Genomic DNA, 70,434 nt, shown 5'->3' on the forward strand with positions numbered 1-70,434 from the left:
CTAAGGAGACACTATTTTATTTAATTTTATATATTAATTAATTGTAAATTGATTAATAGCATAACAAAACCTAGCAACTTGTCCTAATATCCTTTGTAATCTTTGTTGGGATGCAAGCAGTACTATAGGCCCTATGCTGGTCTTGTTGAACTGTCCCTAGAACACAACAAGCTGGTTCGCCATATTCTTGATTTTAGGTTAATTTTTTCATGTACGATCCGATATTTTTTTAGATGTTATCGAAAAGATGTTTGTAAACCAAATTTCAGGTTTGTTTCTTCTGGTCATATAAAAGAAAGTTTTATGTTTATGTTGATTTATCATTAGTGTTTGGCCTAACACTAATGTACTAAATATTTGACAATACTAAAGTTTGATCCTAAGAAAAATAAAGCTAAGTGAACTAAAAGTATTTTGGGCCTATCAAATAATGTTACAAGTCCTAATCACATACTCATATTAGTTGGGCTTAATCTGTACTAAGGAATTGAAGTTAAAATAAGTAAGAAAGTTTAGTATGAATTTGAAGGATTTACATGTTGGGCTTGAACAAATGAATTTAGAGAGAAAAGAGAGATTGAAGAATTTAGAGAATGTGCCGTAAGGAGAAAAAAGGAAACTCCCAAATTATTTGTTAAAGTTTATTAATTAATGGCCTCACAAATTAATTAATAACGGGACTAATCTTTTTCTTGGAATAATTAATTTAAAGAAGTTAGTTCTGAGATAAAAGGATTTAATTAGGAGGCATGCATTTTAATTTGGTTAAATGATTTCTTGAGTTTGATCAGTATTATTTGTTATTGTTTGATCAGTACTAGTATTTGTTATTGTTTTCTAAATTTTGTTAAATTTTAACACGCATTTTCGTCTATAAATATACTTCCATATTTTTTTTCATAAATTGTCACCTGGTTTTTACTAACATGTTCCTTGTAAGTTTTGTTATTCGAAATTACATATAGCTAACGAAATGTAAATCATAGATATCATGATTTATTAAATCACGTCACGCTTGATGCACGCGAATACTAATTGAGCTATCTAGGACTTTAATGATGATATTCATGGCACTATTTAAACATTAAGACTCTTTCCGCCTATAAGTATAATTCTCACCTGATATTTACTCACATTTACCAGACGTAGATAACAATTTCTTGTGTTCATTCTCTTTTATATTTGTGATTGCCTGTGTTTATTTCCCAACAACGTCTAAGGTTCTTCCCTTCTATAATTCTCTATGTTTACGTCACGTCGTTGCAAGGATTGTACCGGCCTCGTTATGAGGTGTATTTGCATATTTTTATTGTTCTTGCTTGTCATATTAACTCCAATCATTTTCGGGCTAAACGAACCTGAATTCTACATACACCAACTACATGTTCGAGAAGATTCAATTAACTCCTCAAACCCTAATAGTAATAACTCCATTGCCATGGACCTCGAATTCAAAAGACTTATACCCATGACTCACCTCCGTTACAACGATGTCACCATTAATTTCTCTTATGCCTACACTTATGTATCTTACAGAGGCCACCACCAAAGACTCTACGTATTTGTAGGCTACGGTGTCGTCCCTGAATTCGACATGGGTAAGAAGAAGACCATCCATCGGGAGGCGGTGGTGGTGGCTCGTGGGCCGCTGTGGGACGATGCGCTGCAGAAGATTGCCGACGGGTCAACGGTGTATGTAAAAGTGGAGTTGACCCTCAAGAATAAGCAGACGGTAGCTGCGGCGGTAGCCGCCTTGCGTAGTGATCGCTCCGGCAAGTGTTGTGATGTGGTTACTTTGTAGTCAACATCGGAGATATCAAGAAATTAATCAATAAAATATACTTTAATCTTTATATCTCCAATTCTTCCTCTGTCTTGATACAAATCGTATGATGTTTCTACAATTATACGGTTCCGCAAATCATGACATTATGTTAAAAAATCAATTTCTCGTACAATATTCATTACATCTCACTATAGTTGAATTGTGCTATTTCTTTTATAAATAAAAATCAGAAAGAAATACTAACAATATAATAATATCAAGAAAAAATTTCGGAAAAAACACTAATAATGAAATTATTTAGTTTAATTTAATAAAAATGAATGGAGTATTATTTATTAAGAATACAATAAAAATGGATTGATATATCAACTTTGGGAAATTGGGGAGTAACTCAATTGCCTTTCTAGACTAGATTAGGTTTAATATGTTATCTTTTCCTAATAAGATTAGGACTTGTTGCGCCTATAAATACTCATTAGTTACTCTTCCTAACTTGTAACTATAATTTTACTTTGGTTCGTATTTTTTGTATTTTTACATTCCTTTCATCGCCTAAATATTTGAGAGTTTGAATCTTGCTTTCGTATCATGGATGACATTGAGAGTAAGAAAATGATCATGGGGATATTTGGTCTCGTCATACTTGTTCTAGGAACCATCCCACTATTCTACGTGATGCTATTGCAGCCTCGAATCCACATACAACAATTGCACATTCGAGAAGATTTCAGTAACGCCTCAAACCCTAATACTTCCATTGTCATGGACCTCTAATTTAAGAACCCGATATGAGTCCGTTTCGACGATGTCAAAATTACTTTGTATTACGCCAACAACCAAAGCTTCTCCGTCGTTGGCTATGGCATCGTCCCTGGATTCAAGCAGGCCTGGAAAATTACGGCCCATCGGGAAGCAGTAGTGGAGGCTCGTGGGGCGGCATGGGACGATGCGCTAAGGAGGATTTCGCAAGGATCAACAGTGGAGTTGAGAGCGGAGTTGATCACCGGATATAGGAAAATTACTGAAAGTAGCTTGTGCATTTGTTGTACGACGGTGGTGGCGGGGGCGGCGGAGTTGCAGCTTGATAGCTCCGGTGAGGTTTCTAAGAAGCCGATAAGATTCCATTGAAGATTCGCTTTGCAACTTTTTAAATTTTTTGTTAGTTTCGTTTGATTCCTTTTTATATGTTTCCATTCATGTTATTTGCGTTGGTGTTGTTTAACTTAATTGGTTTTGGTTGATTTCGGATGGGAGAACGGTTGGACTTTCACTCTACGACTATATAATAAATCGGTTTGAAAATTGAATATATAATACACATTTAGTTCCAAATAATATTTTGTGCCACATAACAATTTATTTTTTAACTTTAGTGTAATACTTGCCGAAAGCATGCAATTCGATAATATCCTACGTGGATGTGTATGATATTACTATTAGTTTAGTATACTTTCCAAGAATTAGGCAATTCTTGATCCAATTGGAGGAATTATGATTGTTCTCCTTCCACTAATTAATCGGAGAAAGCTTTAGAATTGGGCAGAGGCCCGCCCTATACAAAGAAATGGGCAAGAATTGAAATCTTGTATAATACGTTAGAGTTCAATTCTTGTCTATTCAAAGTGTAAATGTTGCATGCATGGTAGAGTTCCCAAGAGATGCATCTAATTACAAGACATGGCAGAAATGCTTTTTTTATTCTGAAACACCAAGCGTCCAAATACAAAAATGTAAAAGTAAAATTGTTTGAAAGTATTTTTAAATATTTTCTGTGTGTGATCAAATACTAATTAATTTACAAAAATATCTAAATTTATTTTCTAGTGATAACAGACAAAAGACAAAATTTTCACATTTATATAATTAATTTTAAAGTAAAATCATTTATAGAATAAAAACATAAAGGCCAAGTGCATGTACTTAATTAGTTGCTAACGATATATGAGCTCTAATAGAACCCAATCTCATCAAGAACAAGTACCCTTCCTACTTCAAACATAATCTAAACAACAGCTCTTCATTTAGAGATTGGATCATTCCTAAAATAGCAAAAAAAAATTTAAAAAAAAAAACAATCCTCACAATCTGTACACAATTTACGCAGGTGAAAGAAACGCTTGCTATATGTATGAATATATACGTATGTATAGATCCCTACGGTACGGGGCTAGCCGGCACTTCTAGTCGAGACGTACGACGACGGATGCGTCTCATGAGGCCGAACTCTACCAGCTCTCGTCTTCTCGTACCTCAAACGTCGAGCAGCTTCTTGGATCCGGCGATCGTGCTCTTTGAGTACCTGCTCTATGTTGTTTGACGGGGTGAGGAGAGGACCCGAGAAATGGATCTTTCTCTCCTTCTGGCCGTGCCCGTCCTGGCCAAGGGCGAAACGAACAAAACAAGAAACGAAAACAGACGAGGATCGGGTTAGATGATCGCCAATGGCTCGTAATATAAAACACAAATTCCAATGACACAAGACAGACAAAGTCTAGTGTTTTTCATACCAAGACGGTTTCTTTCGGGTTGATTCTTCCGTAGTCAGCTTGGTGAGTGCCCGGAGGTATCTGCGAGGGTCGTCTCTTGTCGTGCCTTCTCACGGCTTCCCAAAACGACTGCGAGAACCTGCCTGCTTGATTTGTAGCCTCGACATGCTGAGAAGCTAAATTGTCTCGGCACTCTGCTGGTGGAACACCGTTTCTGGTGGAAACAAGAGGTCCGGAATTAGAAATCACTCTCTCCCGGGGATTTTGCTGACGATCTTTGCTCCTTTCGGATAGAACTTGTGCTCGCCCTGATTGATCCATTGCAAAACCGGAAACGACCTCTTCCTTTTGAACGTTCAAAAATCCGCTACGGCTATTTGAGTTCACGTGGCCGTGCCTCACCTAAGCCACGTTTTACAAAATGAGTAATCAATATAGAATGTGAGCATCATAAATTTACCAGGCCGAAAAGCGAAACTTTATCTGAGCTACACAGTAAAAAAAGCGGATTAGAGTTCGATCTATAGTGTATAATTAAACCTATTATGTTTACGCAGCTAAGTTTACGAGGTGCAGTTCCTAGAGAACTAACAATCGACCAAGACGTTATATCAGTACACAAACATAAAATGAACGAACATCAGGATCGAGGTTTAACTGATGTAATTATCCTACATCCGTAGTATGACCATGTAGTTTTGCCTTGTCAAATGTAAGAGAACTAAAATAAAATCGTAAGGAATCTGGAGCGTACCGGCATCAACCTAGCTAACTCAGCTTTGGGATCATGTCCTGCCACAGTTCTGAACTCTCTAGATCTTTTACAATCGCTGTCCCCCTTCTGTCCCTTAGCTCCGGCAGCTCCTTTCCTGTTGAAAGACGGCCCAAACAACATGATCAATCGAAGACTAGAGACGATGCATATGTGTGTAAGTTAAGCAAAAACCATAAACAGTATGAACGAATAAGACTACAGACCTTCTTGCTTCTTCTTCTCTTAGCTTTGCATCTATCTCTTTGCTGGGAGGATACTTGGGCAAACTCGATGGATCACACGGAACGGGAGTTGTTTTGAAGAACTGTACGAAAACATAAAATCAGTGCGACACACTAAACTTTGGCTCGGAAATCTAAAGAACGCTTCATAACAAGGTACAAGTTGTCCAAAGAGAAAGACAGAGTGAGGGCACCTCGCTCTCGAGAGCACTAGCTGCAGTCCCTCGATCTGAAGGATCAACTGAGAGTAGGATCTCCATCAGCCTTACAGCAGCCTCATGACGATCCTTAAAGGTATCAGCAATCCGCCGTTTGTAGGGCAGAATAGGCTTAAAGACCTGCGAATGAGGTAACTTCGATTTTCTCCAATAATCCTCGGAAGGCGAACCACAAAGCTTGAATATCTTATGCAGCTGCTCAACCTGCAATCGTGAAAGTTAATTTATTCTTCAGTCGTTAAGTTCATATACAAACGAATTTCAAAGGCAAGAGTTGTGAAAATACCTCTGTTCTACCCGGCATGATGGGCATGCCAGCGTACAATTCCCCGAGAATGCAGCCAGCGCTCCATAAGTCGACAGCAGCCCCATACTGAGTTGCTCCTAGCAAAAGTTCAGGTGGCCGATACCACAATGTCACAACACGGCTTGTGAGAGGGATTTTGTTGTGATGATCAAAATAACTCGCCAGCCCGAAATCAGCTATTTTCAAGATGCCATGATTGTTAATCAAGAGATTCGAACCCTTGATATCACGATGCAGGACACCGTTACTGTGACAATAATCTAGTCCACTCAATAGCTGCTTCATGTAACACTTCACCTGCGGCTCTGTGAGCTTGACACCGGGTAGTGATGCAATTCCGGTGAGATCATGTTCCATATACTCAAATACGAGATATAAACTCGAAGATGTTTTTGATGCTATTATCCCTTCCAGCTTGATGATATTCGGGTGATCAAGCCTTCTCAAAATGAGGATCTCCCTCGCCATAAACTTCACGCTTTCTGGATCCATATTATCAAAACGCACTTTCTTCAGAGCCACGTACTTGTTAGTCAGGAGATCCCGACCCTTGTACACGCTACTGTAAGTCCCTTGACCAATCTGCAACAACGAAACGCTATCACACAAGAACCACAACCATTCATATCCTCAAAGAAAACACACCTCCAATCACAACCTCAAAGATGATCAAAGAAAAACATAATTTCTGCATCTATTGCTACGATAGTTCGAAAAAATAGTGAAATCGTCTATTTTAATATCGAATGAACGAGCAAGATCACTCAATAAACAGATTTAACATAATAATCTTCTCTTCTCACTCTGATCATGCCATCAAATCTTGCTGCTAATATCCACAAATTGAACAACAGATGCACATATACAGAATCAAAACTATCATAAGTCCCAAAACATCAAAAGCAACTAAAATTCCTCATTAATAGCAACAATAATACAAAACTCTGATCAAGCTACCAAATCTTAATTATCAATACCTTATCAAGTTTCTCAAAGGTATCGGCTTTCCGCGGAACCCAGCCTCGGATGGCCTCCCCAGCGACCGCGACCAGCCAAGAAGGCCATCCAGCAGCGACCTGCTCGCCTTCCACCGCCCTCGGAAGGCTCCCGAAGTCGGGGAAATTGCCACCAAGATCATCACAGCTCCCTCCCCTCTTCTCATAATAATCATCCCTCACCTTCCTAGACCCACAAACCTTTTTCTCAATCAATCCAACTTTAACATCACCCTTCTCCAAATTTTCCTTCAATGAGAAGCTCTCACTCCTTCTCGAAGAAACCCCTCTAGCCAAACGCAGCTCTGAGGCCTTCCTATTCAACTCCCTCTGTTTAGGACTAAACTCACTATCTTCAACTGCAGAAGATGGCTTCCCACAAACACACCCCATAATTCCCCAATTCAAGAATCAGCAGAGATTAAAAAGATCGAATTTTTGGTACCCCAATAGCATAAAACTCATTACCAATATGAATTAGACCCAATCATCAAACCTAAAGATTGAAGAACTGAGGTTTGCACAGTCCAAAGCAATAAATAACTGAAACACCTGAAATTCCTAATCCAATTCCTACTTGTGGGCCAGAATTTGGAGGAGATATAAGTTGATTGGAGAATCTCTACATATTTTTTAGAAATTTGTTGGCAGTCAAAACGAGGACTAGGTGTGGAAAAGTTAAAATAATCTGCGTAATTATTGACTGTTCAACACGCTCTTACCGCACAAAGTAATCGATATTCCTTTCATATTCCCAGGTAAAGTTAAAGCTCAAAATTCACAAATTGGATTACAGTAAGTTACATTTCTGTTCATTAATTCACAAATTATACAAAGAAATTACCGTAATTAAGATTCATTTTGACTTAAAATTGAGCTAAAGACCATCAATGGGCCAAAATTCGATATTCTTGCTTACATATAGAGAGAAAAAGAATATAACAAGGAAAAATAAATAGAAAAACAGAAGCGGGCGGTGCAGGGGAAGGCCGGCGATCCTTCTCTCTCACACACACAATAGCTTAATATTTTTATATATATAATTATTTTTGTATTGATAGAAATAATAATCTTGATAGTATTATATTCCTTTGTTAAAGGTTATTAATAATTTCAAACCTGCCTAATACTTTGATTCAACCGTTTTAGAGGATAAACAAGACAAATTTTTAGTAACTAAATTCCAAATATTTCCTTAAGTATCTACTGCGTTTAATTATTGAGACTGAGATTTCAAACTTTGCTTCACTAGTTCTTTTATGTATAGTTGCTATAAAATAAATAGATTTGGTGAAACAACATGATTGCACAATGTCTCAACAAAAATTAAATAAAATACTTAACTTAATTTATTCACTAGTTGAGTGGGGTAGCCTATGATAGAATATCACAAGTCCAAAGTCTTATTATTATCTTGTAAATTTTCTTCCCCTGGTCTTTTAAGTTCATTAAATCAACATTGGAAACATGGCTTTGTTTTTCCATCTTGGTTTTTTTTTTAGTTTATTAGTATAAATCAACATTGGAAACATGGCTTCGTTTTTCCATCAAGGAATCAAACTTCAACTTATGTTTTGCCGTACAAATTTGACATTTTAAGTATCAATATTTGAAATTTTCAAATCTATAAATATAACACTATCATGGAGTATAAAATAACGGTATACTATAGGTTGATTCAAATAATAGTTCTATTGATCTTAGACGACACACAAAGTTGCGTGGTTCGCTCCCTTGCGAGGTCTAAATCCACGGAAAAATAGGAGATTTTTATTCAACGAAAAACCAAGAATCCAAGTACAACACAGAATCAATTTCTCTAGCTAATCACTCAATCGAACCCTACATTGCTAATATATGCACCAATGACTAAAAACGAACCCTGCATTGCTATAAAAAAACTCTCTTTTTTTTGGTAACTAACGCAGGCAAAGCCTGAAAACAAAACAAAACTACCGAATATAAGAAACGTCTATTCTATCATGCAATCCTCTATGAAACCTATAAACATAATGTGACATAAAGTCAGCAGCAAAATTCTCTTCTCTGTGTACATGTTGTACCACCCCTGAATCAAAATCCTTTAATAAATTCTAATAATTGTCGGTAGATTTTTTGTTGGCAGTTAATTTTATTAAATGTAGGTTGTAGCTTTAGTCAACCGTATCCTTTACTCCCGCATGGTTGATTGATTTAGATTGATTTCACAATTTTATTTCCTTAAAGGATAATTATTTTAAGATATTTTCCCAACATTTGAAAATAAAGTTCTAAAATTCTCTTAATATGTTTATTGATTCTATCACACTATTTTTAAATTTGTCATGATTTTATCAACGTATTTCAGAGAGTTGTTTCTAGAACATTAAAACAAAAATATTCTTTATCATATGGAGTTGGAGGTGGGCAGTGGGCTTGGATCAGAATTATCAAAATAATCAAGATGTCGAGAATAATTGATGGTGTTTAGTTTAGGGTATTTATGAGAGCTATTAGTTTAGGGTATTTATGAGGGCCATTTTAATTAAGTTGATGAATTATTAGAAGTAGCTGTGGGTTGATGTGTGAAGCTTCACATTATTGACTTTGTTTTCCGCAATTTCAGCATTTCATTACAATTATCATCTAATTTTTAGAAACATTAATTATCAAACACTCTTTCTATATTCTATAGTATCTAAAAAAAATCAAACAATAATCACATCTAAAGGCTTAAGGTTTGCTTACACATCCGTACACCATGATTTCGTCGAGTTTGTCAGGAAAGTAAAGTTGTCTATCTCAATTAAACAAAAAGAAATACATGAAAATATATGCACCAAAAAACTAATGTTTCCATTAATAAAATTATACACCTATATGTGTGACAAACAAAAGATGACAAAAAAAAAACCAGATCCAAGGGAAGAGACTCACTTTAGAGAGAGGAGCACAGTTTTCTCAAGTAATTTATTTGTGTAGAGAGTGCACCTTGAACTCGTGCGAGCTTGCACGACTGCTCGGTGAAGAGCTGATATGTCGACTGCCTCTTCCACGGGATGATCCCAAAGTCGTCGTTGGACTCCTCCATCCCTTCAACCAGGAACTGCCACACGAGAGATCCTGCGCCCGACTTGTTCCTCACTGCGGACTTGGTCATGATGTCGAGAATCACTTTGTAGAACCTCTCCCGCTGAGCAGGGCTGAAGTCCGCATTCTCAGTGGATAACCCGAACTCCGTGAACATCACAGGCTTTTTCAGCTCCTTGTCGCCGTCTTCAATGTGGGAGATCATCCACTTGGCGACGAACTTCAGCTTGTATTCAAAATCGGGGTTGTGTGTCCTGCCAAAGTGATCTGTTAGGAAAATAATCACTGAAGTAATCCCGATATAAACAAATGATACGATGTCAATCTACGTCTAGGGGCAATGCAAGCCGGGATTTCACTAATACTATGATTTTCGGATACAATTAACAATGAGAGAGCATATATGAATATAGGCAAAATCAACGAACCCGAATCCTAGTTACAATACATTTTTAACAAACAACCCCAAATCACTCATACATGACAAAATCGAGTTTCAAGATTCACGGTTTTAGTTCTAAGACAACAAACAAGAACCTTAAATCAGTCTGCCTAACAAAGATTCGTGGTTTTGGTTTTAAAATGTGTCAAGAATTGAGATATATGATTCCTGGCTTGGTTCAGAGCAAAGGTTTGGCGAACATATAGATAGGAAGCTCACCAGTGATCAGGGTAGATATGAACCGATGCAAAATCGACTGTCGAGATCTTTGAATTGCGAATGAAATCAGTTCCCACATCAGATGCCCAGATTTCGGGATTGACAGTCAATCTTTTCGGACTTTTAGGTCCATAAAATCCTTCTAGCCCCACAGTAAGCAGATGGTTCCGGTCGATTTCTTTTATAAAAGTCGACATTTCTTCTATCCAGTCCTGCAGTTATACGAGAATAGAGTTTTTACCACACTGAAGCTCAAGTTCAACTCTACGTTCGTTTGAGTATGACCAGAAATTTGCAGTTTACCTGAAGTGTATCACCGGATTTGTCAGTTATACAGCGGGGTTCATTGATCAACTCCCACCCAAAGATAGTTGGATCGTCCCTATACTCGACTCCGGTTAATGTGTTCCTCCTTGTTAGAACAGTCTGTGAAGAAAAGAGAAATTCAAAGTGTTATTAACCGATGTTTCATTGTTTTGAAAATATAGATATAAGAGAAGCTGCATTTAACTTTATATCTCTTTGGCAACCAGAAAGGAAGACGTCTCCACCAATAACCCAACTTACATCTGTGTATGAGGAACAATCACCTAAGCACCTAATCTCAAACAAGCAAAAGTCTCCAATGTGTTCTTTCGTTTTCAATTTGCTTTCGTTGCCAAAAAGGAATCAATAACCTAACTTACATCTATGTGTGCGAGGGATGATCACCTAAGCACCTAATCTCAACTTGCTTTTACAATCAACAGTAGATGTTTAACATACACAGCCACATTTTGATAAAGTAGGGCCACTTTCGACTAATTCATGACACCGGTAAATTGTTGTCGTTCTCAAAATCCATTAATGAATTAGTGATCATATCCTTGAAGCTTATTAGACACGAAAAATAGGAGATAAAACAGCAAGAATACCTTAACATAATGCTTGAAGTAGCGTCGGATAGATGGGTCATAAAAGAACGAATCGTTAGAAGAACTCAAACCAACGCCTTCTTCCCACGCCCACTTGACATATTGCGTCTTTCCACCATAAGCTTGCAAGTTATTTACCAAGCACAGCATCAGCCTTATACCGTATCTTCTAGATTCTGCGATAACATAATCTAAGGCCTGCAATAATATATAAAATCATCAGATCATACTAATGAGAAAAAGTTAATAGAACCAAAATTGGGAATAGAAACAGCCTATGAAATATACAGTGGGACATTACCAAGATTTGAGTGAAGATCAGTGAACAAATATGATTGGCAACTAATTCATGTGCATGATCGACAAATTCTATATTCCCCTGCCTAATTTTCTTTGACTTTAAATGGGCAATGAAATTTTTCAAGGAAAAACAAAGTAAAACTCAAACAGGAAACAGTAATACAAACATAAACAAAGAGAATTACGCAATCCTAATCCTAACGATATAATAGTTATACTAGTATAAACTATTTGCAACTTAAGCCCCACAAAACAATCGAGCCATCAAGATAAAGACTATAACCACTGCATTAGACAATGTTCAATTAGCAAGCAACCAAGATTCACACTCTACTACTCATCATAACCATCATATGAGTATAAACTATTCACAAAATGGAGCTCCATTCAATGATCAAGATAAATATAAACATATTTGCAACCGAAGCCCGACAAAATAATCAAGTCATCAAGATAAAAGGCTAGGACCACTGCATTAGACAATCCTCAATCATCAAGAAACCAAGATTCACACTCCGCTTACTACACATCATAACCATTATTTGAGTATAAACTATTCACAAACGAAGCTCCATTCAAGAATCAAGATAATCATCAACAATAGCCAATGTTCAAATCCAGTTACCAAGAAATCAACAGCAGCAGCAACCCAACACTAGATCAAGAAACAAACACGAGACTTACCCTAAACACTCTCTCATCGAATCGACCAGGGGTGATTTGGAGAGCATTGTATTCCCCATCATTGAAAGCCCAAGTCCTGCACACAGTGAGCCCCATTCTTGCACCAGTCTGCAGCATTTCCCTAACCTTCCCTCTCCTGAATGCATCAGCAGCATGATCCATCATCCAGTAAGAATTCCACCCATTGAAATAGAAGGGCCTACCATCGACTATGAACTGAGTCCCATTCCTCTCCACAAAGCTCAATTTCGTCGTATCTACATGAATATTCATCCACAAATCCCCAAATGACAAGTATATGAAAGCCACGCACGATACGAAGCCGACAATGGGGTAAAGCACCCCATTCCCACCAAACGTCTTGCTCTTAGCCATCAATACCGACACTCCCAAAACAAGAAAGAAGCTCAAGATCGAATTTTTAAACAGTAAATCAAGAATCAGTGTTTCCTCCCCATCCACAACCATACAAATCGCAAGCAATTGAGAATTTATCGATGTGTTGGATCTATTCTCACTGATTCTTTAGCTTCTAGGTGAAGACAAGAGGTTTTGGTGTCGGCCCAGATCCCCTTCTGCAAAAGGGTGTTTCAAGAATCAGCCAAAGTCCAATCAAACATCAATGAGCCTTCAAATTTCAGTTACCCCAAAAAAAACTGAATCATGAGACTTGACACAGAGAAAAACAGAGCACTCTGTGTCTGTGTGTGTGTGTGTGTGTTTATCTGTTTCCTTTCAATGATGCAAGTCTTGGGAGTTGATGGTTTGTGAGAAAAATGGGGGAAAAAGCAAGCTTATATATACAAATACAAAACTGGTAAGAAATTAAGAAAAATAAAATCTTTAATGAAGACGACGGTGGAATGTTGGTATCAAATGCATTTACCTCATTAGATCTGGGATCATAATTTCAGACTTTTCTTGAGAGATTTAACAATGATTATACAGTCATCCTTCCAAAATCAAAATAAGCAAAAAAAGTTAATGGGCCATTTCTCAATTAGGCCTTGTTACCTTTGTCACACCTTTTCTAGCCAACCTTTGCTCTTTTATCTTATTCTACAATATGAATATATATTGTTTCCAACTTTTAAAGAGCAAATTATCAAAAAAAAAAAGAAAAATGAATTTTGGTTAATTTTTGAAATCAACTGAAAATACCATGTAGCTCGAAATTGTGTTTGATATGACAGTTGCAAAATTATAAGTAACGTCTTCATCGATGAGTTATAAACATGTCTTCTGTTTATAAAGAAAATAATATTGATTAGTTGAAAAACAAAAACTATGTATCATATTAAGACTAGATAATTGTGAATGAATCCAAATCTTATATTTAGATAGTCTTATGCCATTTAAATGTATAAGAGACCTTTAATTCAAAGGCACTAGAATCGAATTTCAAACTTATGATATCAAAAACACTTGCACAAACTAAAAGAAACTTTCTAAAACTATTTGATGATCTCGAATTGGACATTAAATCAACACAAAATTAAACAAAAGACGTCGCACACATAGTAAGAAATGTACCTATAAATTTGATATCATCCATAGTTTTCTGTTCACTATTATTTTATTCTCATACTGCAGTGATGATTATTTAATCCATCTCTGAATCAGTGTATATTTAAAATATGGGATTCACCAATGTCTCATCACATGATTACTTTTTTGAGACTTTCAAATTAAGACATCATGCACAATTTATTGGAAGAATTTGCTCAAAGTTTGAAGATGGAAGGAAAGAACTCCAAGTCTAGCATACAAGACATGCCCACGGTTTGTAAACTGGCGGTTCCGGTTTGGAACCGCCTGTTCCGGTTTCGAGAAATGTGGAATCGAAATCGAACCGTGAGGCTATTTCACCGTTCTGGTTCCGAACTACCGGTTTTTCGGCGGTTTTTTACGGTTTTTCACGGTTCCGAACTGCCGGTCTCCGACGGTTTTTCGCGGTTCCAGCTAGATTTCACGGTTTTCCGACGGTTTTTCACGGTTCCGCGGTTTGGAACCGCCCAGAACCGGCGGTTCCGGCACGGTTTCGGTTCGTAAAATTTAGAACCGAAACCGACCTGCGGTTCAAAATATGGCGGTTCCGGTTCAAAAAAAAAGTCACAGTTCGGAACCGGAACCGGAACCGGCGGTTACGGTTCCGCGGTTAACCGCCGAAACCGAAAACCTTGGGCATCTCTATAGCATACTAGTACTAATTGTATTTGTGGCCTTATTTTCCTTCCATTTTGTCTTATTTGTGTGTGCATCTTGTTTACTAGTCGTTGCTCGATTAGTTTTCTTGTCTCCTTATGGTTTTGGTGGGTTTTATTGCTCTTTGGTGTTTTTTTCCTGTTTTTCTTTGTGTCTTAATTTGCTTCTGGTAGTTCTTTTGTTGGAACTTTGTTGGTAGATTAATTGATTATACGGTTTTATTATGAAATGATATTATATTTCGTGATTTATTTCATCTTGGCATGTAGATGTATATATAAAGCAATTATTTTTCATAATCTCATAAATTTAGAATGTTATTATTGGGATTATAAGTGGATAATTGTTGGTTCTAGGAAAATACCACAGAGAATTAGAAACTTATAGGAGAAAATATTCATGGATTAATACTTGAGAATTGTGACAAAAATAGTACTACTGGACTATTGGAAAGCTGTGCCTATTATTCATCACAAGTGGATAATGTAGTGATAAAATAAATACTTCTCGTCTTCTTCTGATCCACAAAACTAGCGAGCAATGTTTTTCTGAACTGGCATTTGTTGGTTAATGAGAATTATTGAGTTAGATTGCTCAAATCTATTTAAATATTCAAAATGATGGTTGTGTTAGCTAGAACTAGTAGTACTAGTATTATTTTATGCGTAAAAAACAAAATTTTGTTTTTTTTATTCGTGGGTGGTGAGAATTTGTACAATACATGACATACTAATCAACAAATTAGCTTCTTTTTATAAACAAAATTACAACTAAGAAACCACCGGAATTCGGATCATGATATTTCGACAAACATTTAGGAGCCTTTTTAAATATTTTTTTATATTTTATATTGGGATATACTTAGTACTACATATATACATATGAAATATTTATATTTTTTTAACCACTTATCAAGTTTCCAATATATTTTTTTTTCTCGTGATAAGATGTTCTAATTATTTTTTCAATTAAGATATAAAGAATGTAGTAACAACAATAAAAAAAAGTTCAAATTTTGCCTTTATCAAGGCTATAATTACGATAGCATTGGTCAATATCGTGTACATATTTCTTTAATTGTCTAAACTTTCCTTTTTTTAAATATAAAAAATTGTTGATTAATCATTAGGAAGATCGATATGATAAAATTTATGCTACATAATTTACGTTTACTTTTATCAAATAATATTCACATCGAGACACCTCTATATCCTCTGTGCCAATCCTACATATGACGATAATATTAATCAAAATTTATATTCGTACTGATACATAAGTAATCATGCATATAAATAATTGAAAAAATTAAATAAAATTTAACCATTATTGGTGATGGCTGCTTCAAATTAGTACTCCAATCAATACTAACGACTGGCTCTATACCTTTATTGTAACATTTTGAAATGCTAGATAATAAAAACGTGTACATGTAATAATTCATTTTATAGGTTATAAAAAGGAGACCATTATAGTTTATTTATGGCATGTAAATTGTAAACATCAATAATGAAGAGGCTCCCTCGACAAGAAATTAACTGCAATTTTTTAATTATTTATTTTTAAATTCTATTGTTCACACGTGCAGCGCACACGAGTGCTTCTTGTCTTAAACATTATAATATCCATTTCAAATACTAGTTTCTACAAAAATAATGTCGGCAGCGTTACGTACAAATCGAACTAGTAAAATACAGACTATCGTTTGAAATTCTTATTATATAAGTTGCGAATTTTAGAATAGTGGTGAAAACGATTTTTAAGAAAAAAAAACAAAGCAAAGTTGTACTAATTATTATTATTATCTGCAAATATTATGTTAATTTTTTTTATCTTAATTAGATTTCAACTGTTTTGAGGCAATTAATTGGAAGATATCATGCATTGTAGATTGCATGACGACTCAAACATCTATACTCTTTAGTCTAAATTTAAATAGATAGAGAATCAGAGATGATAACACTGAACACATTTTTGCTAAACTAATAAATTTATATTTTACAGGTAACTTATATAACTAGGAGTAATATATATCTGAAATTAGAGATTCGAATCCAATAAGAAAAGAGATGCCCACCGACAAGCAAAGGTAACTCGGCTGTACTAAGTGAAATCTATGTTTGTAAAATTTTATTGCAGTAAAAGTAAGAACTACAGTAATATTTTAAAAAATATCATTGAGAAGAATTTTGGTAGTTATAACTAAAACTTTTCAAATACAGTAAACAATAAGATTTTAAAAACCAACAATTTACACAAAGGTCCAGGCCCAATGGTTTGTAGTTTTTGGACCTTTAGGCCTAATCAATAATTTAATAAACGTCCAAAAATTAAAAAGGTGCTACTACTACTACTACTTTCCATACACCAGTAAATGAGGTCAACGTGAAAGAGTAATTAATCATGATTCAAAATTAATATGTTTAATGACTTAATCTATAAAACAAAATAAAAAAGTAGTATAGGGCAATGAATAATTAAATGAATTTTTGTTAAACATTTAATTGGATTTGTTAATAATTACATTTTGCAGATACTTTGAATATTCATCATTACACTCCATCCTAATAATCACCATTCACATGAGATTGCAAAACAGATTACAATTAATCAACATTTTTTTCAAATAAAGCAATTTACTTCAAAATACAGCTATATTGTTACACAGCTAGTAATTAATAGCAGATTTAAACACTCGAAATCCAATAAATAAGAAAACAAAATTCTAATCCTACTTTCACTGTGACAAATCGTCGAACACCTTCGCCGGCAAACTCAATCTTCGCATCTTCGACAACCGCGGTGATCTTCTGATTCCAGAGGCGGCAGCCACCACCGCAGCCACCACCTTCCGCCCTCCCTTAACCAATTTCTTCTTCCCCCCCCCCCCTTTCACCTCTCCACCATTTCTCAAATTCGCTTCACCGGAGCTACTTCTCTTCGCGCTTCCGATTTCTCCGCCGCTGAGGCTCACCATCCCGCTCTCCCTCGCCACTCGTTCAAAATCATCCCCCAATTTCCTCACCAAGCCTCTCTTCACCCCCCGCAATCACCTCCTCCTCGTCGCCATCCATCAATCCGACGATGCGGCGGCGCTTAATCGCCACCGGAGCGCGCGGCGGAGATGGCGATGCGTCGATCTCGGTTGATTTTGTGACGGATTTCGTCGGAATCGGGGATCCGGTGAAGATCTGGTCCCGCTGAGCTCGGAGCCGCTCGACGTTGCCCTCGATGCGGCCATGGAGGCGGTGGCGCTGGATGCTGAGGTCGCTCATGGACCAGTGAACCTCGCGGGATCCGTGACGGAGGGCGGCGGATCGACTCTCTCGTCGTTGAGCTTGACGTCGGTATGGTGGTGCGGCCGCGGTAGGGCGACGCCGTAGAATTTTCCCGGACCTAATGCAACAACCATTTTGGCGCCATTGATGGAATTGGGAAGCTTAGCCAAAACCGCGCCATAACAAATCATTTAAATTTCTAAAATCTGATTTAAGTGTATTTTAATTTGATTTATTTCAAGACGTAGCAAATATTACTCCCACTATATCTAAATTCTATTTTTTCAATTTTGTACGCTCCAAAAATTAATTTATCTTTTTGTTAACTTTCTGAATGAGTAATTACTTTTTTTTTCCACATCATTCATACTCCTTCCGTTCCATAAAAATATATGCACTTTCCATTTCCGTCCGTTCTATAAAAAATATGTGCATTCCATTTTTGGAAAGTTATATCAATTAATAATGTAGGTCTTACTATCCGCTAACCCTACTTTAACTATCATTCTCATCTTTTGTCTTACTTTACCATACAATTCTCCTCATCTCTCTTACTTTACTAATTTTATCTTAATTCTTGTCTCATATCAATTGCTCATATTTTTATGGGACGGGGGAGTATTTTATTAATTTGAGAATAAAATTGAGATTGATCACTACTAGCTAGTATCATGACCCAAAATATTCAAATTCACTTTATGTGAGATTCTAATTTTAGAAATCAATGAGTCGAGAAAACGCGCATTTTGGCACATGACGAATTTCGCTAGCAAACTATCAAGATTCTAAATTAAAACATTAAACTATGCGGTATTTTATTTTAATATATACAGAGATATTCGACTACTATAAGAGAAACAGTCTCAATAAAGCTCCTAACAACATTTTTCACCCTTAAATGTACACAAATTAAATCCCTACATTATCGATTTCAATTTTTTCATAGTCTCCAAATTAATTATTTTCATCAATATTTTTTGAGGTAGCCATATATTGAAATCACAAAACCATAGAAGCACCTAAAGAAGCGGATAATCCCACAGTTTGAAAGCCGTCTCCCTTTGTCTCTAGATATGCTAGAAAAAAACCCTCATCCCATCTTCTTCGATTTGAAGCCCACCAATCCATCTCATCACAATGTGTGGTAGCTGTATGAAATGCATCGGCTGCTGCTGCTGCCTCATCTTCCTCCTCATCCTCGCCCTCGTCCTCACCGCCTCCTACTACTACGCCCTCTACGTCCCCCAAGTCCCCACCTACGAGGTCCACAGTCTCGACGTCCGAACCTTCTCCTTGCTCCCCGACCTCACCCTCGACACCAACATCATCGCCACCATCAAGGCCTCAAACCCTAATTCCGACATAGGCTTCATCTACGGCCAGAATGGGCAAGTCAACGTGGTCTTCAACGAAACAGACGTGCTCTGCATGGGCCACCCCCCGTACTTTCGCCAGGGGCATAGGAACGTGACGAATATCCGGGTGGACATGGTGGGGAAGAGCCGGGTGGGGCCGGGGCTTCAGGCGGCTTTGCAGGAGAACCAGAAGAGCCATAGGCCCGTCCCGTTGGTGGTGAAGGTGATGATGCCAATTAGGGTTGTGGTGGAAGGTATGCCCTTGAGGGAATTTAAGGCTTATGTCAACTCTTCTATGTTGGTTGATAACTTGGCTCCTAACAAGACGATGAAAATCATATCGAGCGATGTGTCGTATTATTTTGAGTTGTGAGAGGGTTTTGTAAGGATGCAATATGTTATTCTTTGGGAGAGATTTGGTGTGTGATTTATTGAACTTAAAGAAGTGAAATTTACTCGAGTTCGAATCAAGGAGGTGAAGGTTTCTATGTTTATTTTAGTTTGGCAATATTCAACGGATTCAATAGTTTAACATCACGAAGTTTGGTAACATTCTGGATGGTCGCATTATATGGTTTGAAAATGGAATATTAAATCACGTATTTTAGTTTTCTCGAATCTTGCCATTGCGCCACAATTTGGTCCTGTATTTTTCCCAGGATGCACAGGAGCGTAGCGCAGTTGGCAACGGATGGGCAGATCTTGCTGCAATAAAAAAAAATGTGATATGCCGCAGTGTGGTCCTTCTCCGATCTTAAACGGATAACTATGCTTGGAAGAAACCGTTAAAATTTTGCCAATGTTCAAATTAAATTACTCAAAATGCTAGGCCTCATTAGCACTAACCTAGAAAGACTTAATTTTTCAAACAAACACATTTGGTTTATTAGATCAAATATAGATTTTGCTATATTCTTGCATTTAATTGATGGTTAATTAAGTTACGCCAATATCCCCCAATTCCAATGCCTAATTTCATCCTGAAAATCAGCTTGATTTCATGCCTTAAAAACCTACTTTAATCTTCATCATTATTTGTCTAGCTATACTAATTTGATCGGGATATTAGTATTGGTCTAGTCTACCAACGATACCAAACTACACCTAAAATTTTATCTAGAGGAGTAAAATTTATTTTCCACAATATCTTAAAAAATCAATCTAATTTTGAGTTGGGCTGGAGCAAGCTTATTTTTCTTACCCCGGCCCAACCCAAATTCTCCCTTCGTCCCGATGGGCCTGTCGCAATTACACAGCCCGTTGAACGAGATGAGAACCGCTCGAATATCCCTGAAAAGAACATGACATGATAATGTGTGTGTGCACAAAATATAGAACAAGCAAAAAGAAGCAATGCAAGTCATGATACATTTAAAAAAAGGTACAAATCCTACCATCAAAGCACCTCTAATTCTAAAAGGCCCTTTCACAGCATACCAAACATCGATCAAGGAATTGAACACATTTTCAAGTATTACACACGGTGTAAAGCCTCAAAGAACTTCTCCTCTCCCTCCCTTTTGGTCCATTTTTTTCCTTTGAAAAACATGTTCTAAGACGAAAACCCGACTCCACGGCCCTGTGGGGTCTAAAACTATGTTGCTACGGGGACGCCTTTGGCCACACGCTTCAAAACCCCCCCGGGACCAGGCAGAATGGCTCAGCAAGAACCATTTCTAGACCCAGAGCGCTCTAGCCATGCCGGATGCCCCTGAAGTAGTCGAAGTCGTGGTGCTGGACGCGCAGCTGCTTCAGCCACGAGTCGGCCACGCTCACCAGAGACACCAGCCTCTCCCTGTCCCGGCCCATCTTGTCCGAGACCCAAACGCCCCCCTGCAGCTTGTAGGAAGCCAGACCAAATGGGGCGAGGGAGAGGCTCTCGCCTCTCCCTCGCCTCCTCTTCACGTGCTCGCCATCCGCCTCAAGATTCATATCTAAACAACAGGAATCCTCCCCAATCAATTTAAGGCCATTCTTGATATTCAAATGAGACACATGTCTATAAACTAAGATATAGTAAAACTTTACCTTGAAAAGAAGAAGACAGTGTGTGGTAAGTGAGGAAGCATGTCTGCAAGTCCTTCACAGTCCTCCCAGCAGGAATGTGATAAATCGGGTACCTGAAATCATTCGTTGAGACGAGCAAACCATCATAAAAACGAACAATATCACAACACGCGAGCGCATCACAAAAGACTCACCAGGCAACCGCCATCCAACTAGCAGGCGAAAGATCTACGCTCCTCAACGACACCAGCCCCGGGTATCTCTGAGCAAAGCTACTGATCTAAAGAGCCAAGAATCAAGAACACTAACTTTTCAACTAAAGTAGATACATCACATTATTAGAAGTCTATCAAGAAAAATAACTTATTTGATTCTATCATATCTACTAAACTCTGCATTTTCTTTAAAGATTTTCCTAACAAATAAATGCTTTTAACACTTTCTCTTGATTTACATAAACTCAAAAGAAATATGAAAAGAGATTGGATTCATTTTTTTTACCTTGTCTACAAGAGGGACTCTTCCATAAGGAGATGATTTCTCAAAGTATTGAAAGTAGAGACTGCCCAATCTCCCATTGGGATGGCAGAAGGCGTCGTGCTCAGACATCCCTCCCTCGGACGAACACCTGTCCCACCTAGACGACACCTTCTCGCTCTCGCTCTCATCACTGAACGAATCGCTGCAGGATTCCCTCGTCTCACTAACGGAATCACTCTCCTCCCTACATTTAAACCGCGTAAAAATTACATGAAGCAAAGGAACAAAGCAATTATGCAGCAAACAAAAGGTTTTATTTGAACCAAGTGCTACATATAAAGAGATAGGGAGTGGTGTTTGAACTCCATAAGAGCCAAATTTCCATTTTTATAACTTTATATAACTGCTAGGCTATGTTTTCGTAATAAGAAGGTTTTTATTTCAACCACGGGCTATAGATTTTCATGAGTGATATTAAAAATATCAATCTGGTCACATTAAAATATCAATACAAATTTGTGTTGACATTGTAATATACTGTGTTGATATTTTAAATATCAATGTCAACACAGTGTATTAAAATATCAACTAAGTTTATATTGACATTTCAATGTCATCATGTTAAAAATTTTAATACCCTACATTGATGAGTTAGCAGAGTACCTAAAACAGTTAAGTTCATGGCTAACACAGTAACTTTAAAATGAGGCGTGTCTAAATCCAGAAATGCAGCCTAAATCTTGGCCCTAAGATTAGACGATCTAATGGTCAATAATTAACCAAAAACACGGAGGGTAATAATTAAGCAGTTTTAGGTCATATTATAAGATTTGAGTGTAATGTCATATTAAGATCATTTTAGGGCATACTTTGTTAGAATGACCTAAAAATAAACTAAACATGACCTAAAAATGTACTACACATGATATTGTTCTGCGTTTCTGTATTTAAATATAGTTTTGGATAGATTAAAACCCTATGTATATATACAAAGCGAAGATTAATTATAAGAATGTGAAAACCATTTTCTGGTAATTTAATCCTGTAAATGGAAAAATCCCATATTTTTAGTGTAGTGAAAGGGTCCGGTGAGTAACTTTATGTGGCGGTCAGATCATTCTCACGATAAAAAAAGTGTATATTAGAACTGCATCCTATGTACTTCCTTCGTTCCATAATAATGGAGGCATTTCTTTCCAACACAAATATTAAAAAAAAATTGTGTTAAATGAGTTAAGTAAAAGAAGAATAACGTAGGAAATGAATTAAGTAAAAGAACAGAGAGATAAAGAGTAAATAAAGTAAGAGAGGATAAAGTAAGTGAGAAGAAATTTATTGACTTTTACTAAAAAGGGAAATGACTCCACTACTATGGAGCGTACCAAAATAACTAAATGACTTCACTACTATGGAACGGAGGAAGTACATATTAAGGTAAAATAACTTTAAATAGGATTGCATTCTCTTGACAAAGAAGATTTTTATTTGAACTATGTGCTAGTAGTACAAATAGAAAATTAGATATAAAAATATGAAAAGTTTCCATTTTTTAGTGCAGTTAAATTGATAGTTAATGAGTAACTTTACATAGTAGTCAGACTACATACTCGCAATAAAGGTTTTTTTTTCACATCACGCCCTAAGTTTTTTTTTCACATCACGCCCTATTTATATATAAAGTAACAAAATTATCTATTCCTCTTATATAAGACCACATACTCGCAATAAAGGTTTTTATTCGCACTACACCCTATTAATATATAAGCGACAATATTATAGATACACCTCAAACCGTTAAGACCATGTACTCGCAGTAAAGGTTTTAATTCGCATCATGCCCTATTTATATATAAAGCGACAAGATTATCTATACCTCAAACCTTTACCAGACCACTTACTCATAATAAAGATTTAATTCGCACCATAGCCTATTTATATATAAAGCGACAAGATTTTCTATACCTCGAACCGTTGAATGCTTACTTAATCCAGTAACTTTATACGAGGTCGTGTTTGGGTTTTTATTCAAACAACATGCTATATATAGTGATAGCAGTTATACCTCAAAGAGTTTGCAGATGAAGTGCTGGTGAAAATCTGGATTGCAGAGAGATAAGGGACGAAATATTGGATCAATTTCTGGCCGTCGTCGGAGATCACCGGAACTCCGGCGCCGCAAGCGCTCCATTCGTCGAAGCTATTCCAAAGATCACCCAAAGTAAAGTAGTCTTGTTTTTCTCTTTCCCATGGATGCCATAGCTTATTCAGCTTCCTCATCTCACTCTGCAACATAAATCAGACACCAACAACCACAAAAAACAGACAACAATAAAACACATGTATGAATTGATTTCCAAGAATGTAATGAAACAACCAAAAAGGGGAAATGCAAGATAAAAATCCAACCTTTGGCAAGAATTGAGATGGGACCACGGGAGTTATGCAATCCAAGAAGCATTCGAGGTTTGTTTGCATCATGGTTTTCATCAGACACAGAGATAGAGAGAGAGAGAGAGAGGTTGCTCAGAATCTCTCTCCTATTTCTCCATGAAAACAGAGAAAAAGAGAGCCAAGGGAGAGAGGGAGGAAAACAGAGCAAGAGAAAAAGGAATTTTAATGGGAGAGGGAGAGAGAAATTAGGAGAGAGGAAAAAATGATGCGAGACAACAGAGATTACTAACCTTTGACGTTAGGACAAGAAATATTATTATCATTATTATTATAAAATAAAATCACTCTTTTTCATCTTTTTTTCTTCTTCTTTTTTTTTATCAAGAATTCCGATTCTTACAGATTCTATACTTTTTCCATAGCTAATTATGAATCAAGACTCAATTTTTTTGAAGAAAAGGGCAACAATTCGATTCAATCCAATTCAAGAGCCAACCCAAAATCCCAAAACACTATTGCAACTTGAATCCGAGAAAAGAAATTCCTTTGAAAGAGAAGTGCACCCTTTTCTTTTTATTTTTCCGAAATTCAAGCCAAGAAAAATGAATTTATCTTTTCGCTTTTATATACTGTATATTCGCAGTTGGAATTCCATGGTTTCTGATAAAAGGAAATCCACTTTCTCGTTGAAAAAGAAAAAAAAAAGAATAGAAAAAAGTTGTAGTTTCGGTTTTACTGTGTGTAGTGTGTGAGTGAGAAAGGAAGAGAATTCATGACTTTAACATCGCCAGCGCAGAAACTTAAGATCTCCTTGCTATTAATGTGACTCACTTGCAATTAGTTTGCTGAGTTTTATTGCAGCAAGATCTGCCCCTCCGTTGTCAACTGCGCTACATTCCTGCGGGCAATTTGCTGCGTTTTATTAATTATGATCCAAGAAGTATTAGTAGTACTCCTACTATTTTTTCTTACTATTATTTTATTTTTATGTATAATAGTTAGTAAATTTTTAAATTTTCTCAAATTGTGATTAGTCTAAGAGTTTCGAAAACAAAATATTTAAATTTAGAAATTTCAATTTTCGTAATTGTATTATCCAAGTACAAAATGACGTGTTTTGATAGACGGCGTAATTGTATTATCCAAGCAAGGTCCTTCTTTGAAAGTCGAGTCATTATGGGAATAAATAATTACTACGCCTATTATTGATCATATTTTTTATAAATAATATTAATTTTAGTCAACGATTTTGTCAAATTATGATCAGTCCAATAAGTTTCAAAAACTAAATCTAAAATGACAAACTTTCAATTTTTGCGATTGTATCACCGTGTACAAAACGGTGTCATTTGGTGGACAAGAAGCACAACCACGTGAGTAAGACACTTTATCAGGAGTTTGAGTCATTGCGAAGTTAAATGGAAACCCGTTTAGGTTAGATACTCAAAATGAAGGTTTATTCATTAAATTAATTATGTTTTCTTTTATTTTGTGATATTTATGAAATGACCTAAATTAAGTATCTTCAGAAAACATTGTTTTGTATACAGAGAAATAATTAAAAATTTCAAACCTTGTGGAAACGAGAATTTGGCTAAATTTTTGTAATTTAACTACTATTATCCTTAATTTTTATTTCCTAATTGGGAGATATGATGGAGAATGCGAGTAATCACGTGAATCATGATATGGACTTAATTAATGTCATTAAAACTAGATTAAAGAAATTAACTGTTTCGTGTGTGTTTAGATTGTTTCCATAACTGAAATGAATTTGTAGAGTCTCATTTGAGTATAATAAAATTTATTTCAACTGCATCGGTTTCATTTATATGGTAGTTTAGTGTTAAGTAACTCTAAATTGAACATAATTACATTATCTGCTTTATTGCTGTATTGCATTTGCCTTTGTAAGATAAAAATTGATGCCTTCATGGGAAAATGATAATATTATATATATTGAAAAAAAATTTGATATTGTTTTATCGTAAATAAATATATAGGTATCAATATACTATGGAACATTCTCACACAAACTGCTAGTTTAATAGTATAATCGAACCACGGAAATAAGATGATTCTTTTTTGACAATGTGGTGAAGCAAACCATATCCCACATCGGAGAATAGACAAGAGTTGCAAGCATATAAATGGGCTACCTCAACTCCATTAGTATGAGGCCTTTTGGGGAGTACCCCAAGAGCAAAACCGTGAGGGCTTTGCCTAAAGCGGACAATATCATACTAATGTGGAGTTCGGGTGTGCACCACCGATACCCAACAGTGGTATCAGAGCCCTGGTTCAGGGGCTGGGGCCTGTGTGGCTCGGGGTTCGGTGGGTTGCGCTTGCAAGTTCTCCGATGTCTCTGCGTGAGCTCGACCAAGACCTGTGGTAACCTGGTGACCTGTAACATGGGGCACAGACATGTGGTCTTGGTCTGGTGGTCTTGGTTTGAGGGGAGGATTGTGGTGAAGCAAACCATATCCCACATCGGAGAATGAACAAGAGTTGCAAGCATATAAATGGACTACCCCAACTCCATTAGTATGAGGCCTTTTGGGGAGTACCCCAAGAGCAAAACCGTGAGGGCTTTGCCCAAAGCGGACAATATCATACTAATGTGGAGTTCGGGTGTGCACCACCGATACCCAACAGACAAGAAGGCGTTTTTGAAAAAATTCATTTTCTATGATTCAAAGTTCAAGATATAAAGTTGGTCACTTCACTTTAAAAAATTTTGATATTAAAGAAGATTTATGTCCGTATATAAAAAATAGTTTCATTTGTGGACCATATGAGTTTAATGCATGATTAGTAAAAAAGTATTAGAAAGAAACAAAAAAGTGGTGAGAAAAGCATAAATAAGGCTAGTTTTGATAGGCAAATCAAAATAAAAAAGTAAGAGTATTTTTTTTTGCATTTATATGATATTGGCTGTTAGTAATTAAATTTGTATTCCGTTCATATGTTTGAGTAGTTTAAAACAATGCAGGTAAATTACTTAAATAAGATGTGGAGTATTTACTTATTGGATTCAGAATATTCCTTTGATAATAAATAAACATCGCATCAATTATGAATAAGAAAGATTTTGAGTTGCATTATATAAGCAGTTGACTATGCATCATATCATATATAAATAACAAATATTTAATATTCCAAAACTTTCCATTTTAATTATAAATTAGTTGAGTGCTATTAACATTTTATTTGATTAAAGTAAAAAATTGATCTGTTCAACAAAAAAATTATCCTAAACAATATATTTTGGTTCATATTTAATATTTCTATAAAATTAATGGTTAATCGTGTTCGAAGTTTAAAATTAGTCTTGTGGAGTACAATATTTGTACAAAAAAACTATTTAGTACTTATTACACATCAAGTGTGTTAGCTTCGTGTCCTTATTTATTAGTATATACACTTCACTCATTAATCAGGTCAAAACAATGTTGATCTTTATTTTTTGATAAAATTGTTGAATATAGACTAAAATGTATTGACTTGAATCAAAATCTAACACTTAAATTCGTAGGACCCAAATTTTGTTTGGGCGAATATATATGACCAATTTTGGACTTTAGTATTTTATTTTTGTGGGTTTTATTCACTTAAAATGTGGATAATACTCTTAATCTCGCTGGATTATAATTAAAATATAGATGGATTATAAATTTATAATTGAAATCTGGATTAAAATTGTCACCAATCCAATTTAATCGGCTAAAACAGTGCATCTTTCACTTCATTGAATTAGATAGCCATTACCATTAATTTTACTAAGTTTATGTCTCCTAGTAATGGGCTTTACCTAATATTTTCAATTTATAGTCTACTCTAATAAATTAACACCAAAAATCTCAATACTATTTCGTCTATTTATTTTTCCAGCAATGCTTTATGGTCGTATATATTATCATTGATCATAAAGAATTATTCTCTCTGAATTAATAAAAATGTGCAGAAGGTTATCCACACATATTAAATGAGTGCAATAACTTAAATTTATTTAGAGCAAATTGTCACTAACCCAATTTAATGGGCTAATCACAAGTCGAAGACCAGGCCCAACTAAAACTGCCAATGGGCTTCAACCGTATATCCAATTTAAAACTAAAACAGTAAAACCTCAATATTTTTCGTCCATTTCTTATTCGACTTGTGCCATTCGGTCATACTATGTCTCATCATAAAATATTCATTCTAAACACATGAAATTTTTAAAAAGAGTATAAATAAAATGGAATTTATTTTATTTAGGACAAATTGTTAGAAAATTACAAATTTTTCGTTCACACTATCCCGCATGCTCTAATGTGGATAAAATCATATAATAAATCAAAATTTGAATTTATATTGTTATGACAAATAGGGCAATTGTGTAATCGACAAATGAAAAACGTCAAGATACACAGAATTCATGTGGTTCACCAACGTTGTGTTGGCTACATCGAGACCCCCGTTTGGCTAGCAACAAACAGTAATGATTCAAGGCATCCTAACATATATCTTCAACTGAATCATCACACAGTTGTTCAACAAAATTATCAATTTGAAGAGCACACAATTATATACTCTGTCCGTCCCCTAAAAATAAAAATTCCTGCTTTTTTGATACGACCCATAAAAATAAAAACTTTCTATTTAAAAAAAATCTCTCTCAACAAGGGGGTCCATTTTCCACTAACCTTTCTTTCTATCTATTTTACTTTATCAATTTTGCATTAAAGCTCGTGCTATTTTAAAAGTTCTTACTTATCTATTTATAACAAGTTTTTTTTATAATCATACTTCAATCAATTTTCGATCATTTTGTGCGACACGCTAATATTTAAAAGACGCTATATATGATTTATTTTTTACCAATTTGTTATTTTCCTTATTTTCTAATAAAAATAATTTTCTTGGATGTGTTTACGACATGTCATCCAACAACACGAAGTCTCTGGATCTCTCATCCAAAAACAAATTTCTAGATAAGACGATAAGCTATCTTCCTTCACAAAAACCACACCCCTCTCTCCCTCTCCCTTCCATGGCTTCCCTAATCTCCCCCACCGCCGCCGCCGCCGCCGCCACCCAAAAACCCCCAACACCTCTCCAATCACGAACCACCCCCGCCGCCGCCGCCGCCGCCAATCCCACAGCCTCCACCGCCCGCCGCAACTTCCTCTCTCTGTCCGCCATCGCCCTAATCCTGGCGCCCGCCGCCGCGGAGCCAGCATTGGCGGCGACGGACGAGGAGTACGTGAAGGAGACGGAGGAGGTGATCAGCAAGGTGAAGAGCACCATCACCTTGGACAAGGGCGACCCGAACGTGGCGGCGGCGGTGGCGGAGCTGCGGGAGACGTCCAATTCGTGGGTGGCCAAGTACAGGAGGGAGAAGTCTCTGCTGGGCCGGGCCTCCTTCCGCGACATGTATTCGGCCCTCAACGCCGTTTCGGGCCATTACATCAGCTTCGGGCCCACCGCGCCCATCCCGGCCAAGAGGAGGCAGAGGATCTTGGAAGAGATGGACACGGCTGAGAAAGCTCTCTTGAGGGGTCGATGATTTTGTATTTTTACTTATTTTGGTATCATAGTTTCTGTATTTATATTTTTACCTTGTTGAGATTATAAAATGAGGGCAACATTTGAGAACTTTATTTGGAGTATATGTTTAATTTTCTTAGCTCTTTAGCATAAGATATTAACCACGCATTATATGTCTCACTTTTGATCCTACATTGAGTTTTTAATAAGCGTAATGGAAATTGAGTGAAAAATTGTAAATGGAATGTGATTGTTGTAAACCGTGTGATATACGATTTTAATTTGTAGATCGTGTTCAGATTTTAAGGTAACATATTGGATTCATGTTCAGTTGAGATTGTTTTTAACAAGTCGAATTAGGTTTAGGCCATTTTGTGTTAGGTTGTAACCAGGCTGACCCGATAACAACTCATCGCGAATGATTTGCCACCTTGTAGTGTATCAACACTATCTCTTTATATTATATTAAATGCATATACAAGGTTTTTCATTTTAAAGTATTATATCGTTGAGTTAATTTAATCAATAACTAGTACGAATTTTTTGAATTTTAATTAATACTAATTTTAGTGACTTCTTAAAAGAATGTTAAATTACGTGATATGCTAAATTGCTAATAATCTCACAAAAGGAATAAGTAATACTCTCCCTCCATTCCATTAGAAATAGAATGTTGGTTTGTGGGCACGGAATTTTATATAATGTTGTTTTGTGAGTTAATGATTAGAGAATAAAGTAGAAGAGATAATGTTGCTTTTATTTCAGGAAGTATTTTATTTTTTATGGAATATCTCAAAATCAAAAACATTTATTTTTAATGGAACATAGTAGTAGAAATTTTATAATAAAAACAAAATTGTATATGTCATTTAATATACACATGCATTTTTACAATTTAAATAATTGTCTGAATCTTACACCCGCATTTAATAATTACCATAAATAATTAGTACTATTCGATAATGATGTCGGATGGTTACGTTGATCAATACATTGTATATTCCAAGTCATCTAACAATGCGAAGATCGAAATGTAAATATATTGTTTAGATAGATTAGGTATATATTTGTAAAAAATACTCATGTATATTTTAAAGACCTACGTGTATATTACGCACGTGGGCTGCTGCTCCCATTTTTGTCTTGAATACTCCTAATATTTAAGGAATGTAGAATACAAAGATCCTCTTTCTCTTTGTTCGATGTTATATTTGTATTCTTTTAAAGATGCATATGCAAGGTACACTGTAAGATTTGTAATTAATTTTTAGTGAACTGTAAATTTAGTCTTTGGAAATGTAGTCTTAAACTTTTAGGTTTTTAAATTATTAAATTATATTACTACAGATTTTTTAAATGAAAAATATTATTTGAGGTCTTTATTTTTATTTTGACCCCAAAACTCTGAAATGTCTGCTCTTTCGCTTGCGCACAAAACACACATTGCATATTATAGTTATCTAGCCCGAGTTTTTTATAGCAACCGACTTAGATTTAAATCTACATCACCCTTTTTTTACAAAGATACTCTCATTTTTTTTAATCAACCTCTCTATATTTTATTATTTTGTGTTGGAGAAGATTGCGCCGGATCAAAGGGAAGATTTACAAGAATCAATCTTTACCAATTATAGGAGATTTGGGATCAATGTAATTATGTTAATTAGGTTTACCATATAGATGAGCCCTCAATCCTATATATTGATGTTATGTACAATGTGAAAAAATATATGAGAAATATACACCGATTCTAATCATACCATACTACCGAGTCTTACAAACATGGCCTCAGAGCAGGTTTAATTGTGGCTCAGAACAATATCATCATAGCCAATACCAAAATCTCGATCCTTTAGCCAAAATCAAACACAGAAATCAACCCTACACCAGAAACCATGTCAGATACCACAGATGATGAAAAGAAAGTAGATCAGAAAGCATCAAAGTTAAGGGACAGTAAGAACATCACTGTTGCATTCAAGCTAAACGGGAGAAACTACCCGATTTGGTCCAGATTGATGAAGGTGAAGATCGGAGGCCGAGGAGCCTACTCGTACATCAGGAACGAGCCCCCTGAACCCGGGAGCAAGGGGTACGAGGACTGGGAAGAGGACGACCTAGTCGTTTTTTCATGGATCGTCGACAATATCGAAGACGATATCATCGCCGACTTTGCGCATCACCAAACCTCGAAGGCATTGTGGGATAGCCTGAGGGTGACCTACGAGAGCAAGGCGGACCCGTATCTCATCTACGACCTGGAGGAAAAAGCAATCAACATCAGGCAAGGAAATCTCGATCTAGAGACATATTATCGGAAAATAAACGGGCTGTGGATCAATATTGACCGCTGCCAGAAGCAACCAGTCACTTGTTGCGACAAGGGCGTCGCCCAATTTCGAGAATTCTCCAACAACAAGCGGCTAATCAAATTTCTAACAGGGTTGAATCCAGAATATGATTCAATCCGGAGGGATATCCTCAAGGACGGACCAGAGATGCCACTCGAAGAAGCCTACGGCTGGGTGAAGAGGGAGGCTGCCCGGAGGTAGACATGCCCACCGGTTCCGGTTCCGGCGGTTAACCGCCGAACCAGAACCGGCGGTTCCGGAACCGGAACCGGAACCGGCGCAATATTCCCGAACCGGAACCGGCGCAATTCGGTTCGCGGTCCGGTTCAGGTTCAAGATATTTCGAACCGGAACCGTCACCGAACCGGCGGTTCGGGACGGTTCGGAACCGGCGGTTAACCGTGGAACCGCCGGTTCCGGCGCTTAAATCGAGGCAGGGGGATGGGGGCCGGTGGTGATCTTCAAAAACGGTCGAAACCGCCGGTTTTTCGGCGGTTAACCGGCGGTTAACCGGAAAAACCGGCGGTTAACCGCCGGTTTAGTGGCTTTCGAGGCGGCGCGGAGCACGAGGCGACAATGGAGCAGCTTTTGCAGACGGTTCGTTGACCGAACCGGCGGTTTTATTTCGGAAACCGGCGGTTTTGGCCCGGAAACCGGCGGTTCCGCCGGTTCCGGCGGTTTTCCGCCAAAACCGCCGATTTTGTGAAAATTCAAATTTTTTTTTTTTTTAAATTTCAAATTCGAATTCTTCCATTTTCCCCCTCATTTTTTTCTATAAATACCCCCCTCTATCCTCATTTACATTCACCCCACTCTTGTGTTAATAAGAGTTTCTCTCTTCAATCTCTCAATTCTCTCTCTTTGTCTCCAATTTCTCATTTGTGCTATTGTGCTTCCATTTAATTACGCAATTGCTACTCTTATTACGCATTGTTATACACTTATACAGTTATACTTATTACGCAATTGCTACTCTTATTACGCATTGTTATACACTTATACAGTTATACTTGTTCCCGTAGTTATAACACCGCTCACCAGGTACGTGCTCCTCCTAGTCCTTCTACATTTGATTTTGGTGGAGGGGATTTTTCCAATGTCATGATCGATCCCGACGTAGTATCACAATTGCAAGATCTATACGGTACTACAACCAATAGGACTAGAGCGACTAGTGAATTAGATATATATTTGGAATCGCGCTCTATTTTTCAAGATGCAGGTCCTCCTACTCAACAAATTGACGTCCTTAATTGGTGGGGAACACATGACAAAGAGTTTCCGATACTCTCCATCATGGCTAAGGAGATATTCGCCGTTCCCGCTTCCACCGTCGCCGTTGAACAAGCTTTTAGTGTCGGCGGTTGTGTCCTAGACGACAAAAGGAGCAATCTCTCCGCCAAGAACATGGAAGCCACTATGTTACTTGACGATTGGGCAAAGGCGGACATGAGAGCACAAGAGCCGGATTTCGACTTCCGTGTAGAGAGTGATGGTGAAGAATTTTCTTCCGATGGCGATGACGAGGTCAGAAGCGATAGCACTCAACATTAGCAATGAGTCGACGGGGGCGGTGAACGGCGAGCACTGCCGACCAAAAAGGTAAGCAAGGTAAGAGAACTACGTGGGCTTTGATTCCTCAATAAAATTGTGGATACGTAGGCACCTCAACTTAAATTTGAAAAGTTTAACTTCGAAAGTTTAAGTTGAGCTCAAGCCCTTTTCAATTTTTTTTCCCCCCTATTTCATAGATCATTCAGGATGCGGCTATGTTGTACTTGAAGATCATTAAAATATATTCCCCATTTGATAAATATCAAATGCGGAATATATTTTAATGATCTTCAAGTACAACTTAGCCGCATCCTGAATGATCTATGAAATCTTACCTTGGAATCAACCTTTTTTTCTTGCAAAATGTTGCCCATTTTCTAAGCAAACACATATCAGCACGCTATATACACATTGCTGCATTTCTAATAGGGGCAATTTGATCTTCCAAAGCAATCAATGCATCTCGAACACACATAGTCAGAACATTATTCAAGCATCTAGCATGGAAAAAATCAGAACAAACTATCTATTAGTACTAATTTTTTCCATGCTAGATGCTTGAATAATATTCTGACTATGTGTGTTCGAGATGCATTGATTGCTTTGGAAGATCAAATTGCCCCTATTAGAAATGCAGCAATGTGTATATAGCGTGTTGATATGTGTTTGCTTAGAAAATGGGCAACATTTTGCAAGAAAAAAGGGTTGATCCCAAGGTAAGAGAACTACGTGGGCTTTGATTCCTCAATAAAATTGTGGATACGTAGGCAACTCAACTTAAATTTGAAAAGTTTAACTTTGAAAGTTTAAGTTGATCTCAAGCCCTTTTCAATTTTTCCTTTTTCCCCCCCATTTCATTTTTTTTTAAATTTACCTTCCGAGTCCGACGAGGCGACGAGCCGACGCCCGACGACACTTGTAAATTATATTACATTGTTGTATGTTGTTGTATTGTATACTTATGTATTGTAAATTGTAATGTATCGTTGTCCGTTACAACTCAAAATCAATAAAATTTATTTCATTTTCTCCTTATTCGTCTTATTTGTGCTTGAATTATGCATTGTCTTGTTCCGATTTGTTGTATAAAGCCAAATTTCAAATTTAAAAAAAAAAAAAAAAAATAATTGAACCGGCGAAACCGCCGGTTCAAAAACCGGAACCGCCAAAACCGCCGGAAAACCGGCGGTTCCGAACCGGAACCGGAACCGCCCGGTTTTCGAACCGGAACCGGAACCGTGAAATAGCCTCACGGTCCGGTTCCGGTTCCGCTTCCGCCAAAACCGGAACCGGCGGTTCCGAACCGGAACCGCCGGTTTTCGAACCGTGGGCATCTCTACCCGGAGGAGCATCAACACAGCCCCTCCACCCACCGGAGACGACGACGGCAAAACAGCCGATTCAACAACCGGAGGAATTGGGTTCGGACTCGCGGCCCAGAACCAACGCCCCAACTCGCGCGGACCACCTCGACCCACCACGACCAATCACCGCCCGGGAAGCAGGCCGGATAAATCCCGGCTAATCTGCTCACATTGCGGAAAACCGAGGCACTCCCGGGAAGAATGCTTCCTTCTAATCGGATATCCGGAGTGGTGGGAGGAGAAACAAAAGGAGAGAGCTCAGGCAAAGCTTGCGGTCAGCGTAGACGAGAAGGGGCATCATCCCGCGAGAATTGGTGCCGGAAATCGGGAAGCACAGGCGATTAGCCAAGGGAAATCGTCGGCTGGAGCCTCGACCGGCGGCGACGGCGTGCGTGGAGTCGGCAATTTTGCCGAGAGGGCGGAGGAGCTGAGGAGAACGAACGGCGGCGCTTATGGAGGTAAAGGGTTTGGCTTTAAGCCAAACCCTAGTAATTTCTCTTATTCATATCTTGACCCCAAGCAGAAACGAGTATTGCAAATCGGACCCCATGATATCTCATTTAGACCCCCCAGATCCTATAAATTATCAAGTACAACCCCAGAATGTTGGAAATTCTCGAAAAAGCCCACATATTTGCAGTTTTGTGTCAAACAACCCTTTTGCACCATTAGAAACTGTTTCCGCTGCATTTCATGTCTGTATTAAGGATAAAACGAGCAATAAGGGTTGGATTTTTGATTGTGGAGCCACGGATACAATGACCCCCGATAGGAGTGATTTTAGTAGCTATGGTGAAGTTACTAATACATTTATCAGAACTGCAAATGGAGAGTTGATTACTGTCGTTGGGTCGGGAACTATTGATATATCTCCTACTCTATGTTTGTCAAATTGCCTGCATGTTCCTACGTTATCTCAGAGATTGATGTCTATTAGTCATGTGACTAGAGAATTAAACTGTACGCTTCTAATGCACCCCACTTTCTGTATATTACAGGATATTCAGACGAAGAGGATTCTTGGGCGTGGCACTGAGAAACAGGGACTTTACTACGTGGATGAGATAGCTCAACATGGCAATGCAATGCTGGCTCACGGAACCACAAAACAAGAACTTTGGCTGTGGCACCGAAGACTAGGGCACCCTTCTCCTGGTTATTTTAAACTTCTTTTTCCAAACATTTCTATTCCTACCGATTTTTCCTGTGAAACATGTGTTTTGGCTAAGAGCCATAGACAGTCTTTTAAGCTTACCAATACCCGTATGAATGATATTTTTTCCTTAGTACATGCTGATGTGTGGGGTCCTGCACCAATTTTTGGTGGGGGTAGTTTTCTATATTTTGTGATATTTGTGGATGATTGCACAAGAATGACTTGGATATATTTTTTAAAACGTAAATCTGAAGTTGTGGAAAAATTTATCCTGTTCTATAAAATGATCCAAACCCAGTTTCACACCACTATCAAAACCCTTAGGTCCGATAATGGGAGGGAGTTTGTTAACAATTCTATGGCCCAATTTTGTAAGGATAATGGAATGATCCATCAAACATCCTGTGCCTACACACCCGAACAAAATGGGGTAGCCGAGAGGAAAAACAGAACTATCCTTGAAATCACCCGGGCTCTCATGATCGAATCCAGGGTACCCAAACACTTCTGGCCTGAAGCAATAGCAACATCCGTCTACCTCATGAACCGTCTCCCTACCAAAATCCTCAACAAAAAAACCCCCCTCGATATCCTCTCCAAAAAGACCAAAATTCCCCAACATCTGAACCTCTCACCCAAAGTCTTTGGCTGCACCGTCTATGTCCATATCCCAAAACACGAGAGAACCAAACTATCACCTTGTGCAACAAAATGTGCTTTTGTCGGGTATGGGATAAATCAGAAGGGATATAGGTGTTTTGACCCTACCACGAAAAAGATCATCACCACCATGAACTGCAACTTCCTAGAAACCGAATTTTTCTACCACACCCACCTTAGTAGTCAGGGGGAGAGTGATTCAGGTAGTTCATCGGACTATCTAAGTTGGGTTGTGCCACTTCCAAACTCTTCGATTGAGGGTCCAACCGAACCAGTTGTCATTGCCGCCGAGCAAGTCTCACCACAAGAGTCATCTCATCCGCGGTCCCCAGATCCTCATCCGATGATATCCGAGGTAATTCCTGAACCTATTCCTGGTGAAAATACAGTTCCTCCTAACCCCTTGAGTCCAGATTTCTCCGAAGAAGATAATACGATTGACAGTGATACTGGAGGGTATGTTCTCCCCCATCGAACCACAAGAGGGGTACCGCCAAAGAGATACTCCCCTGAAAAGATTGGAAAGAAGAGCCGTTATGGAGTAGCAAATTTCGTGCAAGGCAATTTGGCGAAAATGGCACGGGCTTTCGAAGCCGCACTATATGAGGAAGAGGAAATTCCACGATCGGCAGAGGAAGCAATGAAACATAAACATTGGAAGGATGCTATGCTTACTGAAATGAGGGCACTAATGAGAAACAGTACATGGGTGAAGAGCAAGCTACCTGAAGGAGTAAGGACAGTTGGGTGTAGATGGGTGTTCACGATAAAACGGAGACCAGATGGCACGGTGGAAAGATACAAGGCCAGACTAGTGGCTAAAGGGTACACTCAGACACATGGGATCGATTATGATGAAACCTTCTCACCTGTGGCAAAAATTAATACTGTGAGGGTCTTGTTCTCAATCGCTGCAAACAAGGATTGGCCGCTTCACCAGTTCGACGTAACTAATGCCTTCTTGCACGGAGAGCTACCAAAACCCGTCTTCATGGAACCCCCACCAGGCTTTGCTAGTGAGTTCCAAGATGGAGAAGTATGCCAGCTGAAGAAGACATTGTACGGGCTCAAGCAGTCTCCTAGGGCGTGGTTCGGGAGGTTCACCGAGGTGATGAAGAAGTATGGATATCAACAGAGTAACTCTGATCACACATTGTTTATTAAGAAGAGAGGAGGTAAAATTACGTGTCTGATCATATATGTAGATGACATGATTATCATTGGGGATGATACTGAAGAGATGGTCGAGTTAAGGAAGAACTTGTTCAAAGAGTTCGAGATGAAGGATCTAGGACTCCTCAAATACTTCCTGGGGATAGAAGTGCTAAGATCGAAGAAGGGAATCTTCATAAATCAGAGGAAATACATCCTCGATCTTTTGGCAGAAGTGGGAATGGTGGACTGTAAGCCTGCGGACACCCCAATGGTCCAAAATCATGGGCTACAAATAAGGAAAGACGCAAGACTTGCCGACAGGGGGAGATATCAGAGGTTGGTTGGAAAATTGATCTATCTGTCACACACAAGACCAGACATCGCGTATGCTGTGGGAGTTGTAAGCCAGTTCATGCATGCACCTCAAGAAGAACATTGGGAGGCAGCATTGCGGATTGTACGATACTTAAAAGGGACTGCAGAACACGGACTGCTGTTTGAGAAACATGGGAACTTGGAGATTCATGGGTTTACTGACGCGGATTGGGCTGGAAATCCGAATGATAGGAAGTCAACCGCAGGATACTTCACCTTTGTTGGAGGTAATCTTGTGACGTGGAGAAGTAAGAAACAGAAGGTGGTGGCACTATCGAGCGCGGAGGCAGAATTTCGCGGAATCAAAAGTGGATTGACGGAACTACTATGGCTAAGGAGGATTATGAAAGAGTTGAGCCTAGAATCATCAGAGACCTGCAAACTGTTTTGCGATAACAAGGCGGCCATCAGCATTTCGGAGAATCCGGTCCAGCATGATCGAACCAAGCATGTTGAAGTCGACAGACACTTCATAAAGGAGAATATTGAAGCAAAGATAGTGGAGATGCCGTTTGTCAAGTCTGAAGATCAGTTGGCGGACATTCTTACAAAGGCAGTGAACTCGAAACTATTCCGAGAAGTATTGTGCAAGTTGAGCATCGGTAACCCCGTCACTTAACTTGAGGGGGAGTGTTGGAGAAGATTGCGCCAGATCAAAGGGCAGATTTACAAGAATCAATCTTTACCAATTATAGGAGATTTGGGATCAATGTAATTATGTTAATTAGGTTTACCATATAGATGAGCCCTCAATCCTATATATTGATGTTATGTACAATGTGAAAAAATATATGAGAAATATACACCGATTCTAATCATACCATACTACCGAGTCTTACAAACATTTTGAAATCAAATACTTCGTCTGTCCCATAATAAGAGTCACATTTTGCTATTTCGGTTCGTCCATTGCACAATAAGAGTTACTACATTTTACTTCACTCATAATTTATTATAAAATAATATAAAATAGTGGATCCTATATTCCACTAACTTTTTCAACCCATTATTCTTTAATTTTTAAAATTTGTGTCCACGTGACTTCTAAAAGTTTATATCCTAGATTATTTACTATATTTATAAACAAAAAATACGTTCTACATTAATAAAGATATTGCAGCTGTTATCCATTACATCAAACATTAACCTACACTTTGAATTTTAGATTTCTCAACTGAAATCCACTAACATTAAAAAATTCCAGATAGATATGACTTGTAGTCTTGTACTACATATATAATTCTATAAATATTAAAATTACCTTATAATGATTAATTCTTAGCAATTAAAAATCCCCAAGTTTCCAAATCATCCGTATCTAGTTGTTCTATAAATTTTTATTTGTAAAATGACGTCATATCAAGTCAACTCGATGATCGGACATACTTCATACTTTATAAAAGTGTTTTTTTGTGTGAAATGACTATAATTCTTTAAACTAGTAAAAATATTGTGATTTTTTAATATTTAATACTTCGATGCCAATGAAATATAAATATTAATTTAATACTATCATAAAAGTGTGTATTCCTATAAATTTTTTGTATATATGTTTTATATCAATGGGATTATGGGAGTGTAAAATAAGAATATTTTTGTATCTAAAATTCTTTAAAACGACAAAATGTTTTATACCCTATTTATTAAAGTTATACACGTCACACGACTAATGACTCACAGATATACAACATTCAACTAATAATTATAGCAAAATAAGGCTTTTATTCATTTATCAATCCTCAATTCCATTTTTTATAACTGCCTCGTTACTATCCCTTATATTTTTCCTTACTTTTATAAATTTATTTACATAAAAAATGACCAAACGTGAGCTCTTTTTTCACTAATTTACACATTTACTATTGAACATTTATTAAAATTCATGCCAACAGTCTTAGTTAAACGCATTAATTATTCTTAATCATATTATCCAAATAGACAGCCAACCTATACATTCCATGAATTGTTGGGGGTACTTCACTTTCGTTAGTCCTTTTGCTCTATCTTACCCCACACATTATTTCCTCACTCATCTATTTCAAAATTTCAATAGCGTGTCTCTACTTAGGCAACATTTTTCTATTCCTAAAATTGGGGTTTCCTATGTTATTTCCAAATTTAAAACTCCCCCATGACCATAAATAGGAGTGAACTTGTCTAGTTTCGAGGTTCAAGGCAAGACTAAAAATGGTGAAACCACCTACTTTCGACAGCCAAGGCATGAAGAGAGGTGCTTGGAATAAAGAAGAGGATGAAAGATTAAGGTCTTTTGTTATGCAATTCGGCCACAACAACTGGCGCCTCGTCCCGTCCTTAGCCGGTCAGTCCATTTTCCGACCACTTCCGATTCAATTAACCCTAAATAAATTTGTCAAATTAGGTCAGATTTCTCTTTCTCATGTGTTGCAAATTAATTTGTTTCAGGATTGTCAAGATGTGGAAAGAGTTGCAGATTGAGATGGGTGAATTATCTCAAACCAGGTCTAAAAAGGGAAAAATTCACAAAACAAGAAGTGGATCTCATCAGAAAAATGCATAACAAACTAGGAAACAAGTAAGAACTCAAACTAAACTAATCCTCACACATATTTTAAATTTTCTTTTTTTTTTAAAAAAAAAGCACTTTTCACTAACTAGTATAGCTCCATTTTTATTATTGCAGGTGGTCAACCATTGCTGGAAAGCTTCCTGGGAGAACTGACAACGAGATCAAGAACTACTGGCACGCCCACATAAAGAAGCGCGGCCGACAAGGCCGAGCTCCATCATCATCATCTTCCTCTTGTGTGACAAACGATGATCATCAACAAGAATCTCCAAATACCGACGCTCTTAGCCTCATTGCAGATTTACATACATTCACCCGAGCTCAAGAAGATGTTTTGATTCACGATTCAATTATTAGTTCGGATTTGCCTCCATTTCCGGTGGAGGATCAGTTTTGCGATTTCGAGTTTTTATTCCAAGAAATGCAGAATGGTAGCCCTAATTCTTCGGATGGTGGCAACAGTTTTTGCAGCTCAAATTCTGCGGATTTCGAAGGGAATTTGAATTTCTGGTCTTATCAATCGTTTGGGGAAGAATTTTTGGATATAAAACTGTGGTGACAGTGTACTAAATTAGTTGTGAATTTATTGCAAAATTCTTGTGAAATAGTATAGATTGATTCATTTTGTGTAAATGCGTCGAGTTTTATTTTTCCTTAAATGAAAATATGTGTATTGAGGAATATCTTTATGACGACTCATCATTGTGAATTGGCGCCTCTTATTGCTTTTTTTCCCTTTTAAACGACTAATTATATATTTACGGATGATGGATTAGTGTTGTGACCATGGTATAGTAATGTAATTAGGGAGAATCTACTGTGTTAAAGATTTAATTACATCTAATAAACATTAAATAGTCCCCTATCCCCACAGCTCCCAGGTCAAACTTTACAAGCGCGTAATATAAGTCGAGTATGTCATACTTCATTTTTCTAGTGTATATAAAATTATATACATTTGGAGGTTATTGCATAAGAACGAATCAAAACTTCGACCTGTGTGCAACTTGCTACCCTTATAAAAAAGCGTATTTTAATTATTTCACATTTGTTATATTTTTTATACAAATATTGCTAATAAAGCAAGTTATGAAAGCCTTGATATATTCCTTGCATTCTCACCATGATATTAATTATTTCAGCAAAGTTTATTAGATCAAGTTATTTTATCCTAATCGTGATTCATTTGACTATCAAAACGAAAATACGTGACTTAAAGACCCCCAACCCAAAAAAGTAGAATCCCAAATAATAACACTAAAAATCTAATATGGATATCATTAATGTACACGAAAATCTAGCTATATTATAATTTAGTGGGGCATTATTACAAATATTTTTTGGAGGTGGAGATATATAGATAAAAAGGAAAAATAAAATAGAAATAAAGAAAGATAACTTCTTTTCTTTCAATTCTTTCTAAGTCATAATTTCTTTAGAATATGTTGACTTTCGTCAACCAAATTTATGTTATTTGTCCCATATGATAAGAAGGTACTATGTGTACCATTTAGTAAGTAAATTGTCAAACATTCTGTTTCAAACATGAAGACCATACAATTAGGAGTACATAATTTAGGACGACTAATCCAAATACCATAACTTACACAAAACGATCTAATTAAGACGAACAAATTTACCAAGTGAAAATTATTGGAATACTGTAAAAGTTAAATATATAATGCAAAACATTAATTATCCAAAGATTTATCTTTAAATTATTTACTCCATAAAAGTGAATATACTAATTAAATGGTAGGTGAGCCACCATCTAAAGTCACCAGAAGGCGGGGATTTATTTTATTTTTTTGTAAATCTCAATGAATGAGTGAACCATACAATTAATATAATAATGCAGCAGCCGCATACAGACAAAAGCCTACCTTTAAAAATATTAATTACTATATCCGATTAAATTAAAAAATGTCGAGACAATAAAAAAAAATTCCCACTCCAAATTTGGTATAATCTGAACACTCTTTGTTTCACATTCGATTTATTTAATACTGTACTATTTATATTCAACTTGATTGGTTTCGTGACGTTGGTTCATCTACGCTGCATGACGCAAGCAAAAATACATTATTGTGGTCTATTATGAAACAATAATTATTTTTCGACCAAATTAGTCGTTCCCATTATGAATATTTCACACGGTTGCAGGAATAAATTTTATTCAAATTTCCCCTCAGTAATTGAATTCAATAAGATATTTATCAGTTTAACATTCGGTAGCTTGGGACTTAAAAGGTTTGAATTAAGCAAAGACTACGGATATTAATTGTGTGGTAACATGCCGAGCTCTTGTCAATTTTATTACTTAGATAAAATTTATATTTTTACTATACACTTCGATATATAGCACTAGTTTAATTGAGCACATACGAATTTCTGAATTTGGATTTATATATTTGTAATATCATTTTTAAAATAATTATTATTATGAGAAAAATATAATATGTACATACACACTATTCATCATATTTTTGTAACAATTAAAGCTAAGTTAGACTTAATATTCATATGCAATTAATATTTAGAATTGTGTATAATTATGTCATACATTTGCCTATACTATTAATTTTCTTGAATTTTTTCTCTCATAATTTATAGGATAAATGAACCAATAAGAAAACCTAGTAAGCAACCAACAACCCATTTGTGGGACAAATAATAACATATTTATACAAACAATTAACGTATTTAATACTGTTTTTGTTAATATTTTATAATTTGTTTTAAAATTATCATAGCTTATGAACAAATGAGATAAAACATGATATGGTGTTTGATTGAGATATTTTTTTACTATATAAACACATATAACAATATCATATTCGATATAGTAGAAATATATTATGTGGGGTTAGCTCACTTGCAACTTGCCTTTCTCAACATAATGAAATATATAAGAGATCATCTACAGTAAAATATTAAATAAAAACAAAAAACATCTATAATACACTGCATCTATGACATTAGTTGCAAGTTGCATGTATCAAGTCATATAATTCAAATCAGTAGCATTATGAGTTTGACATAGAAAAGGTCATCTAAAAGTGTTTCCCAAAATACAAAGATAAACATCTTTTTCTCTGTGGCCAGTCTATATGAATATCAATTTCTCTGATAAGTACATGTGAACAAGTGACAAATAAATAGGTATATTTCTTCATAGATAGGTTTGGTATTATGCAATTTGCTAGTATTCTATGTTAGTACCATATTTTTACATTGTAGTAAGATTTTTTTTGTGCTTCAATTGAAAATATTATCTTCCGATGATGTGAACACTCCTTTTTAATTTTTAGTGATTATGTATACTATATTCTACTGTTAAGGATTAAACTTGCTTTCTAGATCACAAACTTCCTTTAACACTGATTATTAAATCCCCAACAATCATGGGGTCAAGGCTAGTGTTTGGGCACTACTAAATCTATCACGAAACCTCCGTTTTGAATAAAAGGAAGGTTTGAAAGAAAATAAAACCACATAATTTATTTATACTCGGTGAAGAAAATTGACATTCCCATTTACACTGGAAAGTCTTTGGAAGAAAATTAGAGCAATTCGTGGAAAGGAATGGAGAATGAGTTGGCAATGAATACAGTATGTTTTCAAAAAATTACTAGTACTAACTTACTATTACCGGGCATAAAGATGATACCGTATTTATCAAGATAGACTATAGAGATATACATTAACATATGAAGTAAATCATGTGAGTTAAAATTGTATAATATCATGCCGACTGTAGTAGATTTTCTTCACTTAATTATTAGTATTTTTAATTTATTTAATACAAGGAATATACGATTATGCTATTTATATGCACAAGTAAATTGATTTGGTGCCTAATTAATACACTTTAAAACTGGATTATCCTTAATTAGGCAAAGGATAGTTCAGTTTTTAAATATCCATAAAAGTGCCCTCTTAATTAAATGGAATATTATATTATTATTTTAATATATTTTATCCTGGCATGTACACGATCATGTGCTTACTGGCTGTTATCATGAGCATAAATACCTGGAGATTCCCTTGTTCTTTATACAAGTTTGATTAAAAAAATGTGATATATACTAGTATAAATGGATGTATACAAAAAGTAAAGAAAGTATATGCTTCTTGTTCTTGAAGTTCGATAATAAATTATATACTAGTCTATTATTATTCAATCTATTTTTCTCAAACGTTTACTACTCTGGTTATATTGCAATGAGTGGGAGCTCCATTAATGACGACTTCACTTTTGGATATTTGTGTTATACATTTTTTTTTTCATCTCAAGATATAGAAAGCCAAAATAATTAGATAAACATTTCCACAACATCCGATATAGTCCATTGCACAATCTATAAAGGGGTAGAGAATATTTTTGTTGATTTCAATGAATCCTTGAAACTAGAGGGGTCAACTTTTTAGCGTTGAAAATATTAATTGTTAATAAATTAAAGTTAGATCCATAATGACTCTATTTCACACTAATCTCTTCACTAATACATGCACCTTTAACGTCGTTTTCAAGCTTTGTCATATTCAATTGAAAATTATGTACACTGATGATTCCGCGAATTTTTGATGATGATAAATGCTCGTAAAAATAAATTACGACACAGAGAATTTTACGTGGTTCGATTTACTGAGGTAAATCTACGTCCACGGGGAGAAATGGGGGCAGGTTTGTATTGCTTGATCTGCGAATTACAGCTTACAACACAGACTTGCTATATGATTATTTCTCTAGAGAGATTCTAACCCTTTTCTATCAGATCTAAGTTCTATTTATACATTGAACTAAGATCGTGGCTTACATCATCACTCTAGGTCGTGGAGGTCGTGTAGGTCATGGCCTAAGATCGTGGCCTGAGTTGACGCCACGTGGTAGTGGGTGTGTTGGAAGTTGTGGAAATCCTGCATGGGTCCACTAACTCCTTGTTCGGTCGAATACTGAGACCGAACTGCTTTGGTTGCCGATCTGAGAGTAGAGCTTGATGCCGACCTGAGAGCAGAGCTTGATTGGTTGGCTTTTACCGAGCTGTAGGCTGAGGCCGAACTCTTTGGTAATGCCGAACTCCTCCGAACTCTTTGGTAATGCCGAACTCATACTCTTCCTTGGGCTTTGGGCTGATGGGCCGTCACTGCTGTTGGGCTTGTTTAGTTCGTACCCCATCACTACCCCCTAGTGATGATTCCGCGAATTTTTGATGATGATAAATGCTCGTAAAAATAAATTACGACACAGAGAATTTTACGTGGTTCGATTTACTGAGGTAAATCTACGTCCACGGGGAGAAATGGGGGCAGGTTTGTATTGCTTGATCTGCGAATTACAGCTTACAACACAGACTTGCTATATGATTATTTCTCTAGAGAGATTCTAACCCTTTTCTATCAGATCTAAGTTCTATTTATACATTGAACTAAGATCGTGGCTTACATCATCACTCTAGGTCGTGGAGGTCGTGTAGGTCATGGCCTAAGATCGTGGCCTGAGTTGACGCCACGTGGTAGTGGGTGTGTTGGAAGTTGTGGAAATCCTGCATGGGTCCACTAACTCCTTGTTCGGTCGAATACTGAGACCGAACTGCTTTGGTTGCCGATCTGAGAGTAGAGCTTGATGCCGACCTGAGAGCAGAGCTTGATTGGTTGGCTTTTACCGAGCTGTAGGCTGAGGCCGAACTCTTTGGTAATGCCGAACTCCTCCGAACTCTTTGGTAATGCCGAACTCATACTCTTCCTTGGGCTTTGGGCTGATGGGCCGTCACTGCTGTTGGGCTTGTTTAGTTCGTACCCCATCACTACCCCCCCCCGAAAGACGAAGTGAATCACTTCGGCGAAGCGAGTCACTTCGGCATTCTGGATAAAGGTACGGGGGAGGCTGACGTCAGGGGACGTGCCTTGCATGTGACTGCATTAAATGCGACAGTAAAATCCGGCCGTTGAATCCTGAAAAGGTGGGATTCGAAACGGTGCGACGATTTTGAAATCTTCGCCGAATCTGATAAATATGCTCTTTCTTCCTCATTTGAACACCTTTGCTGTTGCGTCTTCTATACTCTCTCTTTCTCGAGAAATTTTCTTCCGCTTTCAAGAGCTTCTTCAGACTTTCTTCACTTTCAAAAAGTAAGAAAAATGTCTTCTTCTTCTTCTTCGGTGTCGGGTAGCGGTAGGAAAGGGGATAAGGGGTCTTCTAGCCGGAAAGAATCCGGGGAGAAGACCGTAGAGTATTTTCACAGTATCTTGAGTAAGGATACTGTGATATCCCTTCACGAGAAATATTTTTTACCTGGGGGGAAGGCGGTGGTTCCCGACGATGATCATAGGGCTAACGACCCGCCGGAGGGTTATGCCACCGTTTACGAAGCCTGCTTAGAATGCGGGCTTCGTTTTCCTCTTCCCCCACCTTTTGTAGAGCTTCTTGATTTTTTTCAACTCCCTTTAGGTCAGGTGACTCCGAACTCTTGGAGGCACTTATCGGCTTTTGCTGCCGAACTGCGTAGGCTAGATAAGGATCTGTCTCTGAGGGCAATCCTTAATTTTTTCCAGTTTAAAAGGAAGGGATCTTGGTTTTACTTGATCCCCTTACAGCCTTTTAGGGCCTTCTGCAAAACCAAGTGGCCGAAATGGCAAAACCGTTTCTTTTTTTATAATAGGACTTCGGCTCCGGGCTTTCCTTGGAGAAGGCCGAAGTCCGTGATTCCCCATCCTCGGTTAGAACCGTTGGCCGAGCTCGAGGGCGAGCTCAATAAGATTCCTATGATTAGGAAACAGTATTCGGAAACTGAGCTCGTCAAGGGCGACCTCGTGTTCAATATCTCGTCTTCGGACGAAGAGGCCGAGGGTGAGGATTTCTCTTTATCTTTATGCTCTACTGCTTTAACGAAGAAAACTAACCTTGTTTTCTTGCTTTTTGGCAGTGTTCATGCTGAATAAGGCTATCCGAAAGTCCTCCGAGCTTGAGGAGCCGGAGAAAGAGAAGGCTACCAGCTCGGCGCCTGATGCCGAGACGAATCCGAAGAGGCAAAAGACTTCTTCGGGTCCAAAGAAGCCGGAGTCGACTTCGGCAAGTAGGAAGGGGAATACCCAGAAGCCCCCGAGAGCGCCAGAGAAAGACGTGGTCTTGGCGCCTCCTTCGGAGCATATCTGTGAGCCATTTTTATGGCCCACGGACTTCGCCGAGGTGAATTGTCTTCTTGATTCTTTGGCTTGGCTTCTGTCCTGTATTTTTGGTGCCCTCTGTTGACTTTTTTCCTTATCCATTTTCAGAGGAACGATATGCTCTCCAAGCTCGTCGCCGTCGAGCTCTCCAAAGCGTCCAACGACTATGCTGAGATGCAGAGGAAGTTGGCGGCTGCTTGTCACCGGGCCGAGCAGGCTGAGGCAAACTTTGAGAAAGCCAGAGCTGCTAGGATTTCGGCCCAGGATGAAGCTCAGTTTGCCAAAAACCAGCTCGTCATCCAGCGAGAGCAGACGAAACGGAGTGATGCTGCCGCCGTGGTTGCCCAAGGAGAGGGTCTCCGTGTTTACACGGAGAAACTCTTTTTGAGCAGCCAGTTCTCGGCCTTTGTCGGTAGTCTGGTAAGGCTAATTGCCGATAAGGGCGAGCAGGGGGCCGACGTCGTGCTGCCTCTGTACAGCCGAGAGATAGCAGCTCGGCTTCAGAATCTGCCGCTCCTTGAGGAGCTCGCTTCATCCTCGGTCCTGCTTTCTGCAGACCGAGTCCGGAGTTGTCGAGCTGATCGGGACGAGAACCTGGAGGCTATCTTTGCCTCCGTGGGACCCGTTTCACCCGCTTCGACTTACAACGGAGAGGGTGAGGCCGAGCCGCTGGAGCGGGAGGCCGAAGTCGAGCGGGCCGGGCATCCGGAGAAGGAAGCCGATCAGGAGACGCAGCAGATCGGCTACGGTGGCGCCGAGCAGGTTGGGGAGAGCAAGGAGGCAGAGGCTGAAGCTGAAGCAGATAAGGAGAAGGAAGCTGAACCTCACCGAGAAGGTGGAGACGAAGCTAGCGAAGTATGATTTCGTCTCCCTTCTCTTAGTTTAGTTTCTTCCTTTATGTAAAATGGCCTTGAAGCCCTCCTTGTATAGAAAAAATTTTTTTTCTTATGAATGAAAAAATTCTTCTTTCTGCTCTTGTGTCTTCGTATAGCCTTTCGTACTCTCTTACTCCTGTTGTGGTTTACTACCTGCTCGGTAAGCTGAAATGCCGAACTGACGTAGCTGCTTTGTATTCTTAACTCTCAAGGAGCTGGAGGTACTTCACTGGAAGCGGCTGTACTCTTCGGCTTTAGACGAAGCTGAGAAAAGAGCTATAGCTGACCAGATGAAGAATGACGAACTTTTGGCTCGTTCAATGAAGCTGGAGGCCGATAACAGGGACTTAGAGTCCGAAAAGAAGGATCTGGAGGCCGAGCTGAATACCGCCGTGGCTGAGAGGACTGCGTATGAGGATTTCATCAGCAGGCGCGGGGGAATGACCATCTCTGAAGTTCAGGAACGAGTTGACGAACTGTGGGAGGAATATAATGTACTCCGGAGGAACAATGCGCTGGAGAGCTCGGCTTGCCAACAAGTCGTGACATCATTGCGGCGCTGGGCTTCTCGGTACAACATTGTTCTTTCTCGGCGCCCCTCAATCGAGAGATTCCTCCGGCATATCGCGCCAACAGATGCTCGCACTCCAGATCAAACCTCTGGTTCCCTTGTTCAAAATCCTACTCCCAGCCAACAACGAACTCCGGAACAGCCGGAAACGTCAAGACGAGAACGGGCTCAGGAGCAACCCGAATCGTCAAGACGGGGACGGACTGAAATTCGCCGAGGAGTTGTGACTATGAGCGAGCAAGATCAGCAGATGCTTATTGCAGAGACTCTTCATCGCCGAGGTGTTAGGACTTCTCGGGCTCGGGGAAGAGGCGTTGGGTCGAGGATAGCATCTCGTCGACCTGCTTATTCTTCATCTGCTCGGAACAACCGAACTCGGCTTCCAGAGGATTTTGCAGATAGGTGGCTTAACTTCAGCAACCCTGGACAGTAGAATAGTCCTTTGTAATAGCGTAACGCCATTTTGTAGGGTAGCGGAGTTGTATGCCGAACAAGATTTGATAAATGAAATTTTGTTTTCGCTTCTAACACTGTATTTACAGCTTAGCGAAAAATTTCATCGTACTTGTCCTCGGTCTTATGAAGTAAACTTCTTTGACCGGACTTGGTCCTTGGTCTGATGAAATAAACATCTTTGACCGGACTCGTCTTTGGTCTGATGAAATAAACATCTTCGACCGGACTCGTCTTTGGTCTGATGAAATAAACATCTTTGACCGGACTCGTCTTTGGTCTGATGAAATAAACATCTTTGACCGGACTCGTCTTTGGTCTGATGAAATAAACATCTTTGACCGGACTCGTCTTTGGTCTGATGAAATAAACATCTTAGACCGGACTCGTCTTTGGTCTGATGAAATAAACATCTTTGACCGGACTCGTCTTTGGTCTGATGAAATAAACATCTTTGACCGGACTCGTCTTTGGTCTGATGAAATAAACATCTTTGACCGGACTCGTCTTTGGTCTGATGAAATAAACATCTTTGACCGGACTCGTCTTTGTGTTCTAATTTGGCGATTTTCGTCGCCGGGATCGAACTTTCCCTTGTCCTAATTCGGCGAGTTTTATCGCGTGGATCGGACTTTCCCAGTTAACCGAAGTGGTCTTATGCAGTAAACCTCTTTGACTAGACATGGTCGTCCTCGGTCTTATGAGGTAAACTGCTTTGACCGAACTTGGTCGTCCTAATTCGGCGAGTTTTATCGCGTGGATTGGACTTTCCCTTGTCCTAATTCAGGCAAGTTTTATCGCGAGAATCGGACTTTTGTTGCAGTTCGTTTCAGACGAAGTGCTTGATTCTTAAGCAGAATTGTGGTCTTGTATCCTCTTTAGAAGCTTTGACACACAATCGTTGGCTTGTATGTTCTAAAAAGGGGATCAGCCTTTGAAGAACGAGATACCTCAGTTTTATTTGTAAGAGACGACACTCACATAGACAGACACAACGCACGTAGAGACAAGAACAAGTAAAAAACAAAGAAAACACATAAGACTGACTGACCGGACTGTCTCTTACAAATGGAACTTTTTGAGGTTGGAAACGTACCATGTTCGGGGTACTTGTGCTCCTGACGCGTGAGTCAATTTGTAAGACCCTTTGCCGAGGACTTCTGACACCCGATATGGACCTTCCTATGTGGGTTCGAGTTCGCCCAGCTTTTCTGCTCGGCTTACTTCGTTGTTTCTCAAGACGAGATCTCCCACTTGAAATTGCAGCTTCTTCACCCTTTGGTTGTAATACCGGGCTACTTGCTCCTTGTACTTGGCTGCTTTTAGGCAGGCCAATTCTCTTCTTTCTTCGGCAAGATCTAGTTCGGCTCTCAGTCCGTCACCATTCATTTCTGAGGAGAAATTGAGTTCGGGGACTGGATATGCCGATCTCAACCGAATCACGGCTTCAGTGCCGTACACCATCGAGTTCGGCTCCGGTGTGACTTCGGTCATTTCGCCGGCCTCTGATTCCGGCTGCTGTGATTGCTATGCTTGATGGTGCCGAACTGATTGCTCGGCACTTTTAAGCGCAATCTGCGAACACACTTGCTCTTTTTCGATCACCTCGGATGACCGCTATCTCTCCTTTAGTGGAGAAGGTGTTCGGCGAGGATGCCTCTGATCGCTATGACCGGGCTTCTTTTTGTCTTCTCTAGATGAGCTGTCTAAAGACCGTTTTCGACGGTCTGCCTCATCGGCACGAGAAAACTTGTCCGCAATGTCCCACATCTCTTGAGCTGTTTGCGGACCGCACTCCACGAGCTTTCTGTAGAGAGCTCCGGGCAGGATTCCATTTTGGAATGCCGAAATGATAAGTAGATCATTGAGATTATCTACTTGTAGGCATTCCTTATGGAATCTCGTCAGGAAGTCGCTGATCTTTTCGTCGCGACCTTGACGTATAGAAAGCAGCTGAGCCGAAGTAATCCGGGCTTCCGCTTTCTGAAAGAACCTCCTGTGGAAAGCATCCATTAGATCTCGGTAGGATCTAATGCTGCCTTGGGGGAGGCTATCGAACCACCTTCTTGCGTTCCCGATAAGCAGCTCGGGAAACAGCTTGCACATGTGGACCTCGTTGAGACCCTGGTTCGCCATGTTATATTGATAGCGTCCCAAGAAATCATGAGGATCCACGAGTCCGTCATAGGTTATCGACGGAGTTCGGTAGTTCTGTGGTAGGGAAGTTCGGGTAATATCGTCCGAGAACGGAGTCCTCAATGCTCCGTACATGGCGAACCCGACATCTCTTCGGTATGGAGGAGTTGGAGTTCTCCTGTGATTCCGGTACCGAGGATTCTCTCTCCTGGAAGACATGACACTACTGCGGTAGTGACTGTCTCGTATGGAGGGAGAGGGAGAATCCGCCGTTTTCGCCTCCGGCTGCTTTTGGCTTTTTTGCAGGAAGGTTAAGAATTCCTCCTGCTTTTCAGCCAAAAACAGCTTGACAGCCTCGTTCAAATCGGGCTGCTGGGAAGACTCGGTGTGACGGCTTTTGGAGCGGCTTGTTCCTCCGCCATGAGAACGGGTGGTAGATTTATCCCTAGGCCGTTTTCCAGACCTATGGGATGGATTGGCTTCCTCCTGGTTCTTCCGGGCAGGAAAGCGGGTACTCTGCGATCTGGTATGCATTTTTTGGGTGGAAAAAATGGATCAAAAATTCGCTTTATCACAAATTTTGTTCTCTGTTTCCCACAGACGGCGCCAGTGATGATTCCGCGAATTTTTGATGATGATAAATGCTCGTAAAAATAAATTACGACACAGAGAATTTTACGTGGTTCGATTTACTGAGGTAAATCTACGTCCACGGGGAGAAATGGGGGCAGGTTTGTATTGCTTGATCTGCGAATTACAGCTTACAACACAGACTTGCTATATGATTATTTCTCTAGAGAGATTCTAACCCTTTTCTATCAGATCTAAGTTCTATTTATACATTGAACTAAGATCGTGGCTTACATCATCACTCTAGGTCGTGGAGGTCGTGTAGGTCATGGCCTACGATCGTGGCCTGAGTTGACACCACGTGGTAGTGGGTGTGTTGGAAGTTGTGGAAATCCTGTATGGGTCCACTAACTCCTTGTTCGGTCGAATACTGAGACCGAACTGCTTTGGTTGCCGATCTGAGAGTAGAGCTTGATGCCGACCTGAGAGCAGAGCTTGATTGGTTGGCTTTTACCGAGCTGTAGGCTGAGGCCGAACTCTTTGGTAATGCCGAACTCTTTGGTAATGCCGAACTCATACTCTTCCTTGGGCTTTGGGCTGATGGGCCGTCATTGCTGTTGGGCTTGTTTAGTACGCACCCCATCATACACATTAGCCCTACTAATTAGTTTTCCTTAATGACCATGACGCTTTTAAACAGGGGAAATCTCTTTGTTGCTTCTTAACGTTTTTCCTATATTTTTAATCCTTTTGTTGAGGCGTGTTTTCATAAATCAAACATTTTTGTATGACAAACTACCATCTTCTTACGCTGTTTCGTATCGACGTTGACGGTTGAAGAGCAACGGCTATGGGTTTGTCTGTTTGTTAGTATAAGAAACCTAGTGAGATTATGTATATATATGTACAAAACCCTAGCTAGAACAAAAATGGCAAAAAAGTTGAGGTTAGGGTAAGAGAAAATGGTGAGATCACCTTGTTTTGATAGCAATGGAATGAAGAAGGGAGCTTGGAGTGAAGATGAGGATGACAAGTTGAGGGCTTTCATCCTTTCTCATGGCCATTGGAATTGGAGATTGTTGCCAAAATATGCCGGTTAGTAGATTTTTACATAGTTTTTAAATTTGATATACAGTTGTTTGTAACATATGGTATAAAATTGCACAATTAGTGACTACTTATGTATAATGAATTATGTATGTCTGGGCACGTGTTTTGATTTACTTGAGATTAATTTTTGTAACATCCTCTGAATTCCAAGATATTCTCTTCATCCGCGATATATAAATCTTGTTTGCTAGAATTTCGCAACATTATTCGAGTTTAAAGTCACATTTAATTATTTTTTCATTTTGGGTAAATGGTGTCACACTCGCTGTAACCACATTTTATTATAAAACTACATGACTATTTTGTGCGAGCACAGTATGCCCGCAAGGTCAGTTTATGATTCGAGCAAATTTGTGGTCCTAAATTATACAGATGCTCGCCAATGTAGTTGGTGTACAACCCTTGCGAGCACTTTTGCTTCCCCCAATGTGCATTCATTGGCGAGCATAGTTAGTGCTCGCAATAAACCGTTTGTGATTTTATATATGTGACTAATTAAATTGAAAATCCAATTATAATGAACTAGGTCTGAAAAGATGTGGGAAGAGTTGCAGATTGCGGTGGGTGAATCACTTGAAACCAGGCGTCAAAAGGGGCAATTTCAGCAAGGAAGAAGAGGATCTCGTCATCAAATTGCATGACCAAATCGGCAACAAGTACTCATCTTTCCTAAAAAAAATTCAGACCAAATTTAGTATGATGGCCTAAATTTAAGATTGTTGCATTTACACAGGTGGTCAGCCATTGCAGCCGAACTCCCGGGAAGAACAGACAATGACATCAAGAACTTCTGGAACACACGTGTAGCGCGACGAAAAAGGCCTAATCCATCAACTTCTTCTTCCATGGATAATGATAATCACCTGTTGGAAATAGCTCCAAATGATGCCATGAAAAATATTCACGAATCCACGGTTTCATTCGACACTAATGCACAACCTGAATTGGATTCAATGGGTGATAAATTTCCACCATTAATGATAGAGGAAGAAGAGTTTTGGTGTCCCCAGTTTTATTACAATGATTTTGTTCCAAGTGAAGATCATAGTACCATGTTTAATGATGTCGGAGGGAGTATCTGGGATGAATCTTTTGAGTTGACTAGTTCAGATTGTCAACCTCAAACTAGGGTTTGTGATCCACTAGATTATGATCCAATTTTTTCGTTATGGGATTCATGAATTTGCATTGAATTTCTACACTTTTAAGGAAAACTATGTACGAATTTTTTGTTTTATATTTTCTTTTATTACATTATTAATCATGCAATGGAATAGAAGATCTGACTTGTAATTATATACTGTTTCCAAATTTGGATTTTTAGCTAATGTTATTGTTTTGGTCGTAAAATAAATGAAATTAGAATTTTTTTGAAATTTGTGTATTCCGATTTCAGTTGGCCAATAAATCTATTCCTGATTTAAAATCCGAATACATTGTTAGAAAGCGGAGCGGATCTCCTACACCAACAATCCTGCACCATTTCTACTCCAACACTCGCAATCAAAATAAAATAGAATAAAATAATCTCACCATCACTTACATGTTTATAAGATTATTTTATTTGATTGTGAGGGTGGAAGTAGGAATTGTGCAGGATTGTTGGTGTAGGAGATCCGCTCCGGTTAAAAAGTTCGCGAAGAAAGCTTTCTAACGATATGCACAATATTGGGTTTTTGGATATAAAAGTAGTCTAAATTGGGTTAAAAGTTATTTTCTCGAAACTCTATGTTCTTCTATTTCAGAATTTGGATTTTACGATGTACCATTAGAATTATCATCTAGAGCTTCTCAACAGCACATGTGACATCAGAATCACTAAAAATCAATATTGGACAAGAAAATTTGAACTTTTATGCCAAATGTATCTAAATCTAAAATATCCAATATATTTGATGAAAAATGTATTGGTTACCAAAGCTTTGGTATAGTTCGTTTACTTGCACGCAATTAATTTATAATTCGGTATTTGTTAAATTTCTCTGAGTTGTGATATGACTTATGATTGAATTCAAGAAAAACCTTGTCTAGGAAACTATGAAATTGACTTTCTAGTTTCTACCAATATTACATTTGTTTTTACCTTACCGAAACCAACTAATATAAAGTAAAACTTAAAATTGATCATTTTATCTTTTTCCATAAAGTGAAAGGAAATTTTATCCATGTAATTAAAAATATGGAAATAGTTGCCATTTTCACTATTAAGCCCTTACACGCTTATAGTACGATTCACACAAGAGTAAATTTGTGTATAACAGTGTATAAAACACTATTGCATAAAAAAACACTTATTGCATAAAAAAATATTTTCCGAATTTACTGCTGATAAATCTGCCATTAAATGCGTTTTTAGTGGTAGGTATAAATATATATGATGCATATTTTCATTTAATATTCAGAAAGAAAAACATTTGCTTAGTGTATGTTATATTCAAGTGGTTACTTAACTTGTAATTACTAACAAAAATATTTATAATGCATTCTGCAAAATACATAATTTATGAAACACGCACGATTAGTTCACGTGGGCGGCTGGTTTAGATAATGTTTATTGATCACAGATAATTATAAAAGTAACAAGACAAAGGTTCTGCAGGTATATATATATTCAAACTAGACAACTTGCCATTTATTTAAACATATATCTTTTTTTGGATATCATAACCCAACCTCAATTATAGACATAGTTTTTATTATATATTCATGATAATAATAATAATATAATATAGTAATCGAATATGCCACCTAATGTAGTTCATGCAAGGAAGATAGGTTAATTACTTCCTCCGTCCCACTAAAGATGACTCACCTTCCTTTTTAGTTTGTCCCAGTCAAGATTTACTTTTTCCATCTAACACACAAAATAGAACGGCATAAAAGTCCTTGCCGCCGAAGAAAAAGGTCATCTTCCTTGGGACAGAGGGAGTACTATACTCAGTACAAAAAGATTTATTATACCAATATCTGAAACTTTAATTAGGTATCTCAATACTGATCAATCATACTAATTAAGGCTGCATTTAAATCTATGTTACTACGTGCGTACCTATTCTGATTTTAGAACCACAATCGAGAATGGATGCAGAAAATAACATTAGCGGGTTACTTTTTAAAATTTTATTTGAAAGTATTTTTTGGGTGATTTAGATAATCAATATATCATAACAATTTACATTAAATTTGGATAATTTTAAAAAATATATTAACAAGAATTATAAAAATAATTAATAGGGCCCTTTGCTGGGCTGGCCCGATAGGATGACCATAGGTGCAACTATTACCTATTCTTATTTATCATTTGATAATATTGATTCGGTAACTTAGTCACTTAATATATGTACTCTCCATAAAATATATTTTGAAATCTGAAACATATGTTAAACCATTATTATCTAGTGTTTGTAGTTTTTAAAAATGTTACACTATGTATTATTTAATCATGCGATGTAAGTATACATTCTAAAATTCTCTAAATTAAATATTTTCCAATAAATATATAAGAATAATGTTTTTCTATTATTCAATCCATTGGAGATATCATGCATCCCTTTTAGGATCATGCATCTCTGATTTGTGCCATTCTAGAATAGGACATTTAAATCTAAATGTTACTCCCTCCGTCCCAAAGAAGATGGTACATTTGGGAGATGACACGAGATTTTAAGAGATCTTGTTTTGTTTATTAAGTGGTGAGAGAAAACTTTTTCCAAAAGAGGAAATGTGACATCTTTTGTGGGACAAACTAAAAAGGAAAATGTGACATCTATGGGACGGAGGGAGTATAAAAAAAATTAGTAATCTTAATTTATAGCTACTGCCAGTCTGCCACCACGTGTCTCTTCCAGCCCAACGGCGAAGAAGCTTTGGTTGACACAGTCTTAAGACTGAAGGTAAATAACCATCTAACAATCAACAGACTTGGTAAGAATCAAGCAGAGAAAGCTAAGTTTATCCATCTTAAAACACAAAAGTTGCAGAGCAAGTAAGCAATGATCATTCAACTACAGCATATAATGAATAAATATATACTACTAACAAAAACACACTTATGTTAAATCAATCACCATATTATTCATTACAAACAAACAGAAAAGTATATAAGCACAAAAATTCTATTTTAAATTTCAAGAACTAACCAAACCCAATTCTCAGCATAAGTTAACACAGAACAAAACTGGATAACCTTGCTTGTCGATCCAGCGATATATCCATTCCACCAAGTAGCAAACACGACACCATCAATCTAAACCCAACCCTCTAACACGTCCCCATTCAGATCCTCCTCAGCCGGCTCATTGTTCCCATCGAGCAAGAGAAGGCTCTCCACATAGTTATCAATATAGAACGACCTCTGGGTTCCATATATACCAAGTCTCCGACACCCCTGACTCTCCAGATTATACGCCACCAAGTCCAGCCCATTCAAAGCCAGCAGAGCTTCACCGTACCTAAAACCAACCACTCTCTGGAACCCTTCAACCAATTCAATCCTATACAGCTTTGTCCAAGACGCTCTCACGCCATACTCCTTCATTATCCAGACATCACAAGCCTTACTCTCAAAGGCAACACTGTAATTCACCAAAGCAAGAGATCCCTCATTAGCAAAGAGACACATGCTAGCTACACCTTCTCCTGTCAACACATCAGGCAGCATCACTTCCCCAAACACCTCGTTATCGATCTCAAATGCTAAAATCGAACTACGGGAGCTGTAAATGTAATTATTGCTATCAGCATCATCATCAATCGGTTCGTAGCCAAGCCAATGCACAATCCCATTCAATAAAACTTGAGACCACGTAAATTCAGGAATTCTAAGCTTGATATTAAATCCATCTACCGTTCTCCAATTCTCTGCCCCAAGCGAGAATACCTCCACCTGCGGCGGAACGCCAAAGCCGTAATCATAGGGTCTCCGGCAGTAAACGATGCGGACGACCTTGTACACGCCATTCGCAACTCCGAACCCTAGCACCACAATGTGGGGTTCCGTCGGATTGGTGATGACCGGCGGCAAAATCACGTGATTTCTGACGGAAGGGTTCCACAAAACAACGGACTGCGAAGGGAACAGGAACAAATCGTCGATTGAGCAGACGAGGCCGTCGCAGGAGCCGACGATCCTGTAATAGCCGATTTGGGAATTCAACGGGAAATCGAACTCGGAGGAGGAATTGATGGCGAAGGCTCCGTTTTTAGCGGATAATTCGAGCAGGCGGTAATGCTCTTGCTTGTCGCGCTCGTCGTAGTGGCGGAGGATGGCGCGCATTTTTTTGGGAGTTGGAGAGGTGTTGGGAGGTGAAATTGGGGCTTGTGATGAGAGATCTCCATGATTTGGAGACGGAGGTGAAGCGAATTAGGGATTTGACCGGCAATTTGAGGAGGATTTCGGTCCAGAGATCCGCCGGAAAATAGTACGACATTGTTAGCTGAAAGAGGGAAAAAACGAAACCCTACCACGAAATCTGTCTTCTATCCACCGACACTCATCTAAAATGATTATTTAATTAAATTATACCAGAAATATCAAAATTTTGAAATTATATTACTAATTGTCATTATATTCATAGATAATCAAATAGAAAAAATTATTTATAACGACAAGAGATAATACCACCGGGTAGTTAATCTTGGAATAATATAACATACGATCTGTTTTGCCTTATAAATTTCGATAAATCAATTCTATAGTATCAATCTAAAACTAATTTAATTACCATAATTGATGTCCTAATCCTAAAAGGTTAAAGGGATATATATTTACCCAATTTTTTTCTTATTTTATGAGTTTAAAAATATCAGTAATTGACAATTTCATCATCTCTAATCCCTCTGTTAAAAGTAACCAAAGAGCAAAAAGAAAGAAATCGCATACGAAAACGATGAAATTGGTTTTCATGGTGGATTGAGAGGACAACTTATCTCCACACAGCCAGTAAAAAACTAATCGTAAATTTCATTTCTTTATTTTGGGTTTCTCCAATTTTCGACTCCATTGTTCTTTTTTTTAATCTGTCACATAAAAAGCCAAGTGAGATCTCTCTCCCTCACTTCCCCTCCCATTTCCACTACAGCCTGTGCTGAATCAGAAGCCCACTTCAAATTGAGCTGCGATTTCTTCAATCCCGAGCTAACCGAGTCGCAATTCGACGGGCATTTTCGGAGGTTGAGTGATTCTATTCGCGCCGAGTCAATGCGGCGGAGGGGTGCGGATTTCCGGCGCCCGGTGAGGCGGAAATTTCCGAATGTGGTGTGGCTGGCGCTTTGTGGATTTGTGATTGTGCTCTTTGTTTTCGTGTTGAGACGCGCGAATCAGCGGCCCACTTCGAGATCGGTTTATACCAAGGTAATTTTATCGATCTGGTTTCTGCTTTGAAGCTCGATTTATCGGTATGTTTGAGTAATTTATGTTGATTTTGAGCTTGGATTAGTGGCAGTGTATAATTTGTGGTTTATTTCATTTTGTTATATGTTGAATTTTGATGGGAATCTCACAGTAGATAAAAAGGCATGAGCTAGCTTATTGAAATGGATGCAAATGCAGTGGTAATTGTTTCTGTTACTGAGTGTCTAAATAGCTTCAAGATTGGAAGAGTGAAGAAAGTTCTTATACGCTTTTTGTGCCGATATTTGGGCTTATCGGCTTCATAAGGATTAATTGTGTTGTTGTTTATGTGAAGTTAAGCTTTTAACAGCTGTTGGTTTCTCTAGTCCAGATAGCTGGATTCTCGTTATAATTTAACCAAGATGGTTCATGTTACAAACTTACAATAGATGTTGAGCAAATGTGACCGTATTCTAGTGATTGTGTGTTTTTGTTTTAGAAGTTGATGCCGAAGGTGATATTTTAGTTGGATGTTAATGTTGCCACCTGAGAGGGGTACTGTATTAATAGGATACATGACTTACTATAGTTTTCGTATACTTCAAGCAGAAAATTTGTAGCCAGCGTAGAATAATATAGGGGAAATTTATGTGAACATCTATTGTATGACACCAAATTATAGACCTATCTTTTAAGTGTTATGCTGAGGCAAATACCTTCTTGACGTACATTATCAAATTTTCATACATGGCCATTCTCATCGGGATTGCAGAATTACTGACAATCCTTTGTGAAACTATTAAGCTAAAGACAGAAAGTGATAAAATCTCAGTGTATGAGTATCTTGAATTTGATAAGCAAATTTCTGGGCAGGTAATGTCTGTCTGTATCGAATTGAATAGTTGGAGACTTTACAAGTAGTGCTTAGTTGATAACTGGAGTTTTTTTGGGAGTTAGAGACTTAGTGCTAAAATTTAACTGCTTATAGTGACTCGATGAACTTCTACCAAAGCTGGCATGCTTGTCAGTTCCATCTTGATTTTAGGAATTTCGGAAATTCTAGGAGAGTCATTGTTGTATTTGAGAATTAATAATCAGATAGATTCAACATATCTTTCTGAAAAAAGATGGTAGTGTGTCGATTTCTACTGTTTCCTGATCTTAGTGCAGCACTATTACAGGAAAGTTACTTGAAGGAAACTTTCTTGAAGGTTCTTGGTATTCAGCCATTTTGTGTTGTGTAGTTTACTGATGTATTAATTAGTTTCCTAACCATTTTCGTTGAATTTTATTATTGCAAATCTGATGTCAATATCCCTTTTATACTATATATGCAGAGATCCCCTAGACATGAAAGATTTATGGAAGGCCTTAACATCACAGATGAAATGTTAAGTCCTGATTCTGTAACGAGGCAGTTGAACGACCAAATTTCTTTGGCAAAGGGATTTCTGGTTATTGCGAAAGAAAGCAACAATCTGCAATTCGCATGGGAACTCAGTGCCCAGATTCGAAATTCACAGATCCTTCTATCTAATGCTGCACTAAGACGAACGCCACTGACAATCAGCGAATCAGAAACTGCTGTTCGTGATATGGCACTTCTACTCTTCCAGGCCCAGCAACTGCATTACGACAGCGCTACCATGATCATGAGATTGAAGGCCAAGATACAAGGTCTCGAAGAACAAATGAGCTCGATTAACGAGAAGAGTGCAAAGTATGGACAAATTGCAGCTGAAGAAGTCCCAAAGAGTTTGTATTGTCTCGGTGTTCGACTGACAGGTGAATGGTTTAGGAACGCATATTTGCAAAAGAAGCTGAAAGAGAATCGGCAAACTGCTTTGAAGCTCAAAGATAACAACTTGTATCATTTCTGTGTGTTCTCCGACAATATCCTTGCCACTTCGGTCGTCGTGAATTCGACATCTCTGAACTCTAAAAATCCAGAGGAGATTGTCTTCCACCTTGTGACCGACGAAGTTAATTACGCAGCAATGAAGGCTTGGTTCACCATGAATACATTTGGAGGAGTGACAGTTGATGTGCAGAAGATCGAGGACTTTAGCTGGTTGAACGCATCCTATGTTCCTGTTCTCAAACAGCTCCAAGACTCTGAGACCCAGAGCTACTACTTCTCCGGAAGTGGAGGCGACAATCGGACTCCGATCAAGTTCAGGAATCCTAAATACCTATCCATGCTCAACCACCTCAGGTTCTACATTCCGGAAGTCTTTCCTGATCTGAAGAAGGTGGTGTTTCTTGACGACGATATTGTGGTGCAGAAAGATCTCTCGCCTCTGTTCTCGCTCAACCTGAATGGAAATGTCAATGGTGCAGTCGAGACGTGTATGGAGACGTTCCATAGATACCACAAGTACTTGAACTACTCCCACCCTCTCATCCGGGAGCACTTCGACCCCGACGCCTGTGGTTGGGCTTTTGGAATGAACGTGTTCGACTTGGTCGAATGGAGGAGAAGGAACGTCACTGGCATCTACCACTACTGGCAAGAAAAGAATGTCGACAGGACTCTCTGGAAACTCGGGACCCTCCCTCCCGGTCTGTTAACCTTCTACGGATTGACCGAGCCTTTGAACCCATCCTGGCATGTACTGGGCCTAGGCTACACGAACATCGATCCACACTTGATCGAGAAGGGAGCGGTCCTGCACTTCAACGGGAATTCGAAGCCCTGGCTGAAGATCGGGATGGAGAAATACAAGCCTCTTTGGGATAAATACGTCGATTACAGCCATCCGCTGATGCAGCACTGCAACGTCCATTAGATTCGTTCGAGAAACCGGGAGCTCTCTGCATTTGCAAAACCCAAGTTTTGAAGCTGAATTATTTTGTACACTGGGATGGTTAGAAGCAGCTATGCAGGGTAAGTTTATTTTAGCCATTGATGAATTAGTTATTACAAACGTTTGCTGAGTTCATTGTTGTAATATAATGTTGAGCAATAGCATATATCTTGTTAAATTAATCTGTCTCTGCTCTGTCCTAGAATTGTTGCTACATATATTTATCACATGTTATTCTCAATCTCTTTGATGGCCTAGTTTTGAACTTCATGTGCCTAGATTTTATGATGGCGAAATGGCCTCCTTTAAGAGTTTTATTTCAAGTTGGTGTCAAATCTATAAATAGGTGTATGTTTCTCAGCTCAAAGTGTGAAGAAATTTAGTAGTCTTACCCACAATTTTTGTGTGTTGTGTCTCAGCTAAAACTTAAACTATGTCTCCTCTGTTTCTTCATTGTCTTCACTTTCTTCAGCATCTCTACCATCATGGTCCTGTCCATTCCTCTCAGCAGCTCCTTTTCGTCCCAGAACATCGGTAAACCCTGGTGCTCGTGCTTATCATCTGTAGTCTCGTGACTCTTGTCTTCCAGCTGCTCGTTCTCCTGTGAGCGCTCGTGCTCGCTATCCAGCCAATCTCCATCTCTTCCCCTTAGCCCGCCTCAGATAGACATGCTTCCCTCTAAATCCAAAAGTCCCCTCGGGTTCTTGATCATCAGCGGCCTTCATTGCCTCGTCTTCTTTCTCACTCTTCGCCAAATCCTCCCTCACCCGATCCGCATCAGCCACCCCTCCATTTTCGGAGCTTGCGTCTTTCATGAACTCTGCTTCCGTTGCCTCGGTCTCCGCCATCGTTGCATTTGATCCAACCTCAGCGGCATGTAAATTTTGGCAAATTTGCCTCAAAATTAATGAAGTTTGTCCAAATTATAGTTGTCATGAAAGAATACCGAGTTTGGATTTGTTCATAATTATTTCATGACATTTTTCTGGTGAAATTATACCAATTATGTCAACCATAAAATCATACGTTAAACGACATTGTCTATCCATGAAGAAAACGACAACATTGATTGAAAAACATCAATAATATATTGCATATAAGTGATCGGATTTTTTTCGCCATGAGATATTTTCAAACAAATCCAAAATTCATGGCTTTTGGCTAATAAATATGACCAAATTATGGTTTTTCAAAAGTATAAATTACTTGTTCATCTTCTATTCAATATGGAGTTCGTCAATATTTTGTTACTGTGTCTATAGAAAATGCTTCTATAATGTTAGCCCGCCATCTCTTAGGCTTGAGCGTTTTGTAATACTTAAAAAAATTTATCAGTGTACATCTTTTATCTTCATCTGTTAGGGAGAGAACAAGATCACTACTTGCTTAGAAAAATTGCAAACAGCTTCTCATCTCTCTCTCTCTCTCTCTCATCACTGCTTCAAACACTGATTACTACTACGAAATTCATCAGACAACAATGTCTTGATGAGCCCTAGCAGCCTCTCAGCGCCAGGGCCAGGCCTGAACACCGAATCATCCCCTCGTATCGCGCAAGGATCGGCCCCGCCTTCCGAGCTCCCTACACACCACGCCCCGGGAGTGAAACGGTCCGTCCGCATCAGCAACTCGCGGTCGATCTTGTCCAGAACCGGATCGTCCTTGTGGAACTTTCTGGCGAAAGGCGAGCTGCTGTTAATCATCTTGTTGAAGTCCCGCATCGTCAAGGACCTCGGATGCTGCTTCGGAGGCGTGTCCCAAGCGATGTAGTGGAGGTCGTGGCTTACGGCGGTGCCCTGAAACTCCTCGGTGTTGCAGAGAACCGTGTGGAAATAGCCCTCGGGAGATGAAACGAAGTTCGTGTAGTACATGAGGATCGCCCGGGGAAGGTTGTCCCACCCCCATATGCAGTACTCCACGAACGAGTGTGTTAGAACCACCCAAGCCGACCCTGCAGAAGGACCGCATTAACCATACTACCACTAAGCGAACAAACAGACAAAAAATACGTAATTCCGTCTATAACGCAAGACATTATTATATATATGTAACGGGATAGGATGGAGAAACGCACCGGTAAACAACTTAAAAGATGTAGGGAGGGAGCGGCGCTGAGTAGTCCAGGAGATATCGGATTTTTTAGACAAGTACAGACCCGGATCGATTATGATAGGCTTCGCTCTCTGGTTACTGGAAAAAGTGTGATAACAAAAAGGTCATATTTTCGTTGCATCAAACGTTTCATGCTATAGCCTTTCAAGTGTCGAAATACTTACAGCTTCCAGCCGTAGATCTGTGTGTGCTCGATGAAGTTGAGCTTTCTAGACAGGTTTGAGAAAACATAAAGTATATCTGCACAATGAGTGAATATAGGATCTTCAAAACAGAAGTTTCACAAATAGTGTCTCACTACTGAATACAGCAGACTCAATGATACTGCCAGTTAGAAGACATGGTCCGTAAAAAAAATCGAACTTTATGCTGTTTTCGATATAGTCTAGCAAGGCCTTATTTCAATACGAAAACCACAGAAAGCACTCACTGCTTAATATATCAAGTTATCAACAATTTCTGCATAGAACAATTTGTTTTCAGTTTCAATAGCAGTAGTTTAAAATTTTCGATAAAGATACAACTCACTGTAAATGGTAAAACCGAATACATATTACATAGGAGTACTATTTCAAGAAAAAGTCGATGGAGAAAACTCATAGAATAGAGCTTTGCTTCAACTTAACCCGACTATGTCGTGTCACATGTTCAGGTAGTAGGTAAAGCAGTAACGAAAATGAAATGCATCACCTAATTCACCGAAGTGGAAATAATCCCAAATCATAAGCTTAATTCAAATTTCATTTAGCATCTAGAGACTAGTAGCAAGTGCCAAAAGAATCCAAAGCTTTCTAAATTCGTACGAACCAATGTTCATATATGGCTCCCATATCTAAAGAGCGAACAACTAGAACATTCTAAACGGCAGTTCTTTCGATCCAACCATATCTATCAGTACAATGTTGAAATACCAAAGCAAGCCAATTACTACTAGAGCGCATAAAACGTATAATAGCAAGTCAACCTTTCGTCTTATAATCACGAGATCAGAAGACAAACAGAGCCGGATTTCTTCAAAATTTCAAACCTTATTAACTAGAAACATTTAAAATTTATCAGGGTATGAAGAATGTGAAAGTGTATAACGATAATTGAACGAATGAGGCAGAGAACTCACCATCTAGAGGCATAAGAGGATAATCAGAAGCACTCAGATTAATAAACCAATCCCAATTCAAGCTCTCCTTCAGCAGAATGGCTATAGCTTGGAGAGTGCAAGCAATCATGGTAGGGCCTTTATACGTCACCAAATTCGACTGAGCCATCACACGCACATTCTCCACAGCACTAAACGTCGGGTCATTCTTCACCGACATAGTCAAATTCAACCTCTCTCGTGGCGGAGCCTCGAGATCCATGTGGAGAATATACTGATTCCTGGGATGATACACGGCCTGCAACGTCCTCAGCATCCTCTGGCTATCGCCCTTCGTTCCAGAAATCAGATACGCGAGCCTTGGTGGTTCGACTTCATCAACCTCCACCAGTTCTAAAGACTTCCTCAGCTCAGATTCTATGAAATACCCCTCAGAATCCCCAGCATCCTCGAACAACTCAGTGTCGAGTTGCAATTGATCCTCCCGGGCGTATTGAGACAGATATAGCCCGAAAATGGTGCCGGTGAATAGAGTTATCGACACAAGCAGATTAACAAAGAATGGTCTTTTCCATCTTCTATCACTAAACATCCTTCCTGAATGAGGATTGGCATTCTTCCTCATACTCAATTCTTGTTATAATCTTTTTGAATTGAGAAGGGAAATGAAAAACTACAACTTTTCTCTTAAATAGTTACACAGAAAGGGCAAACAGCTTCAAGATTCTCAAATCTCCACCGACAAAAGAGCTACCTTTTACTTTCAAGGGCCCCTTTGTATTGCAAAATGGTTGGCCAAAATAAGGGTTCTTGAATTACCATAAATCAAGAAAACAAGGTAGAAATTTCAAGAAATAAATCAAATTCAAAATTGGCTTTATACCAATCTGTATTCACCCCCATAAAAGTTATCAAAACCAAACCTTGTACCTCACAGCAAATCCAATCACCTACAAATAACCAAACAACCAAACTACAAACACTAAAACGAAGATACACAATGGGTTTCGCCCAAGATTCAATCTTTCCAAGAAAGAACTCCCAAAAACATTTACAACAAATCAAAATCTTGACATTGCACCAAGCAAGAAGGATTCCCACTTGAAAATCAGCTGAAACAATGCAGTGTTTGGATCAAATTAATTGTAGTGATAAAAAAGACTTACTGTGGAACTGCTATGCTAGAAATGAAAGAACACACAGCTGCTGCCGTTGATAAAGAGAGGGGGCGGTTTGCTTAAGGTTGGGTTTTGAGATAAATTATTAACAAAACACTTATTAAATTAAGTTTTTTCGATTAAATTTATGCATCTATTCTAATGATATGGCCTTATTAGGCTGTTGATTTGGTCACGAAATTCCTGACAAACGTTGAAAATGGCTTTCTGTTTTCACTTTTTTCTTTGTTGCGACTATTTATGAAAAGAGGGTGTTTTCTTGCAAGAAAATTTATTACATTTACTGTTAGATTTTATTATGACATTGATACGAATCTACCAACCATGAATTATAACCAACTGTTGTCAAAAAATAAATACGATCGTTTTTTGTTGATCGTTTTATTCTTTTTTTTTCTCCATTTAATCCTCTGAAAAGATACATCAATGCTTTTTAGTTTGAATTTCTCTCTTTTAAATTTGACTTCTTTCCATGGTTAGCAAATTAGAGTAAATAATAGGAGAAAAACATTTAAAAGCAATTCTAGTCATGTCTCTCAATTTTGAAAATAAGTCAGAAAAATTATATGGTTTGGATTTGTTCTCAACGATGAGATGGTGAAAAATTCTAGTCGTCTATATGCAATTTATTATTCATATATTTTAATCAAACGATGTTGGTTTCTATATATAAACAATATTGATCAATTAGTCGATGGTAATGTCTATATATAATTTTTCAATTGTGCATGTCATATTCAATACAAGCTCACAAAAAAATTTATCATCGATAATTGAGAACAAATTCAAATTTCATGAGTTTTTCTAGATGATTTTCAAAGTTGTGAGATAGTTTATAATTTGACAAAATTTTACAATTCTTTTAGCAATTTGTCATGTAAATTATTATACTACATGAATGAAATCTACTCGATGCACACTTTGAGTAACCGGCGACAAAATTCATGGGGTGGGAGATGACTTTCGTCCCTAGATCGTCAAAATTATTTATTTTTTCTTAAAGTCGACTGGAAACGTTGACTATTCCAGCTCTTCATAATTTTTTAAGACGTCAAATGACATCGAATTTGGAAGGAAAAAAACTTATATTTACACTGTAATATCACCTCATTTTAAAGTTGGTTTTTTAAATCCATGCATCCATTTTAGGATCTAAATTATTTCAATCCAATTAATCTGCAAATAAAATTTATATTCTAAATCCACCGTTACAACAAATGTGAGTATGAATATAGGCCTGGGCTTAGTTCTAAATTTTGTACCCATTAACATCTTGTCACTCTACTAGGCCTATTGGATCATTGGCATCTCTTTAATTTGGGCCTTTTTCATTATATGGCCCAGTTCAATAAGCTTGTCATGTCATATTTTTTTACACGACAAATTTGGCAATGTTAATTTTCCAACAAATTAAAAAACAGTAATATTATTACTATATACTACAAAATTTAACTATTATGTCTTAATATAGTTTAGTCCTATTCTTTACTATTTGGTTGTTTCAATATAATTGAGGCATTTCATTCTCGACAAAAAGCAATACATTTAATTGATCTTGCTTTATAGATGTTGAACCGAAAAATGGTTTGAGAATTTTGTAACTCAAATGAAAGAAGTTTGGGATGTGGTCTCAATTTTAGTAATTGATGATCTAAATAAGATATGGAGAAAAGGGCAAAAAGTTTCATTCTGTACTTACTGGACATAATTGTAATCAATAGTGGTCTCAATTTTAGGGCTGATGATGGGGACAGACGACGAGATATAAAAATAATCATGAAAGAAAAAATCAAATATTATGGGAGTAGTACATTTTCACATGTAAACCCCTTCAAAAATAAAAATAAAACTGAAATAAGATAAAATAATATAGAGCATGTAATGACAGAATTGTTCGAAAGGAACCTACAAAATAGTCATATCAAATGTGTAAACATCATAAGTACTCAATTATTTATTTTGATGAACTTTCTCTTGGGCCCAAAATAAGTATGGTGGTACATATATATATTAATTACAACTAACTATTGTTGATAATTAAATAGTACAGCTTGATAATGGGCCTATATTATTATTATAAAAACAACAGCTATACAATATTTCTAATATTAACCTTTATAGATTGAGAAATATTATAAGTTTATAACCTTTTGCAGTTGCAGATTTTCTCATTCAAAACAAAATCCAATAGTGAAATTATATGCTCAAGTAGCAACTTGACAGAGCTTAATTATTACGGTGAAAGAAAAGAAAAGTAAAGTAAAGTTAATATAAAACGAATTTTGTTAAAAACAAAATCCAAGAGTGAAATATATGCTGCGAATAAATTTATGTATTGATTTTGTTATAAATCGGGAAATGATGTTATTATGCAATGATTTGTTGAACTTACTGGAAACTATAATATGGTCAAAATTGGTGAAATCTTTTAGCCATTTAATTTAATTTACATTAATCATGAATTTGAAAAGTTCATATATCTCTACGTATAACGAGACTCGATTTGTTATTTTCTCTTGTTATTTTCAGCTTTATTTTATTTTCTTCGATTAATGATTGTTGATTGATATGCAAACTCAAATAACTGGACAAACTCTTAACGGTGATCTGGACTTTTAGAAAAATATTAATAAATAATAAAATAATAATAAAAATATTAACACGGCATCAAACGTTGATATTGTATTGACATTTTCTGTTGCTGTTATTTTCTCATATGTTGACATTTTCTAACAATCCATATTATAGTTTGGATTTTATACAATATTTAGAGTTTGCATTTGATTACATCCATATATAAATACAAAAATAAAAAAAAATTATCATTTTAAATAATTTATGAAAATAAAAAGACTTACCTATTTTAATTTAATATATTTTCGTTTTACACGGTTATCTTCTAGTAAGACATATGGTAAATCGATAAAATTATTTATTTAGTGATATGTACAATAGTCCCCTTCACCCCTTCACCATTCTATAACAATCGGTTAGTCATATGTATGTATATGCTGAATTTTTGAATTGTTTTCACCACAATCATTGTCACTCTGTAGAATATGGTCCAATCAAAAATAAAATTTTGTATTTGTATGCAAAGATTGACAAAGTGGAAGATTTCGCCGCCCTCATTTATAGAGTTGATGGGTGGTGTATGAGTTGCAATGAAAATTCATCCATAATTTGGAACTATATTTGAAATTG

At 37.9% G+C, this 70,434-nt stretch overlaps 9 protein-coding genes and 1 pseudogene across 10 annotated transcripts; 5 read left to right on the forward strand and 5 right to left on the reverse strand.

Moving 5' to 3' along the window:
- Positions 1-3,703: 3,703 nt before the first annotated feature.
- LOC121745526 (probable serine/threonine-protein kinase At1g54610) lies at positions 3,704-7,544 on the reverse strand. Its single transcript, XM_042139471.1, has 7 exons — positions 6,771-7,544; positions 5,773-6,375; positions 5,463-5,690; positions 5,251-5,351; positions 5,027-5,141; positions 4,294-4,674; positions 3,704-4,160 (listed from the first exon to the last, which is right to left on the reverse strand). Exons 1-7 carry the CDS (start codon positions 7,179-7,181, stop codon positions 3,954-3,956), a joined length of 2,046 nt encoding a protein of 681 aa, XP_041995405.1. The 5' UTR covers positions 7,182-7,544; the 3' UTR covers positions 3,704-3,953.
- Positions 7,545-9,532: 1,988 nt separating this feature from the next.
- Positions 9,533-13,439, reverse strand: LOC121745170 (mannan endo-1,4-beta-mannosidase 2-like). The gene is made up of 6 exons (XM_042138973.1): positions 13,303-13,439; positions 12,417-12,991; positions 11,433-11,630; positions 10,822-10,944; positions 10,519-10,730; positions 9,533-10,111 (listed from the first exon to the last, which is right to left on the reverse strand). The coding sequence occupies exons 2-6, from the start codon at positions 12,882-12,884 to the stop codon at positions 9,706-9,708; spliced, it is 1,407 nt and encodes a 468-aa protein (XP_041994907.1). The 5' UTR covers positions 12,885-12,991; positions 13,303-13,439; the 3' UTR covers positions 9,533-9,705.
- A 5,594-nt stretch (positions 13,440-19,033) lies between these two features.
- Positions 19,034-19,624, forward strand: LOC121746128 (NDR1/HIN1-like protein 6). Its single transcript, XM_042140043.1, has one exon. The coding sequence runs from the start codon at positions 19,034-19,036 to the stop codon at positions 19,622-19,624; it is 591 nt and encodes a 196-aa protein (XP_041995977.1).
- Positions 19,625-20,597: 973 nt separating this feature from the next.
- Positions 20,598-24,423, reverse strand: LOC121743618. Its single transcript, XM_042136950.1, has 6 exons — positions 24,145-24,423; positions 23,801-24,021; positions 21,760-21,982; positions 21,453-21,538; positions 21,280-21,371; positions 20,598-21,185 (listed from the first exon to the last, which is right to left on the reverse strand). The coding sequence occupies exons 1-6, from the start codon at positions 24,223-24,225 to the stop codon at positions 20,944-20,946; spliced, it is 945 nt and encodes a 314-aa protein (XP_041992884.1). The 5' UTR covers positions 24,226-24,423; the 3' UTR covers positions 20,598-20,943.
- Positions 24,424-29,113: 4,690 nt separating this feature from the next.
- Positions 29,114-29,774, forward strand: LOC121743269 (photosystem II repair protein PSB27-H1, chloroplastic-like). The gene has a single exon (XM_042136520.1). The coding sequence runs from the start codon at positions 29,165-29,167 to the stop codon at positions 29,678-29,680; it is 516 nt and encodes a 171-aa protein (XP_041992454.1). The 5' UTR covers positions 29,114-29,164; the 3' UTR covers positions 29,681-29,774.
- Positions 29,775-40,413: 10,639 nt separating this feature from the next.
- Positions 40,414-41,507, forward strand: LOC121744060 (transcription factor MYB10-like). The gene is made up of 3 exons (XM_042137500.1): positions 40,414-40,596; positions 40,701-40,830; positions 40,939-41,507. The coding sequence occupies exons 1-3, from the start codon at positions 40,464-40,466 to the stop codon at positions 41,381-41,383; spliced, it is 708 nt and encodes a 235-aa protein (XP_041993434.1). The 5' UTR covers positions 40,414-40,463; the 3' UTR covers positions 41,384-41,507.
- An 11,961-nt stretch (positions 41,508-53,468) lies between these two features.
- LOC121744561 (transcription factor MYB10-like) lies at positions 53,469-54,906 on the forward strand. Its single transcript, XM_042138145.1, has 3 exons — positions 53,469-53,691; positions 54,233-54,362; positions 54,440-54,906. The coding sequence occupies exons 1-3, from the start codon at positions 53,559-53,561 to the stop codon at positions 54,885-54,887; spliced, it is 711 nt and encodes a 236-aa protein (XP_041994079.1). The 5' UTR covers positions 53,469-53,558; the 3' UTR covers positions 54,888-54,906.
- A 2,835-nt stretch (positions 54,907-57,741) lies between these two features.
- Positions 57,742-59,211, reverse strand: LOC121744560 (annotated as a pseudogene).
- A 322-nt stretch (positions 59,212-59,533) lies between these two features.
- On the forward strand, positions 59,534-63,026 carry LOC121744559 (probable galacturonosyltransferase 10). Of its 2 annotated transcripts, XM_042138144.1 has the most exons (3): positions 59,534-59,661; positions 59,787-60,058; positions 61,375-63,026. In XM_042138144.1, the coding sequence occupies exons 2-3, from the start codon at positions 59,906-59,908 to the stop codon at positions 62,824-62,826; spliced, it is 1,605 nt and encodes a 534-aa protein (XP_041994078.1). In that variant the 5' UTR covers positions 59,534-59,661; positions 59,787-59,905; the 3' UTR covers positions 62,827-63,026. The 2 variants fall into 2 exon arrangements, with proteins under 2 accessions (XP_041994078.1, XP_041994077.1); XM_042138143.1 differs by having other exon boundaries at positions 59,538-60,058.
- Positions 63,027-64,113: 1,087 nt separating this feature from the next.
- LOC121743638 (beta-glucuronosyltransferase GlcAT14A-like) lies at positions 64,114-67,392 on the reverse strand. The gene is made up of 4 exons (XM_042136967.1): positions 66,074-67,392; positions 65,121-65,196; positions 64,919-65,034; positions 64,114-64,795 (listed from the first exon to the last, which is right to left on the reverse strand). Exons 1-4 carry the CDS (start codon positions 66,675-66,677, stop codon positions 64,278-64,280), a joined length of 1,314 nt encoding a protein of 437 aa, XP_041992901.1. The 5' UTR covers positions 66,678-67,392; the 3' UTR covers positions 64,114-64,277.
- Between the last annotated feature and the right edge of the window lie 3,042 nt (positions 67,393-70,434).

This window comes from Salvia splendens, chromosome 8 (genome assembly GCF_004379255.2).
Source record: "Salvia splendens isolate huo1 chromosome 8, SspV2, whole genome shotgun sequence".
Lineage (NCBI taxonomy): Eukaryota > Viridiplantae > Streptophyta > Magnoliopsida > Lamiales > Lamiaceae > Salvia > Salvia splendens.

Coding starts and splice junctions, on each gene's coding strand:
- LOC121743638 (XM_042136967.1), bottom strand. CDS start 66,677: ATGAGGAAGAATGCCAATCCTCATTCAGGAAGGATGTTTAGTGATAGA. Junction 65,197..66,073: donor TCCTCTTATGCCTCTAGATG/GTGAGTTCTCTG, acceptor CTCATTGTGCAG/ATATACTTTATGTTTTCTCA. Junction 65,035..65,120: donor CAGATCTACGGCTGGAAGCT/GTAAGTATTTCG, acceptor CACTTTTTCCAG/TAACCAGAGAGCGAAGCCTA.
- LOC121745526 (XM_042139471.1), bottom strand. CDS start 7,181: ATGGGGTGTGTTTGTGGGAAGCCATCTTCTGCAGTTGAAGATAGTGAG. Junction 5,691..5,772: donor TCATGCCGGGTAGAACAGAG/GTATTTTCACAA, acceptor TCACGATTGCAG/GTTGAGCAGCTGCATAAGAT. Junction 4,161..4,293: donor ACCCGAAAGAAACCGTCTTG/GTATGAAAAACA, acceptor GCCCTTGGCCAG/GACGGGCACGGCCAGAAGGA.
- LOC121744060 (XM_042137500.1), top strand. CDS start 40,464: ATGGTGAAACCACCTACTTTCGACAGCCAAGGCATGAAGAGAGGTGCT. Junction 40,597..40,700: donor CCTCGTCCCGTCCTTAGCCG/GTCAGTCCATTT, acceptor AATTTGTTTCAG/GATTGTCAAGATGTGGAAAG. Junction 40,831..40,938: donor CATAACAAACTAGGAAACAA/GTAAGAACTCAA, acceptor TTATTATTGCAG/GTGGTCAACCATTGCTGGAA.
- LOC121744559 (XM_042138144.1), top strand. CDS start 59,906: ATGCGGCGGAGGGGTGCGGATTTCCGGCGCCCGGTGAGGCGGAAATTT. Junction 60,059..61,374: donor CGAGATCGGTTTATACCAAG/GTAATTTTATCG, acceptor CTATATATGCAG/AGATCCCCTAGACATGAAAG.
- LOC121743269 (XM_042136520.1), top strand. CDS start 29,165: ATGGCTTCCCTAATCTCCCCCACCGCCGCCGCCGCCGCCGCCACCCAA.
- LOC121744561 (XM_042138145.1), top strand. CDS start 53,559: ATGGTGAGATCACCTTGTTTTGATAGCAATGGAATGAAGAAGGGAGCT. Junction 53,692..54,232: donor ATTGTTGCCAAAATATGCCG/GTTAGTAGATTT, acceptor ATAATGAACTAG/GTCTGAAAAGATGTGGGAAG. Junction 54,363..54,439: donor CATGACCAAATCGGCAACAA/GTACTCATCTTT, acceptor GCATTTACACAG/GTGGTCAGCCATTGCAGCCG.
- LOC121743618 (XM_042136950.1), bottom strand. CDS start 24,225: ATGAAAACCATGATGCAAACAAACCTCGAATGCTTCTTGGATTGCATA. Junction 21,372..21,452: donor AGTTGGATGGCGGTTGCCTG/GTGAGTCTTTTG, acceptor GAATGATTTCAG/GTACCCGATTTATCACATTC. Junction 21,186..21,279: donor ACTGTCTTCTTCTTTTCAAG/GTAAAGTTTTAC, acceptor CCTGTTGTTTAG/ATATGAATCTTGAGGCGGAT.
- LOC121745170 (XM_042138973.1), bottom strand. CDS start 12,884: ATGGTTGTGGATGGGGAGGAAACACTGATTCTTGATTTACTGTTTAAA. Junction 10,945..11,432: donor ACTTCAAGCATTATGTTAAG/GTATTCTTGCTG, acceptor TTTTCTTCACAG/ACTGTTCTAACAAGGAGGAA. Junction 10,112..10,518: donor CATATCTACCCTGATCACTG/GTGAGCTTCCTA, acceptor TCACTTTGGCAG/GACACACAACCCCGATTTTG.
- LOC121746128 (XM_042140043.1), top strand. CDS start 19,034: ATGTGTGGTAGCTGTATGAAATGCATCGGCTGCTGCTGCTGCCTCATC.